The sequence below is a fragment of the Giraffa tippelskirchi genome, chromosome 8 (genome assembly GCF_054371585.1).
Source record: "Giraffa tippelskirchi isolate mGirTip1 chromosome 8, T2T-mGirTip1v1.2.pri, whole genome shotgun sequence".
NCBI classification, from domain to species: Eukaryota; Metazoa; Chordata; class Mammalia; order Artiodactyla; family Giraffidae; genus Giraffa; species Giraffa tippelskirchi.
The window spans coordinates 159,020,160-159,092,248 of NC_137282.1; the positions used below are offsets into that span (position 1 = coordinate 159,020,160).

The window sequence follows — 72,089 nt, forward strand, 5'->3', positions numbered from 1 at the left end:
AAATCTACAGAGTTGAACTCTACTCATTTAATTTGCATCTTATTGCGTAGAAGTGAGTCACATGATTATCACAAGAGGCAATCAAAGTATTTCTAACAGAATAAAGTCAAAGTTCTGTAGCTAATGGAGGAAAGAAGAGTGGACATGGAAAGGCAAACTTCAGCATTCATTTCCAGGGTGAGCACATGTTTTAAGTACTGAACTTTACAAAAGTGAATGCTCTTCTAAACCCAGCACATGCCTGTCCAGTCTTATAGTCATTTGAATTTAAAGTCTAAGCTCAAGGCAGAGGCTTAAAGATAATGAGACTAACATGGAAGGAGAGTCTGAATGTCTTAAAAAATTGTTCGGGCCTTAAAAATATATCTGTACACAATGAAATGTAGGAAAATTTACCTGTATGTAGTTTGGGGTGACATTGTGGGGGTAGGTTTTTGAAATTTTAAATCTCCACCTTTTAAGCAATAATATAAATAAGAATAATATAAAATATTAATCTTAGTGTATTTCAATATTTATTTTTATACCTAATGTCTTTTTTCTAAGTCACAGTGTGTTTTCAGTAATATCTCTTACTAATTTATTTTCCTTATACTGGTATACTGGTTCAAAAAATATCTGAAATCTGCATTTTTTTTTATATTTCAATGATTATTTTTTTAAATGCCTTTAGATGAGCAGTAAGAAATCTTAGTATTATTTATTAAAGCACAGAGTAAAACTTGTAACATATTAACAAATACTGATTCCTGATATAAAATTCAGCATCTTTTTGTCTTCTGAAAATTTACTCTGATTGTAGGAATTATGTATCAATAAAATTATCACCTTACATTTTCCCCAACCTCTATAGTGACTGGTTTTAAAAAGCATCACATAGCTTAAAATATATTCATTTATGTGAAGGATGTTGATATGAGGCATATTTATACATTTTCGTATTTTAAACTTGATACCATCTTAAATAGTGAATTTAAATATCTTGAATATACATTTTATTTCAATCATCTCGATTGCTGAATTCAAGTGATGATAACATAAACATATTATAATCTTAGAAAAGCTATATTTAGGAAATGATCTTCTGTTTTGTTCCTCAAAAATTAGTTTATTCTGACTTTCAACAAGCTGTAGAAACTTAGCATCAAGCCAAAGACTCATCATCATTGACCTAGAAAATGCATCTAGTGAGTTCAGTTGGTTGTTATATAATCATTGATTAGATCACTATAGAATGTTTTGCCTTCTCCCTACTACCAAATGATTTCCAAGCACTAATATGCATGCTGACAGGATAATATTTAACACAAAGAAGTAACTTAAAGACCACTTTTTCCCTAGCCCTCTCATTCTTCAGATGAAAATCTGAAAGGTTAAATTTCAAAAGATTCTTTATCAAACAAGGTTTTACTTGGTTTGGGAAAAGCCAAAACTTCTACTCTCCAAGCTTTTCTCTATATTCTTTGTTGTTGTTGTTCAGTCACTAAGTCATGTCCGACTTTGCGACCCCATGGACTGCAGCACGCCAGGCTTCCCCGTCCTTCACTATTTCCTGGAGCTTGCGCAAACTCATGTCCAATTCTACCTCCTTATTAGCCACAAGAGTGTCTCAGAACCGGGGAGTTAAGAGAATCATTGGAGCCATCTGTTTCAGAGGTTCTCAACAAAAATTAGGTAAACTGGAGGCCTCAAAATCAAGTATGGACAATAGTAGACATTCTGGGGGGTTGGCAGGACTGACCCTGGCTGTGCCCTGCATAGTCCAGGGCCTGGCTCACCTGCCGCTCATCTCAGAGCCCTGGGGGCACTGGGCCGCCCTGTCCTGCCCATTAGATCTCCCTAGCCACTTGTGCACATGGCGGTGTCAGAGACTCAAGAGAGACCAAGCCCAGCTGTGCAAACACGTTTCACCCCTTTGCGTGTGCTGTGTTCACTAAGAGTCTTAGGGCTAGAGCATCTCATGGCTGACGCCAGACTTGGAAATAGATGTGCATGTCAAATTGATATTTGAAAAAATAGGTTTAAGAAGGGGTAAAATATGGAGGCCAATTTTTTAGCTTACTGAAAATTATATATTTAAAGTACATTGTAAATAAAAATTTCACAGAAAAAAATAATTCTAATGTACCTTCTATAAGAACACAATGAAATGACAAACCTCATACACCAGGATAATACATTTGCTTATTTTTAAAAACACCATGGGCTTCCCTGGTGGCTCGGCAGTAAAGAATCCGCAGTTTGATCCCTGGGTTGGGAAGATCACTGAAGGAGGAAATGGTCGCCCACTCCAGTATTCTTGCCTGGAGAATCCCATGGACAGAGAAGATTGGCGGACTACAGCCCATGGGGTCGCAAAAGAGCTGGACATGACTGAGCAACTAAACAACAACAAAAACACTACTGTTTTGCCATGAGAATCATATTTAATATATCCTGTGACTTAGTTGTCAGGAAATGCAAAGTTTTAAAATAAATGTTTAACAGCTTTTTTTACAAAAGTTTATTTTTTTGTATACTTCTTTCCTTTAATGTGATTTTGAATTTGCATTTTTAATCATATAATTTTATCTCTTTTATTTTACAAGTGTTGGTTCAAACCATGTAACAAAGTAGGCAGATTATATTCTGTAAATAAAGAATGCACTGCAATATGATATTATGACTCGTAAGGCCACGTCCTGAGTTTCTTACTGTCATTAGATTCCTAGTGGAATAACTAGAAGTGAGGGCTTCTATAGGAATTCAATTCAATTGATATAACAGCACTATAATCAAACATCATTGTACTTACATAATTCACATCCCCTTTGATCCAAACGTCGACCGCTAAGACATGTTTTTCTGGAATCAAGAATTGACATTTGCATTTTAGATTTTCATCTGGTTGATGGGGAGTCAAAGTCAAACTTCTCATAAAGCATCTGCAAAACTCTTCTGTAATATTGAGCTATGTTACAGGAGAAAACGTAGACACGCTAAGGCCAAGTGATTTACTCTCCATTCAACTAATCAATAGCGGGGTGAGGAGGAGACCAGAGTCAAGCACTCACTTGGCAAGTGAGCCTCATTAAACAGTGTGGACTTACGTGTATCTGACACTCAGCCCGGAGTATCGAAATTGGACCACCGTCTCTCACAGGTGGAAATGTGTGTACAAGGTCTGTTAAACATGATATATTCCTAACGTACTGCAATTACTGAAACACCTGTGGCATAGAACATACTCTGTTCTTGAGGGGAAATGTGTAGCTCATTCAAACAGTGGGCCTCACATTTCAGTGCCTTTACCTGCGGTTATATGATCTAGTGATTCCACGCTGGGGTAAGTCCCAAGAACTATTTCTTAATTATAATGACTCTGGGTGTGACTGTGTTGATTTGTGGGCTGTATTTTTCTTAGAATTTTTGCTCATGTCGGTAGCCTCTTATGAAAAAAATGTGTTTCCACCGCGTGTTTGACAGCTCTGGGAAAGCCATCCGCCTAAGTTATCAATGGGTGGAAAATACTCCCACACTGAAACAGGGCTCAGCATCCACTTAGGATCTGGAAATTCTCCCACTTAAGTCCTTGACTTTCAGAACACGCCGCAGGCACATGCTGCCCAACAGGTGGGAATCGGCTTGACCGAGGAGTTGCAGTTCTCTTTCCATGACACACTCAGCCTCGGGGACGCCGGTGCACATGTTTATACAGTTAGATAAGTTCAATCCTCGGTTGTTTGTGAGGGATAAAAGAGGGAGTGGGAAAAATATAAATAAAGAGTACGATGACATAACAAAGGTGAGAAGAAATAATTCTTACAAGCCACCTTTCTGGTCAAAGAAGAGGGGGAAAAAAAGCGTCGTAACTATATTTTTTCATAGGTTTAATGGTAGTTTTCAGATTTTTCAGAATTCTGTTGTCTGGCTTAAATTTCCTATATAAATGACATCTTTATAAGAAGCCTAACTACATGCAGTAGTAAGAGATGAGAGCATATGGTTTGTGAACAAAGTTGGAGCTCTTTTTTTTAAGCAGGTGATAGAATCTCACTGATGTTGGGTTTTTACTACATCTATCACAGTACTGGGCAAAGAGATAGGAGAACAGTTAGTGCATAAAAAATACTTAGAAGCATAAATTATTAGACTGGAAGAATGTTTCAAGATAATATACAATAGTAAATGCCCACTCCTAGCTTCCAACCCCCACAACACGTAATAAACCTTTGCACATTAATAAATTTACCTCAGACAAGAAGTGATCTGCACTAAGCCCAAACTATCTAGAACAGGTAAACTTTGAACACAGGTTTCCTGATTTCAAAGTCCATTTCTTTTCCACCATTTCTTCTCATTCCATTGATCTTTTAAGAAATTCATGGTTTAAACAAACGTACTGTGTTTAAATTGAGTATTATATGCGTTTTCTCCCTCTCTTCTTCCTCTTTTAAAAATATTTTGAGGATCTTAAAATATTTTAGATCCACTCTTATGATTATAGAATAATATAAAATCTGTGTCCCTAGCAATCCATGTATGAAATTCAACACTAAACATATAAAGAGATGAAATTTCTTTTGCCATCCTTCTAGTTTGACCTGCAGTGGCTATCTCGTGTGTGTGTGTGTGTGTGTGTGTGAATGTTGACCATTTTCATATTTCACCTTACACTTTTACTACTTCGTAAACTTCTTTAAAATCCCTAAATCTCTATAGCATTCTTTGTAAATTAAACGTCTTATAATTATATCATACCACAGGTGACCTGTTGACACTTTCTTTTTAGCTTTGACTTATCCATGCTTATATGTTTAGTTTTAGTTGATTATTTTTAATGCCATATGTTACCCTATCGTATAAGCATAGTCCCCTTTAGTATTCATTGTCCTATCCAGGGAAGCTGTGTTGTATAGGTAATGACTTAATTAGATCTTTTGGGTTTCTAAGCTTTGTTTTTGATTTTGTAGTTTTGTGTGTGTACGTATGTATACATATATATGTATATATATTTTGTATATATATGCAAATGCTGCTTAGCTAGTTCATCAACAACTGAAGCTATATATATATATTTTGTGACTACGTTCACATTCAGTTTATAGCTGTGTAACAACAGCGCTCGGCTTCAACATCAAAAGCAAACACCAAACAAGCAGCAGCGCTGTCCATGACCCAAGTGAAAGGTCATGGCTGGGGGAAGAAAGGCAGCAGTTAATGAGAGGAAGGTGCGGACCAACCTGCCTGAGTTCGAGTCCTGACTCCTCCACTTCTTACCTGCCTGACACTAGGCAATTTACCTCATCTGTGTGCCTCAGCTTACCTTATCTGAAAAACGGTGATAATAATAGTGGCTACCTCCTAAACTTTTTAGGAGTGAATGAGTCAATGCCTATAAAGAACTTATAACATTGCCTGTCTTACAACAAGCATTCAGTCAATGACAGGTATAATTTTTCACTGTTATAGAGAATAACATCAGAGCCAAACATGTAGCCAAGGGTTTTCTGGTGACGCCAGGATCCTAGCAGACAAATAAGCAAGATGGGAGAGTGAGGAAATGGTTCAGGCATGGTTTTTACAACATAGTGGAATCTATCATCTTTTACTGTCTTTAAAGTTTTAAGAAGTAGCTATCCTTCTTTACTTTAATCCCTGGTTCTTAAAGTAGAGACTGGCACACCACTGGTAATAAGTGTGTGTGTGTGAGAGAGAGAAGGAAAACAGACTCAGACATAAGTAGCACAGCGGGTGAGGAATAATCACTGCTGAGCCCTGTAGATTACAGCGAGAACACATTCGGCTGTCTTTGCCAGCAAACTTACTGGCTGGAATCCGTTCTTTATGACCTCATTCTGTTTGGTGGCCTGCTTATTTCCTGTTTGATCAAAAAATGGCTTCTATTAATGGCCTATGTGCTGTTGATTGTCTTTTGCCATAAAAGTTATTGAAAGAGAATTAGCTCCTGTTCCACACTAATTTACAGAGAATATCTTGTAAATATTTACATTTAATGCAAGCAATTGCTTTAAAAGAATTCAAAAACATTATAAAATTAAGGCTTTTTATACGTAGTGCTGATCATTACTTCAACACTCAGACTTTAAATATTTTTGTGATGCTTTTTAAGTCCAAGAAATGAAAATCTGAGTATTTTAACTAACCACATTTCAAGGTAGAGTATATGTATTAGATTCAAAATTAACAATCTACATAAAAATAGTAGCCTTTCACAATTATACACTGTAGTTGTGCTGAATATAAAAAAAAAAAATTGCTTTAGGAGTAAGAGTTGGATATTTTATGGGCAGTGCATGAATTTTAAAAGTTCTTCTCTACATTGAATGTTACTCTCCAAAGTATAGAAATTAATACAATTAATAACTAGGGAAATTTGAATAATAGGGAAATTATATCCACACATTTTCTTGTAAAATATTTTATGTAAAATAACACTTTCTTTAATTTTAGTAAAACCTTCAACCAATAAACTCAAAGAAGTACTCTGTGCCATGACGGACTACTTTCTGCCCATACAAGAAAGAGTGTTAATTCTTCAGCCAAAGTTAACATGCAACAGAACTCCATTGCTGTGATTTAATCATTTTTCATATATCAAAAGAAAAATACAATAAAACAAACATTTTTAATCACAGGTGGTTTCAGAGTCTTCAATTTTTTGGAATAAATAACATTTACTGGTTTTTAATGTTATGAGGGCACAATAGAATTTAGCATATAAATTATTATAAAGTCAAAAAAATGTACACCGAAAAGCAAATTTAATGTACTCTTTTTTCCTTTGCAGAAAAGCAATTATGACTGTTTATTCTTAATGTGCAAAAAGGCTGCTTCCAGACTTCAAAGTGTTATTTTTTTTTGCTATTTTCCATTTTCACCTGTAACATGTTAGTTTTGAATAAATCTGTGTTCAGCATCTGTATTAGGTGTGTTTCATCTTGAACGTCATGTGCCAAATTCACATGGAAGTGCTAAGGTACAAAAGTAACCTAGCGATTCTGCATCAGTTCAGTTCAGTTCCTTTGCTCAGTCGTATCTGACTCTTTGTGACCCCATGGACTGTAGCACTCCAGGCTTCCCTGTCCATCACCAACTCCCAGAGCTTGATCAAACTCATGTCCATCTAGTTGGTGATGCCATCCAACCATCTCATCCTCTGTCATCGCCTTCTCCTGCCTTCAATCTTTCCAGGTATCAGGGTCTTTTCCAATGAGTCAATTCTTCATATCAGGTGGCCAAAGTATTGGAGCTTCAGCTTCAGCATCAGTCCTTCCAACGAATATTCAGGACTGATTTCCTTGAGGATGGAGTGGTCTGATATCCTTGCAGTCCAAGGGACTCTCAAGAGTCTTCTCCAACACCACAGTTCAAAAGCGTAAGTTCTTTAGTGCTCAGCTTTCTTTATGCAATTCTGCATACTTTGGTTCAAACTATTCCAGGTCTAAATTGAAGCATAAAATCTTTAAAAGTGTGGTACAAAATTCCAAAAAAAGCAATGAATAAATACAAATGCTCTCCTGACTAATTCTAGTTCTGTTCAAAGCAAAAATAATATTAAAAATAAAAGTTTTAAATGTAAAGATAAATTAACATTTGTTACGTAATGTATTAGTTAGGAATGATTTTTAGCTGCTCCAATGAAGATCCCTCAGTGGCTAAAACCGATAGAAAAGTGTCCCTTTTCCATGTGACAGTCTAACTAACCTGAGACCGATATGGTGATCTCACCGGGTTTTGGACCTAGGTTCTTTCTGCTTTCTGCTCTGCCACCCTCAATGCATGGCTTCATCTCCTGGTCTAAGACAGGTGCTCCAGGCTCCATCATTGCATTGCATCACCTGAAGGGGAGAAAGGCAGGGCATGCATGCGGTAATTGCATTTCATAGACTAGAACTGGATCATATGATTATTTCTTGGTGCCACTGCTGCTCTGACAAATGTGGACTTTATGCTAAGCGTCCAAGTGTCCAACAAGCAACAGCTTCATTACCAAGGGGAGAATGTGAAACTGGATATTTGGGGACAATTAGTTAATTCTGCTACAATGCATTAAACACTTATGAAGCCACAATATCTATTTTACCTAGCTTATGAAACAAGAAATCATTTTGTAGTATTTTTATAGAATCAATTTCTACTGAAATTGAATGGCAATTTTAGACTTAATGTCTGTATTCTCAGTATCTAAGCATTAGGCATTTGACCCTCTCAAATATATATTCCATTCTTCAAGAATATGTTTCCAGATAAACTTTTTTTAAAAAATACATTTTTTCCTAGTTTTACTTTCCTTCTGTATGTGCAACATTAAGTATCCAATAATACAACAGCATAGATGGTAGACTAGATGTTAATAATACCCTACCACTCTGGTTACACCCTACAGTTCACTCACTTGGTACATGACACAAGACTAGGCTCATGCAATAAGCAACGTATGCAGAATTTTACTTCAGAGAAAACATAACATAGTATAAAAAGGATGAAAAATCTAGGAAGTGGCCCCTTTAATGAAGCGTAGAAGAATTGGACAGTTTCAGCACTAAAGAGAGAAATAATAACAGTGTCTACATCTATGAAGCATCTTTATTTTTTTAAATGAAAACCAGGTGACATTGGCTCTTGGTCTCAAATAAGACAAGAGTAAAAAAGGAGTAAACTAAATCGAAACACACGTAGACCAATGAATATCAAATTCTTCCTAGAAGATGGGTAATTCAGTTAGGGGAACACAGACTTTAACACCAGAAACACATGCAATGAAATATACAAACCCAAAAGTCTTCACAATCTTTGGGTTGGAAGTAATATGGTTACCCAGAGGAAGGTTTTGTAGCAGATTTACTGGTACCTCGTTCAATCTCTGTGTTTGAAACAATTGTCAGGAAATCTGTAGATGCTTTTGAAGTGGAACCACACTTCAAAATTTAGGATCCTTTAGATTTTGTCTTATTAAAGAAAGGGAAATTGACTGAGAATGGGAACTTTATTTTTTGATGAAAATTCTGATCAGACTTTTTTATAAGATGTCTTTATAACATGGTGATAAATCAAAATGAAAATATTCTCTGGGACTGAAGCTTTGAACGTTCCTTCCTCACTTGGGTATGGCTAGAATATAGCTGATAACTTACTGTAAAGAAGTGACTTCATCCATGCTTTTGTCCTTACTCAACCTCATTTGTTGTTCATTTCTCGGTTTACATGTTTTAATATACTTCTAGCCTAGACTATTAAGCAGAAATCACAAAGGCAACAATTTTGCATTCAGGCTTTGTCAGATCCACTGACTTGTAGTGAAACATCAGGCTTTTTTAACCCTCCCTTGTCTTAGCTTTCTCAGCTGTAAGTCGAGATGAGAGAGCTAACCTACACAGACAGGTGTCAGATGAACCAAATAAATAACTATTTTAAGGACACATTTTAATGCTATGGCTAAATCTATTGGTTCCTATTGGTCAGAGCAACCTGTGAAATACACCCACACTGTCCTTACACACCACTATTTAAAACACTAATTAGTTTACCAACACCTAAGATTTTGCAACACAGAGAGATTGCAGGTAGATTAAAATCAAGCACCCTCTGCAATTCTGCAACTCTTCCATAAATTAATTTTGTGATTTACCATATTCTCATATTTTTGGTAAAGGTCAAGCGTATACTATAAAATCATAAAAGTAGAATGAAAGACAGAATAATTGATTCCTAATGATTTACTTAATAAAGTTCTTTACTTGTAACTTACTGTGCATCCAAAATAAACCAGCATGTATTCACACCCACTCATAAATCAGTGGTTGAAACAGCAGTGGTGGGGATATTTAAGGCTCATGTTTGGATCCTAAGGGCTAACCTGCAGTGAGTATTTGGGGAACCAAACCCCAATAGAAGCATCTGGTCCTATCACTTCATGTCAAATGGATGAGGAAAAAGTAGAAGCAGTGACAGATTTTATTTTCTTGGGCTCCAAAATTATTGTGGACAGTAACTGTGGCCATGAAGTTAAAAGACACTTGCTCCTCGAAAGGAAAACTACGACAAACCTAGACGATATATTAAAAAGCAGAGACCTTACTTTGCTGACAAAGGTCCATAGTCAAAGCTATAGTATTTCCAGTAGTCATGTACCGATGTGAGAGCTGGACCACTGAAAAGACTGAGCACTAAAGAACTGATGCTTTCGAACTGTGGTGCTGGCGAAGGCTCTGGAGAGAGAGTGCCTTGGAAAAGCAAGGAGATCCAACCAGTCCATCCTAAAGGAACTCAACCCTGAATATTCATTGGAAGGACTGATGCTGAAGCTAAAGCTCCAATACTTTGGCCACCTGATGTGAAGAGCCAAGTCATTGGAAAAGACCCTGATGCTGGGAAAGATGACGGGCAGGAGGAGAAGGGGATGACAGAGGATGAGATGGTTGGATGGCATCGCCGACTTAATGGACACGAGTTTGAGCAAACTCCAGGAGATAATGAAGGACAGAGAAGCCTGAGGTGCAGCAGTCAGTGGGGTCACAAAGAGTTGGATGTGATTTAGCAACTAAATAACAATAGTTTAAACCCTTCAATGTGGTGAATTTCTAAAATAAAAAATATTTTTTAGCTTATCCATCCAACTGTGTCCCTAACTTCCAGTCTCCTATCTTTGTCCTCTACCTCATCACAATAAATATTTCTTATCAGTAAGAAATTAAATGGTTCATCATTATATTATGCAAGAGACTTAGCAGTTATTATGTCCAAAGAAACAAAAACATGCTTAGCATGTAATACTTAATAAATTTTCAAGTGTTTTCAAAAGTCACTAATCTCACAAGTTTAAAGATTTCTCAGAGGCAGCAAAGCTTTAAATGTTTGCCTTATATCAGTAATAACGTTGTTAAAGGCAGTTATATCGCTACTTTCAGCCATGGCCAGACATTATTATTTTCTCTTTTTTAATCTTTCATTGATCTTTGATAGCTAATTCGAGTACATATTCAAAGAAAATTTTCCTCAAGAAATCTATATCAAAATGTATTTTAACTGAATACAACCTTGCTTGGAATATGTAGAATTACCATGTCAGCTTCAAGGTTAAAGAACTCTAAGTACCATCTTAAGCTAAACTTTATTCCTCCAGGGTCACTTGAATATTACATATGACAATCTTTCATGTAAATAAACTCTGAATGGAAATCTTGGAACTGACACATCACTTAAAGTCATTTAAGTGACTGCATCACTTAAAACTGCTGAGCTATTTTGTCAAAAAACAATGATCTTCCTCATTTGTGCATTTCTTTGAAAATAATTATAATTTATATTGTGTGCATGCATCCTAAGTAACCTCAGTCATGTCTGACTCTTTGTAGCCCCATGGACTGTAGCTGACCAGGCTCCTCTGTCTGATTCTCCAGGCAAGAATACTGGAGTGAGTTGTCTTGCCCTCCCCCAAGGGATATTCCGAATCCAAGGATTGAACCCACATCTCTTACATTACCTGCATTGGCAGGTGGGTTGTTAACCATTAGTGCCATGCGGGAAGCTCCATAATTTATATCACTAAATACTAAATATTAAAGATATTTTCCGTTTTCAGTAGTAATGTGCAGAAGTATTTCCAAGTATATTCATATCAAATTTCTACTAAAACAAGTGCTTGTTAAAGCAGGAATTGTTGAAAGCAAATATATAGTCAAAACATGTTTTGAGAAAAATGTTCTCAAACAAAAATGAACATATTTAAATAACATGCATGTTTACAAGAAAACAACATTACTAATCGGAAGATACTTCTCAATGGAGAGATACATCTATAAATCATTTCTAACAAGTTTTTTTTCCCATAAAGCATTTTAAGGACATGCTTTCATCTACTACAAAAAAAAATAAGGTCATGCTATCATCTATTGCATTGAAATGTCACTGTTCTAAAGTAGAAATCCCCTTCACCATCTCCATTTTTCCATGGCTTCCTGATTGGAGGGCTCAGTTTGGTTAAAGAACCACTTCCATCATTGTTAGAGTCATAATCTTAGAGCTGTAACCTCCCTTGAGGAATGTCAACTGTAAGTTTATAATTTTATCTTTTTCTAGTTTCATTGAGATATAATTGACATACAACTCTGTATGTAGTTGGGTGTACTGCACAGCAACTTCATATATACATATTGTGAAATAAATGCACAATATGTTTAGTTAACATTCATCTCCTGATACAGTCTTTAAAAAGTTTTTTTTTATGTGATGAGAAGTTTTAGGAACTACTCTCTCAGCATCTTTTAACTATAATATACAGCTGTGTAGATGAAGAGCATGGTTTTAGATGTAAGAAAAGCAGATTTCATGGAGACTAATCCAGAAGTAACTGTCAGGGTACATCTCCCACTACCACCCAGCTCAAGTAAAGGAGGTTGTAAGGAAGCAGGATTTTTAAATCCATCATTAAAATAACACACTTTTTATATAGAATCCTATCATATACTTCATGTTAGCAAGAATTATTAAGCAAAAATATTATATGAACAGAATTCCAAAATTGATGATCAAATCTAGCATTATTTCAATGTGGATCTCTCTATTGAAAGTCATGTTTTTAAAAGGATCTAAATTTCCTGTCACAGATCTGAAAATAATCCCAGTTTTGAATTAATGAAATCCAAGGATGCCGAGAGAGGAACAGAAGTTGACAGCCTATAAATGTGAGCCTCACAGTCTTCTCCCTTTGTATTTAGACGTCTTGTTCAAGGTGTTTCCACTGAGAACAGGGATACGGAGTGGTCTAAAGTTAAAGGAAGACACAGAACCTACGACTCTCAAGGATTCCCTTTCCAGCTTCATCAGTTACTGTCAGGTCTTTTGTTGTTGTTGTTGTTGTTAGTCACTCAGTCACGTCCGGCTCTTTGTGACCCCATGGACTGTATCCCGGCAGGTTCCTCTGTCCGTGAGATTCTCCAGGCAAGAATACTGGAGTGGGTAGCCTATCCCTTCTCCAGAGGATCTTCCTGACCCAGGAATCGAACCTGGGTCTCCTGCATTGCAGGCAGATTCTTTACCAACTGAGCTATCAGGGATGCTCGACTTTCACTTCCCTTTCCCACTAGAAAAAGCAAATATTATCGAACAATTTGTTACTCAAGATTTCCAGCAACAGAACTGTCACAAAAATAGCGTGAAGAGGATATTTTAACAACTGCTTCTTTATCTTTAAATAATGTGTGATGGACCTTGCTGGACATCAGTGGTCGAGGTGGGAGTGGGGCCACCTTCTTGAAGATCATTAGGGGCAGATGAAGCTCATACAGCTGGCTGCCCTGGAGGAGTTGTCGTTCAGGGATCCATGTCACAGCTGAGATGGCCTTAGGTGATCTCCAGAGGCTGACAGTTCACGAAGGCAAATTAACTCCATACTGTGAGTGGGAGGAAACCTCTATAGTCTTTGACAATAGCTGGAGGAAGAGCTCCAGACCGTTGGCTCCTCAGGCTATGGACAGCTCATCAGACCAGAACCCAGCTGGAAGGCAGCTCTTAGGCAGATCAAGGCTAGTGAGAAGAATAGTAATCTAATCTGAACTTGCCACAGCTTGACCCGTCTCAGAGGTCCTGGGAGCACTGATTGACAGGGAGGGGACTAGGGCATCAGGACAAACCTTGAGACTTGAAGTCAGAACGATGTCTGCTTAACCCTTGAGTCAAAGTAATGGTTTATCCTCCTTCAGAGCTTGCTAGACATGGTTTCCTAAAGATTGGCATAGATGATTAGGCCTGGCATATGCAAGAGAAACGGTGATGTTCTAGTGTGCCAATCATGTTTCAGAATGTGCTATCCTGTTGTGTTTATGGAAAGACCATTGTGAAGGCTTCAATCGGGAGGGGTGACAGAGATACTCAGGAGCATAAAGAAGCAAACCAATCAATGCTCCCCAGGAGCTGCTTCAGGGCAGAGTTTCTAAACTTCCATTTGTCACATTCTTGAATCATTAGACTCAGCCTGTAAACTCTACAAAGGCAGGGATTTTGTATCCTTCATTTTGAAGCTCTGCCTATATGGCTGATGTTCAGTTCTTCACCCAGGAGCTGTTATATTGAGTAGGAACTCACATATGTAGTGATTTAAATTTAAACTTAAATTTTGCTTCAATAGTTCTTGTTTTGAGGGATTACACAAAGGCATACAGTGCTGTGCTTAGTCGCTCAGTCGTGTCTGATTCTCTGTGACCCCATGGACTGTAGCCCAGGTTCCTCTGTCCGTGGGGATTCTCCAGGTAAGAATACTGGAGTGGGTTGCCATGCCCTCCTCCAAACAAAGGCATGCTGCTACTACCACTACTACTGATAATAGGCCACCGAATGATCTGCTGGTCCCCACACAGGAATCTGCAGCCCCTGATGAACCTGGAACATGCACTCGAGCTTGCAGCTCAAGGACCACACTGCTCCGTTGTGGTTTGTGCCAATAAAATGGACGCCTCTTGTTCTTTCTCCCTCTTGCTCTCTTCTGATTTCATTTCTTATAAAACCTAAGTCACATTAGAGACATTACTTGAAGTGACTCTGGGAGACAGAATTTTTTAGCCTTTCAGCTTTTTCATAATTAGAAAACACACTAGCTGTCATCAGAGTAGCTGTGGAGCAAACCAGTCTACAGCATCTGACAGTGCCCTTATCACCGCATGGTACTGGATTAATTTCTCTTTGTTTTTAATTATTTGTCTCCCACAGGTAGACCATAAGCTCCAAGAAAGAACATATTGCTTTGGTTTTGTTCACTTTTATATCTCTCTACCTGGAAAATAGTCTGACACTTTAGGGGCACTTCTTAAATATTTCTAAATGTAGAATGAGTGGATAATTGAAGTAATAGATAAGCAGCCATACCTGAGAAGGATAACTATACTTTGTGTTTTGAAACAAAGCCCTGGACAAGAAGGTTAGAGAACATGGAGGAAATAAATGGAGAAAGACAGCAAAAAATTGAACAATATCCCCTGTTTATGTATTTGAAGATACAATATTGTTAAAATGTCCAAAGCATACTACCCAAAGCAATGTATAGACTTACTGAAATCTCTATCATAGTTCCAATGAAATGTTTTACAGAGGTAGAAAAAACAATCCTAAAATGTGTATGGAATCACAGAAGACTCTGAGTAGCCAAAGTAATTTTGAGAAAAGAGAACAAGGCTGGAAGCATCACACTTAACTATATTACCAAACTAGAGTAATTGAAACAGGATTGTATTGACATAAAAGCAGACACGTTCATCAATGGAACAGAATAGAGACCCAGGAACAAACCTGTGAATATATGGTCAATTAATTTACAATAAAGGAGCCAAGAGTACACATTGGGGAAAGGATAGTCTCTTTAATGAATGCAAGGGTATTTTTAAAAAGGGTTAATGGAAAAAATTGCTGTTTGTATTGTCTCAGTTGGACTTGAGGACATTACTGATGTTCATCATCGTAATCTTCTACCACCCTTTCTAGAATTTCTACAATTTCCACTGGTGTTTAGACTCATCTGGGTAACTTGATTGATGTGGAAACCCAGAACTTCATTCCTGAGTAATCTAAGATAATTGCATCTTGCCTTTGTTGGACCATAGTTGTTGCAACTGTTTACTGTTCTCACCGGAAACAGGAACACCAGAAGACAGCCCTGTGAATCCTGCAGGTTACAGTCATCCCTCTCTGTCCTCATGAAAGTGAATTACACACAGTCCATGGGGTCGAAGAATCAGAAACGACTGACTAAGCACAGCACAGCACATCCCAGAGCTCAAGCAATTCTTTTCCTTGTCCTAAGTGACCAGGCAGTCATCATAGCTCCAAGGTCAGTGGAAAACTTACTGGGTCTCCTGGTGAAAGCATTTCCCTGTTTTGGAACCAAGATTTCTGCTCTGGAAGAGGTCAAGAATGTGAAGACAGGATGTTCACATCCCATAAATGAATCACTGGGAATAATGTTGGGAGACCAGAAGTAAATGAGTGGAAAAATTCATAGTAGGTAAATGCTAATAAGGTTGGAGTGACTATGCTAGTATATAAGATAATAGACTTCAAGATAAAGTGTATTATAAGAGATAAGGAAAAACATTTCAAAATGATTAATGTACTCGTCAAGAAATTATGACAAGCATAAAAAACTGCAAAATTTGACAGAATCAAAGAAATAAATGTATAATTTTACATTTACAGTTACAGATTTTAATGCCCCTCTGTTAGCAATTGACAGAACAAATAAGCAAAACATTAAAACTCAGAAGACATAGAAGATATGAACACTATTAATTATCTTCATCTAATTGATAATTACAGAATACTACAGACTATAGCTGCAGAATACACACTATTTTCAAATAGATTCAGTATACCCATCAAGGTTTATGTTGGGTCATAAAATGTCTCAATACACTCAACGTGATTGGAAATCTTACAAAGTATGTTCTCGGACCCCAGTAGAATTGAATTAAAAATGTGTAACAGTAAGATATTTAAGAAGATCTTAAATTTTTGGAAATTAAATAATATATATCCATCAAATCTATGAGTCAAAGAAGAAATCACGAGAAAAATGAGAAAATATTTCAAACTGAATGAAAACAAAACATAATGAAATTTGGGGAATGTTGTTTTGGACTTTGTAATCTGCTCTGGAAATCCTCTGTTGTGCTTATTGATATTTGCTAAGTTATTGATGTGTAGGAGTAAGAATTCTGATACAAATTCTGGAGTTTATACTCTTGCCTGTCTTGAGGGGAAAGTAGTTATTTTATCTAGTGCTGGAAATACTGGTTTTCTATTTCTTTTTTCTCTCTTAAGAATCATTGGCAACTTGAGCACATGAGGAGTTCAAGATATTGGCGGTTATCTATGTAATTGGAAGTTATTTAGAAGAAGCTTCTATGATCTATTTTTACTCACAACATTCTGATACCAAATGTGTAGGATTTTTTTTCACACTCAACCAATTCTCTAAATCTATAGTAAATCACCAGTGTTAGTCACTCAGTCATGTCCAACCCTTTGTGATGCCATGCAGCACACCCTGCTGGGCTCCTCTGTCCTTGGAATTCTCCAGGCAAGAATAGTGGAGTTGGTAGCCAGTCTTCCCTGGTGGCTCAGATGGTAAAAGCGTCTGCCTACAATGTGGGAAACCTGGGTTCGATCCCTGGGTTGGGAAGATCCTCTGGAAAAGGAAATGGCACCCCACTCCAGTATTCTTGCCTGGAAAATCCCATGGATGGAGGAGTCTGGTAGGCTACAGTCCATGGGGTCACAAAGAGTCGGACACGACTGAACAACTTCACTTTCACTTTCTTTCCTTCTCCAGGGGATCTTCTCAACTCAGGACTGAACCCTGGGTCTCCCACATTTCAGGTGGATTGTTTATCAATCTGAGTCACTAGGGAAGTCCTAGTCATTAAATGGGTGTCCAAAATTCAGTTCTGCCACTAACTACCCGGTGTTAGCGCAGACCCCATAGGTTAAGGGCTCAGTGCCACAAGGCTGTCCCCACTCCCATTTCAGATGCCAATTACAGGGCTTCCTGTAATTCTGATTGACGAATTACAAACTGAGGATGCCCAGAATTCCTTGAATGTAGGACAGCACTTTATGTACTAGATCATTGTAAAGGATACAACTCAGGATATTCAAATTAAAGAAATGTGTAGGGTCAGTTATTTTCATGGGTGGGGACATGGGTCTTCCATGCCCTCTCTGGGCACACCACTCTCCCAGCATCTCTGTGCATTCACCAATTTGGATGCTTTCTGAACTTTGTTTTTTAGGAGTTTTATGTAAGTTCCATTACTAAAGGAGGGTTGATTAAATTATTGGCGATTGGTGATTAACTCAATCTCCAATCTCTCAGTCCTAGAATCCTGGGATGGGGCTAAAGTTCCAAACCTCTAAGCACTTGATTGATTCCTTTGGCAACCAGCCCCCAACTGGGCAATCCAGAGGTCCACCAAGAGTCGCCTTATTAGCATAAACCACCTATAGTTGAAAGGGGCTTATTTTGAATAACAAAAGATGCTCCTCTCACCCTTATCACTCAGGCAATTCCAAGGGTTTTAGAAGCTTTTATGCCAAAAACCACAGAGGAAGAATAAATACGTATTTCTTATTACATTGCAATACCACAACTTCCTATTAGGAAGCTGATCGATCCATATTAAACTGTAGGGTCCTTTCTCCTTAAAGAGTGTCTTTTATGAATTAACTCTTGGTCTCATTGGTTGGCTTAAGCCACTTGGAATGCAAATGTATTAAATTATTAGAAAAACTAATTTGTTACTGTATCCTAAAGGACGTAATTTCCTATTTCAATCAATTATCAAATGTATATATGTGTACATAATTGCTTCATGCTGCACACAATTTTATGTAGTCAACCAAGTTTGGTCTTATGTCTCCGAGAAACAAGTCTTCACTTGAAAATTTATGTATTTCTTTTAGAATATAATTGATGAGGAATGTAGATAGAAATTCACAGTGAGAATCTCTCTTTTAACATGCAACATAAACGAGTGGTTTACTTCATATTCTTTTCATGTCTTGTTTGACTTGTCCTGAAAGACTAAGTATAGTCCATGTTTAGGTTTTTCTTCGATGAAATAAAGTTTCCAATGTAGCAACCAATGAAATGCTCAGTGGGATAAGGCTGCATTATGGCTCCATCGTTGTGCAGACAATGTGTGTTACTAGCATAAGCACTGAAACAGTCAAATGCCTAGAAACCTGCTTACCTCCATTCCTCACTTGAAAATTACAGAATTATACTCCCTCTAGGTTCGCTTACACACAATTAAACAAAATGAACATGATTATCCTAGTGCAATAATTTGTGTTTCACTAATTTTTGGAGTACTGAAGTTGACTTGAATAAAATGTTATTGAGACATTTTAGATCTCCACTGTTTGATCTGTCTACATTTAGAGAGAGGAGTCAGGCAAGCCAAAGGGCATGCAATTAAATGACATGTCTTAAATCAAAGACAACATTCACATATGTGTAAGGCCATAAGGGGTTTCCCAGGTGGTGCTAATGGTAAAGAATCCACCTGCCAACGCAAGAGACACAGGAGATGGGGTTCGATCCCTGGTTAGGGAAAATCCCCTGGTGGAGGGTATGGCAACCCACTCCAGTATTCTTGTCTGGAGAATCCCATAGGCAGAGGAGCCTGGCGGGCTGCAGTTCATAGTGTTGCAAAGAGTCAGATACAACTGAAGTGACAGTACGCACGCACACACGTAGGGCCGTAAGTGAGAGAGAAGGCCGGAAACATTTGGTTTTATACTTCTAGCCATTATGTTCTGAGTAAAGAATTCTTTTACAAAGATGAGGAAAATTCCCCTCACTTTAACAGAAATGACAATGTTTCCCATGCAAATAGAAATCTTCATTTAATGTCAATATTGTACGGTAAATTAACAACCATAGTATCATTCATGTGCACAATCCATTTACCTTTTCAGCAAATGGATCATTTGTTCATCTCAAAGGAATTTCTGAGAGCAGAAAAAGCAGAATGTGTGTGAAGAAGAAAATAACAATTTGTACCAAAGAGAGTATCAGGAGTTCAACTTCTAACTTTACAAAAGCTTATAGATAAATACAACTTCCCCCAACTTGTTATGCTTGCTATTAAAGTACTGGATATTTCCCATTTCAATGGGAATCAATTTCCCAAACTGTCTGCTTTGGGTAGTGTGGGTAGTGTTGTATACAACAGGGATATTCCATAATGTCTTCATACAAAGAGATTGAATTCAAAATAGACTAAAGTAAACATTCCTGGGCCTTTTGTTTGATGTTAGAGCAGAGTTGGGAGGAAAAGGGCATGCATGTTACATAAGAATATGTGGACAAACAATATGATGCACTGGCCAGAATATTTAGTTGTGGTTCATTACTGAAGGACAGTGCCCTTTAAACAAACATATGGTGAGAAATACCCTCTGTATTCAGCCAGGGAGTCTCAGGTTGTGCAGAAAGTGAGAGAATGTTGTGTTGTTCTTGTGTTAGTCGCTCAGTCATGTCTGACTCTTTTCACCCCATCGACTGTAGCCTGCCAGTCTCCTCTGTTCATGAAATTCTCCAGGCAAGCATACTGAAGTGGGTAGCCATTCCCTTCTCCAGGGCATCTTCCCAACCCAGGGATTGAACCTGTATCACCTGCATTGCAGGTGGATTCTTAACCATCTGAGCCACCAGGGAAGCCAGAGGGAATGAGAGGGAGTCAAAGAAAATAGAATCAAAAGGACAGTAGTCTTGGTTCCAATCATCAAGAGATACATAGGTTGCACAAAGATTTCTGAAACATCAGCCTAAGAAATCCTAGAGAAAATCACATTCTACCTAGAGACAAGATGAAGACTAAAGATGTGTTTACACTCTCTCAGAAGTATCCAGTCATAGATACCCTTCTTCCAGGTCCCTCTGAGGGTTTTTATCACCTTCGATGCAAGACAAATTCAGCATAGTTTGATGTGTGTTCTCCTTGGGATCAGCATGCCTGAAAACTGAAAGGGAACTTTCTGTTTTCAATGGACTTTGTGGTCTGTAGGCTTGGTTACAAGCTAGATGATGAAGCTTGGTTACAGCATAATGGGCTTCCCTGGTAGTTCAACTAGCCAAGAATCCACCTGCAATGCAGGAGACCCTGCTTCAATTCCTGGGTCGGGTAGAACCGCTGGAGAAGGGATAGGCTACCCACTCCAATATTCTTGGGCTTCCCTAGTGGCTCAGATGGTAAAAAATCTGCCTGCAATGTGTGAGATCTGGATTCGATCCTTGGGTTGGGAAGATCCCCTGGAGGAAGGCATGGCAACCCTCTCCAGCATTCTTACCTGGAGAATCCTCATGGACAGAGGAGCCTGGAGGGCTACAGTCCATGGAGTCACACAGGGTCGGACACGACTGAGCAACTAAGCACACACATAACCTAACAGGTCACACTGGTAACACCAGGGACTACTTTTGACTAAGAGTGGATCTGACTTGCCGCTATCATTTCTTTACAAATAGGTGGTAGATTAATTGTGACTGAGCTGCCTCATCTCCAAGTACCTGGCCACACTATGCAAGAGAACGGAATACGTCCAGCTGCCCTTAAGGCTATGGTGGTCTCCCCAATACCTCAAGGTCCTCAGAAAATGCACCTTCTGAGATCTGCTGCCAGAATACCCTTCTCACACATGGGGACCCAGTCAGCACCCAAATAATTCACTTTCCTTTTTTTAAGCTAAGGAGGGAGAATATGCAGCCCTTATTTTCTGTCTTTGTCTGGGAGCCTCCTCTTTCTTGCCCTCTGGTCTACAGAGGAAGAGTGCTACCCTCAAAGCTTGTTTGAGTCTTGCTTCTATCAACAAGGCTATCTCTGTATAAAGACTCTCTATTCAGGAAGAAACAAACTATCCACCACACCTTCTTCCATTGCTGACACTTAAATATCATTTCCAAATCAGATTGATTAAAATGGGATGTTAGTGCTGCTGCTAAGTCGCTTCAGTTGTATCTGATTGTGCGACCCCATAGATGGCAGCCCACCAGGCTCCGCCATCCCTGGGATTCTCCAGGCAAGAACACTGGAGTGGGTTGCCATTTCCTTCTCCAATGCATGAAAGTGAAAAATGAAAGTGAAGTCGCTCAGTCACATCCGACTCTTTGCAACCCCGTGGACTGCAGCTTACCAGGCCCCTCCATCCATGGGATTTTCCAGGCAGGAGTACTGGAGTGGGGTGCCATTGCCTTCTCCGGGGATGTTAGTAACCTCTCTTAAAAATATCAGTCATTTATGGGACTTCCTGGCGATCCAGTGGTTAAGACTTCATCTTCCAATGCAGGGCGTGTGGGTTCCACTCCTGGTCAGGGAGTTAAGATCCCACATGCCTTGTGGCCAAAAAAACAAAAACAAAACAAAACATAAAATGGAAGTAACACTATAACAAATGAAGACTTTCAAAAAACATCAGTTACTTGTTTAACAGAAAGCATCCAAGTTGAGTGACAACTCACAGAATCTCTATGACCAATGAGCAACACAGGGGCTGGGGGTGGGGGAAGCATTTTTAGGGCAGCCTTCCTGGCAAGGCCTTCTCCTCCCTTCTCATCTCACTCAAATTTGTTCTGTCAGAAAGAGGTGTTTTATCATAGCTCACTCCTACATTTAATCATATTTGAGAAGATTGTTAAACACAGTGAGAGATTATTTTCATGGCACCGTTTATTCTGACAACATACTCAAACATGTATCTTTCTTAGTGAGATAAAGCTTAATACTGGGAGTCAAAGGATTTTTGTTGTTAGGGAAAATGATGATCAAAGTCAAGTTATCTCTATCTTATTTTCTCAAAAAACGCATTCTTATAAAGACATTCTTTCTGAACTGACTTTTCATTTTTTCCCCAGGTGAGCCATCAGCACAGCATAACTCACTCCTTTTAGGAAGCGGACATCTGAATAAACGTGATAGAGGCCATTTAAGAGAGTCCAACCATAGTACCAGACTGCGCCTCTTGCTTCTGTTTCCAGCAGAGCCCATTTCAGGGTTTGGCACAGCTATTACTAAATCAAAGGCTTACTTTTATTTCTATTTTCAAATTTATGTTTAAGTATTATCCTAGTGATGTGTTTGCAACCTAGGTTTTATAAACCCCAGAAGGCTTCCAGTTGCCTCAAAGGACACCATGATCTCAAATCTCCAGGGGATCTTCCTGACCCAAGGATCAAACCCATATCTCCTGCACTGCAGGTGGATTCTTTACCACTAAGTCACCTGGAACGTGCACACTCCTAGTTGTATATTTTAAAAATGGTCTGTGTGTGTGTGTGTGTGTGTGTGTGTGTGTGTAGTGGCTTAATACCAACGGGTGTTTTCTGACTTCTGAAACAGATTTCTCCTGTGCATAACTATTAGTAACAATACTAACAGAAGTTTGAGAGTGCTTAGCACCAGTCCTGTTCTGGACCTGAAAAACCACAGCCAAGTGGTAAACTGCATGATCTCTCCTCTCACAGAATACAGGCTTGTGTGGTTAGTATATGCAGATATTTAAAAACAGTAGAAACTGAGTAAAGTCCAAGGACGTCTAATTTCCTGTCTTTTGAAATGCAAAGTTAATCTCATCTGGACTTTGTAATTGGTGTATACCGGAACACCCTGCTCCATTCACTGGCAGTATGATATTGCTTTTCTTTTTTTTAAACGCTGTTCCCCCGCTATGCCTAGAAAACAAATACTGCCCAAGTAATAACGAACTAACCCAGTCATCCTAAGTAGTCTTTCCTATTTCAAAAACAATGTAATACTGAAAAGCGTGATGAACTGTGACTTCTTGTCCGAATCAATGGATCATACAATCTCTAGAATCAAGCTTTTCAATGCACAGATCAATGTTCAAGCGTTTCAATGCACAGATCAATGTCTCCTGAAGTTACACAGCTTGGTTACTAGATGTAATCAAAACCAAGCCTCCTGTCTTGGACTAGAATTTTCCAGCCAGAGCAAGTACTGTTATTGCCTGTCTTTGTTTTTCCTGCTTTTCATCCAATTCACAGGGTAGGGAAGCAAATGTAAGCAAGGGAGGAAAAAGTAGGCTAAACGGGACCTTGCCATAGATCCGGCCTCGTTTCTGTCCTGTCTTCTTCACATCACAAACGCACCCCCGGGAGCAGGCATCAACAGTATGCAAATCTAATTGCAAAAGTAATAAACAGAACCTACATGGATGTTTCTCTCAAAGTTAACTCTGTTAATGTCAGACTGGCAGCCGTCTAAATATCTAATTTCTCATTGAATCAATAGTAAACTGGTTTTAGCTGTAAGAAAGGGTTACTGAACACAGGGAAGGAGTTGTAGAAGAATGCCATGTTCAGATTTTTATGGCATTCTCAGAAGACTTCACTGATATGTGCTGGCAGGCTGAATGAAACAGCCAAAAGAATAGGATTTTTTGGTCCATTTTAGGCTCCGGTTTGACACACTTCACTGTTTTCATCAAAATCAAATGGCTACTGGCTTGCTCATTTGCATTCAAAACACAAAGCAGGGACAATTGAAACACACACACCCACATTTGCAAGATTAGGGTAAAATTAGGGTAGTGATTCTCATGCTGAGGTCCAGACCAGAAGCAGCATCTAAGAACTGGTTAGAAATACCAATGCTCCTAGGGCTTCTCTGGTGACTCATCGGTAAAGAATCTGCCTACAATGTGAGAGCCGCAGGAGACATGGGTTCATTTCCTGGGTCAGGAAGATCCCCTGCAGGAGAGCACGGCAACCCACTTCATTGAACTTCCCTGGAGGGTTCCATGGACAAAGGAGGCTGGTGGCTACAGCCCAAAGAGTCGCAGAGTCAGACACGACTGAAGCCACTTAGCATGTAGGCACACACCCACACAATGACCTCTACTTTTTACAGTGCTATCAAAAATGTATATTGCTAATACTTTTTCAGAGCCATGCTAGCACATACATTATTTCCTTAACCTTCCCAGCCCCACAAGAAAGATGCTATTTCCATTTTCAAAATAGAGACACTGAGACCCAGACCCGCTGTATAATTTCCCATGCGTGTGTGTGCTCAGTCACTCAGCCTTGTCTGACTCTCTGCAACTCCAAGGACTGTAGCCCATCAGGCTCCTCTGTCCATGGGATTCTCCAGGCAAGAGTACTGGAGTGGGTTGCCATTTCCTTTTCCAGGGGAATAGCTCCCACTGCCTCACAATAGTGTCAAGGCGTCCTGAGTAGGGCCAGGGGCCCTCCCACTGTAGCTTATCTGTCCTCAGTTGTACCCAAGCTGATAACTGGGAAGATGTGGAATGATTGCCATGAAATGCTAAGAGACAAACAAAAGTCAGCACCCGCTATTCTGAAATAACACGAGGTTTCACGTTTGATAGATTTAATCAAGATGAAGACAATATAACATACGGAGATAAGGCAGGGTGCTAGTTTTCACGCTACAATGGTTTATGGAACTCTTGATTTAAGCATTATGCTCGTCCACCAGGATATGGAAATTTCTAGATCTTGTCTGCTCTCAAGTTTAGCAGTCTGCCCAGCACATGTCTCTTGGAAATACACCCTGGTTGGCTTCCCATTAAGCATCCACGAGAACAACACAGGCAGTAGCCTGCTGGACAAGCCCTCTCTCTTTTGCCCTTGTAGGGAAGCAGATGGAGAATGAAATTGCAGTAAGTGAAGACAGCCATAAAAACATTTGCATGAAGCTCATTTGCATGGCTTACCCCCTTTTGAAGGAAAAGCAGAAGGAATACAATTTCTTAGGTTTCCTGATAGACCTTTATTTGTCCCTATTCTCACTGCCTCCAGAGGCAGAACTTACCATGGGTATCATATATCTATTTATCACATAAGCAGTGGCCCAAAGATCTGGCTGGGTTTGTTAAAGCGATCCTCCGTTTCCAATCTTAGCTTCATTCAGTGTAACTCGTGAGACCCTAGAACAAGTTCTTACCTAACTATTTCTCTGAAATATTACTATGGGGACTAGTTTATCCCAATTCGTGAAATTATAATTAATCCTTTATTCAAATTTTTCCTATCAAAGTTGACCCTAGGAATACGAGGGGAGAAAAGTAGAATCGCATCAGTATCCATCTACGCTTAACGTTAGGATCACCCACAAGTTGCTGATGTAAAATGTAACTGTCAAATTGGTGTTATTAGAGGATTAAAAAAATTGAGGTGAAATCACTTACCCAATTTATTACAGAAAATTAAGTGAATCACAGCCAATATGCCATTGACCTATATGTCAGAAATCACATTCTTTTGCTCTCTCATCAAAGCCATGGCTTATTTAGCATTTCTCAGACTTTGTCTGACAATCACTTACTCAAAATTCGACCAAGCTTGAGCTTTAAGGGTCCTGTTTCTGCTTTTATTCCTTTCACAAGAAGGATCCTGAAAACAACAAACAAAAAGCATCCAGGTGAGTTTCATTGGTTTTATTTTTCCAAAATTGGGGGAAAAAAAAAAAAGCTTTGTCAGTCAATCTGTACGCAAATTGCAGGAGTGTTGTGAAGCTCGGCTGCTAGCAGAGTGCTGGAACATGCTTTCAATGCCATTAGTATTCTTCATGGCTGTTTGTTGTCTGCTGGGGCGATTATCTTGCTTTAATTTAGGTCACTAATGATGTTATGAGATAGTTGGATGGTGGTGTAATTTCTTTTGATGTTGTTTTTGTTGCTACTGCTTATATCAGCTCATCCTGATTCCATAAAAGCCTGAATTCTATACCCACTGAGGGAGGGTGGCGAGGAGAGGCTGGAGGGGGACCCAGGAGAGGGATCGGGGTGGAGAGTGAAGCGCATGGCAGGGCTGGGCACCGGGATCTGGCCGGGTGCCTCCATGAGGCGGCATTTCCACTGCTCTGCTCTGCTTCCCTCCCAGCGTGAGGGCTGAAGGCTAGGAGATCACACCACGCTGCTCCGTGTCTTGTCAGGTTTGAAATTATTTCCGACAGGCTACCAAAACAATTGGTCCCTCACTTCTGCAGCTTTTACACTAGTTGAAGTCTAATTTATAAGATAGATCATTCGCTTCAGTGATTCCATCTCTGATCCTCCTAAGCCCATCCTATGCGGAGACCTCATTTGGGGGATTCTGACTTTCCCAAACCTGTCTCTTCCTGTCTCCTATCTCCCTCCCCTACCTGGCTCCCTTGAATGGGCAGCTTGGAGGCTCTAATGATCATTGTTCAACGTAAATTCTTTCCCTGGCACTCAGCTTTATTTATTTAAATTGTAATTGTATGTAAAGCCGTGGTGTTTATTTTCATTTGCGTAGGTACTGGTTTTAAATGTGATTTAACAGAAACTAGCCCTAAAATGTTCTATTCTGATTCATTCCATCCTGAAAACTGAAGGAGGGGGTGCCTTTGTGTTCACCTACAGAGATACCGTCCAGTCTGTCAAACCTGGGTTTCCTGACTTTTTGCCTACCTGGAGAGCTACAGTGGATACAGAAATGTGATTTAGAATTCCTAGCAAATTTTCTAGGAGGGGAGAAGCCTGCATTCAAAAATATCTACAGGATAAATGAAGCGGGAGATGGTGAGGGGCAGGGAGCCCTGACATACTGCAGTCCATGGGGTCGCAGAGAGTCGGACATGACTGGGCAACTGAACAACAATTCAGATTATATTATGTCGAAAATGCTATTCCTTGGAGATGTTATTACATAGCACTAACACTCAGAAATATTAGCAAATCAATCTGATAGCATGAAAAGAAAAAGCTGAGGAGTGATGTCTGCAAAATGGCAGCCTAGGAACTCCCACTGCTTGCCCCTGGAACACGTGTATGTGATCAGCATGAGCAACCCTTTGCGACCCCGAGGACTGCAGCCCCCAGGCTCCTCTGTCCATGGGATTCTCCAGGCAAGAAATACTGGAGTGGGTATTGCCATTTCCTTCTCCAGGGGATCTTCCCAGCCCAGGACTAGAACCCGCCTCTCTTGGGTTTCCTATATTGGCAGGGAGATTCTTTACCAATTGTGCCACCAAAAACACCATCGATTTGAACATATATACACCAAAGTACTTTCACAAGAGTCAAGAGTTCCAGGTGAGGGATTACAGCCCAGCAAAAAGAAACGCTGCACTGAGGAAGGCAGAAAAGATAGGTTCACACCCTCCCCCCCTCCATCCCCCTCCAATCCCAGACGGCCCAGCCCGGAGAGAGACGTCCTCCCCGTGGGAGAAGGAAACTAGAGTGAACACTGGATCCCAGGGACCACAAAGCCTGCCCCACCCGGCACCAGGCTAACCCCCAGAGCCTCCTGTGGCTCCTTGTAGGCTCCCCAGAACCCAGGATGCCCGCCGCTTTCACCTTGGCACCAGTGGCCCTAAATGGATATCCATGGAAATAAGTTCCCAGTCGGCTTCCATGAATCCAGACCCGGCGCATCTCATGCCTGCCTCCTCCAGTGACCCTGGCACCTGCCACAGCCCCAGGCAGCTTCCAGAGCAGGTTCTGCGATGTCAGGCCCCTTTGTTTCCCATGAGTGAAGAAACTGTTCACCCTGGAGACTACCTACTCTCGCTGCTCGTGGCAACACCTCATCCCGCCCGCTTACTCCAGCAGCCCAGGCAGTGTCCATGGACCAGGTACCCAGAGGGTGCCTGTGAGTCAAGAAACTAGCTGACCCCTGCCGGTTCCAACAAGCGTACGTGGCGATGAAGACATCAGGCTCTAGAAGCTTAAAAGCCATACCCCGTGCAGTTCAGGGAGCATGTGTGCTGTGAATGCCCACGTTACAGCTTTTCTCTAACCAGAGGAGTATACGGTCTGCTACCCAGGACTGTTTTAAGCTTCTATTCTAGTGCTGGCCAGGAAAGCTGTAATTTCTCCACATTTGATTCAGAAACCATCAACCCCAGTGGCCACTGTTCTCAGGACTGCAACTGGCCCCGAGAGTCTGCTTTTTCACTTCCCAAGATTTATGTGTCCATCTACTGGGCCAGGTACACATTTAGGTATCTGAAGACGTGGGAGGGTAGTTATCTGCATGACTGGTTTGTGGTTCATCTCTTAGGCTGTAAAAGAGACCTGTCCTTCTGAGGATTCTGCCAGAGTTCTAGCTATTCGGTATTTATTGAATCACTAGCTCTTAAAAGGTGATGGGCATATAGGTCTCAAGGCTCCTTATTGGTGGAGTAAATCTATTTTAAACTAGAAGTATTGCCTTTTTATTTCATATTTCTTCCTAGCATACTCTTTTGAAGGAAGTTTTACTTTTATTCCCAAATACTTTTTTAAACTTTAATTTAACAAGAATAAAGGGAATCGGGTTATTGTCCAGAATATGAATACCTGAATACCACACATGGTAAACGCAATGTTTTGAAACCAGCAAGCAAACGTGAAGCTGAGAGCATGGATGTGAGGAGAGAAGCAGCAACTTCTGTGTCAGATGCTCTATGAGGCACTGAAGTGAAATCCTCTTGTGAAATCTATATTCTCTGTGTGTGGCCAGGTCAGGAAAATTAAAGTTTTTTGAGGAAAATGTGGAATAAATTATAAGGACCACACCATACTTTTGAAAACTGCCTGTCATACTTAGCTGAGTCATTGACTAGACCAGTGTAACATGTGGCATATTGACAACATGATAAACTTAATGGGCTGGGGTAACCATAAGTTATTTGATTTATAGAACTAGTGCAGCAAACTCACTTAGGGCAATCTGCCTGTGATTCAATGGAGAAAGAATTCTAACAATTTATTTTCACCTGGAAAACCCTGGCTTATTTATTTTATTTTTTTCCACCTTCCACAGCAGTGTAGGGACAGAGAAGTACACACAATATACCTGCAGAATTTTATAATGCTTTTATTTACAAGTCAATTTTAAGCCTCATGGAGTTTTGATACTATTTTAGATAGTATCCAAATGTGGATCAAAGAGAAACCACAAATTCTGTTTCCTTGGGAACTTATGAAGAATAGGAGTTTGGGACTAATATGCACACACTGCTATATTTAAAATGAGCAACCAACAAGGACCTACTTCATAGCACAGGAAACTCTGCTTAACGTGCTGTAACAACCTAATTGGGAAAAGAATTTGAAAAAGAATAGATACATATACATGTATGACTGAGTCACTTTGTTCTATGTCTGAAACTAACACAACCGTTAATCAACTATATTCCCATGTAAAATTTAAAAAGAGATGATCACATCTTCATCTCATGTGATCTGAGAGGGAGGCAAGATGAGATATTAAAACAGGACTAAACTCGGATTGAGGGGGATATGGTAACCCACTCCAGTTTTCTTGCCTGAACAATCCCATAAGGAGCTTGGCGGGCTAGAGTCCATGGGGTCGCAAAGACATGTCTGAGCAAGGAAAACCCAACCTCAGATTAAGGAAATCTTGATTTTAGGGAGGGCCCTTCATGAAAATCACTGTATGATTTTCATCACTTTGTGATTTTCATCAGGCCATTTCACCTCTCTGAGGACTGTTTTTTCTAGCTTGCAAAATGAATGAGTTTGACTAAATAAAATCTCAGGTCGCTTTCAAGTCTAAACTCTTATGATTCTTTTATACTCAGTTGCAAAATGAGGTTGGCTTGGAAATACTCCTTGCCTGATTGAGTCCGTTTGAGACTGGAAACCCAATAACTCCTATTCTCAGTGTCAATTCTCTATAAACTTTCATATCTTTTAGAAACTTTTCCTGTTTGCTTAATAAAATACTCCAAAGCTACTAACATCTTCACATCAATAGGCAAAGCAAGCTAGAAACAAAGAGACAGGAAGTAGACATAGAAGTACTCTAAACTAGCTTGGTTTTATGGAGTCTCATTTAAGGAGATCTTCCAAATTCCAGCTGTGTACTGTTTAAATGTCTCAAATGAAACTGACAGAGGGTGAATAGGATCCAGTTAGTTAGAGTTCCCTTTCCTTGCATCTGATAAGTTAACATCTGTGCCTTCTGATAAGACACGCTAATTTTTTTAGTAGCATTTGCACTATTCATTTGCTCCCTTTTTGCACAAATTTCTGCCTCCAAAAATGCCCCAGGGCTACAATGAATTGAGAGGAATCACCTGAGAACAAGATTTTCCAGGTATACATTTGGCTTTCCACAATAACAACGTTGAAACCTGGAAGTAAACTCTGTTAGTCACACTGGGTAGTTTAATACTCCCAAATAACAATTCACTTAATATAATAATAATATGATGATATTGATAATGATGACATGGTTAGTTACTAATATGTAGTTATATGCTGATTCATTTTAAGGTACACTTAGTATTGAAGATAACGTTGTAGTTCTTCTTTTGTTTTTTCCTTGTGATTATGTGTCCCTGTTTTGGACAGGAGAAAATTTTTTTCTTACCCTCGTTCCCAAATGTCAGGCCCTCAGGTTATATTTTTGTTTGCAGAATTCTCACCCCTCGTCTGATTTTTCTGCCAACTTCCCTTGCTCTATCATGTCTGACAATGTCCTCTGGAGCCTCCATCTGTCAGCAACCACCTCTATCCTTCTGTTTCTTTACATAAACTTCCTTCTCCTCTGTCTTAAAGGAATTCAGGAAACACTAGTTCCCTTACAGTCTGTCCTTTTACTGAGAGGCCTTTGCTTCTCAGGAGCACACCCCCTTAATTACCATGAGGTCAAAAGGTGATATGTCCTGTGCAAGCCCCTCTTCCCCTCTGAGCTTTGCTCCCCATTTATTTCACAATACTCAGTCAATCTTTTCTCTCCAGCTAGTCACGACATCTTTTAAAAGCACGAGCCTATTTAATGGGACAACTAAGAAGATTTCGTCCAGAATTTTGTGTTCGAGGTGTTCCCCCTCCATACGTATCTTAGAGGGTCTGAAATAATAGTCCCAATCATTTGCTATTTGCCCACAAGAAGATCCATTACTTTCAGTCTCTGAAATATTTTTATATCAGGAGCACTACAGGAGTTTGAGTAATGGGATCGAGGCATGATAAGGGCATTCAGCAGTCAGTGACCAATGCATTGTAATACAGCTCCCTTTATGGTCATTGCTGGGCAAACAGTGATGGTCTAGTATTTTCTCTCCAGAGAGCATCAACAGTACTAAAGGACTGAGTAGCTGCTTTTAAATCAATGGTGACTTGACTTAGGGTCCAGAACACTGTGACTCTATGCTGATGCACACAGGATCTATATTCTTTGCAGCTCCAGAAGGCTATCACTCAAATTATCACTGAGTTATGGATCAGGTAAAACATGTGAAATGTTTGTCCTAACATTTGAGAGAAAGCAGAGAGAGCAGAGGGCATACAGCCAGATGCGGGATGGGCTTCACACTGAATGCTGTAACTAGCAAGTGTGAGAAGCTGGGCTACTAGGGAAGAATTATAGAAGTAATGTCCCATATACAGAAGGTTCCGGGTCAGTATTTCTTTAAATGTGGAAAAGACTACAGATTTCTAGTATGAGGAGATGCCAGGGATTACCCTCCTCCTGAAACCACTATCAAAGTGGACAAAATTGTCAAAAACAATCACTTCATAGTTCTAGAAAATGAACAAAAGAAATTAACCAAAGTGAAAACCAGAAAGGAAACTTGTTTGAAGAAAAATGAACAGAGAATCAAAGACTTTAGGACAACAGCAAGCCTACTAACATACAGGTACAGGAGTCCCAGAAAGACAGGGTAGGGAGAAGGGAGTAGGAAAATAGATAAGGAATCAGTTCAGCTCAGTTCAGTCGCTCGGTCGTGTCCAACTCTTCATGACCCCATGGACTGTAGCACGCCGGGCCTCCCTGTCCATCACCAACTCCCAGAATTTACACAAACTCACATCCATTGAGTCGGCGATGCCATCCAACCATCTCATCCTCTGTCGTCCCCTTCTCCTCCCACCTTCAATCTTTCCCAGCATCAGGGTCCTTTCAAATGAGTCAGCTCTTCACATCATGTGGCCAAAGTATTTAAGGAATAGATGCTTATAATTTCCAAAATTGGATGAAAGAAATTACTATACAGATTCAAGAAGCTCAATAAATCAAAAGGATGAAGACAGAGACCCATGCCTACCATATCATGGTTAAAACTGTTGAAAGATCAAGAGATGATCTTAAAAACATCAAAAGAAAACTGACTTGTGTGCACAAGAACGATAAAATTAAAAGTTGACTTTTTATTAAAAAAAAAAAATGGGGGCCTGGAAGTAATGAAATGGCAAAATTAAACTCCTGGGAAAAAAACCACACAAAATAAAATAGGCGGTGTCAAGCAAGAAGTTCTATGTTCAACATTTTGTTCTTCATAAATGAATGAAAAATAAAGGCATTCCTAGATAAATCATGAGTGAGGGAATTGACTGCTAGCAGAACAATTTTAGATGAAATGCTAAAGAAAGTCCTATTGACTGAAAGAATTATGCCAAATGATAGCTCAAATAAGAAGAAATAAAGAGCACTGGAAATGGAAGATATGGTAAAATATAGCAGAGTATATTGATACAACTATTTTTTGATTTAAAATTTCTTTCAAAGTTATAAGGAATATGTATAGCCCCATATCCATGGCTTATAATATATACACATGTAACGTATCTGACAATCAGAGCTCTAGGGAATGGACAGGAAAAGGAGCTGTGTTTGAGCAGAGCTGCTGGATTTTACTGGAAATAAGTCAGCATTAACCTAATGTAGATTTTGAGAAGATACATATTGTAATCCCTAGAGCAACCATTATAAAATAGCTTTAAAAATCAATAGGAAACTAAAATTTTACATGAAAATTCATTTTAATATATAAGCATTAAAAGAGGAACAAAAATGAAACATATAGAAAAGAAATGGGAAACCAGAAGACAACTCCACCCTCATCAATAATCACATTAAATGTAACTGAATGAAGCACTCAAATCAAAAAAGTACGGATTGTAAGACTGGATTAAAAAATCAAGATCCAGTTGTGTACAAGCGAAAGACGTTAGAATCAGAAGTACAAACGGATCAAACGTAAAGGACAGAAAAATATGTGCTCTGCAAACAGTGACTGTAGGAGAGCTGGAGTGTCTATGTTAGTACCTGAGCAGATAGGCTGTAAGTCAAAAAATATTACTAGAGTTAGGGACATTTGATAGTGATACAAGGTCAACATGTCAGGAAGATAGAGTACTTATGAAAGTACACTCACCCAAGAGGGCTTCCCCGGTGGCTCAGCAGTAAAGAATTCACCTGCAAGGTAGGAGATGCAGGAGACAGGGTTTTTATCCCTGGGTCGGGAAGATCTCCTGGAGGAGGGCAGCATAACTCACTCCAGTATTCTTGCCTGCAGAATCCCATGGACGGAGCACCTCAGCAGGCTACGGTCCGTGGGGTCGCAAAAAGTCAGGCACGACTGAAGCAACTGCGCGTGCACACAACCAAGAGAAGAGCATTCAAAAGAGAGGAAGAAAAAACTGATAGAAATGAAAGGTGAATTACACAATTCAACCACTAGAATCAGAGTTCAATATCCTATTCTCAATATTTGATGGAAATACAGAAAATAATACACTTGAACAACACTCACCACCATGACCTATTTGATATTTATAGAACAGTCTACCCAGGAACATCAGAATGCAATTAAAACACACACACATACACACACACACACACACATACAGAATAGTCTCTAAGCTAGAACAAATGCTAGGTTATACAACTCTCAGTAAACTTAAAATGGACTGAAATTATTCAGAGTATCTTCTCCAACCACAATGAAGTAAAATTAGAAATGGGCAGAAGAAAAAATTTGGGAAATGCCTGAATATTTGGAAATTAGACAATACACTTCTAAATAATTCAAACCTTAAAAGAAGAAATGACAGAGGAAAGAAAAAAGCATTCTGAACTGAATGAAAATTTAAACTTAATATATCACAATTTTTATTGCACAATAAAACATGGATGAACCTCAAAAGCATTTCCCCAAGTTAATGCAAAGACACATATTGTGTTGTTCCATTTATATGATATGTCCAGAAAACTCAATTTATGATGACAGAAAGCATATCAGAGGTGCCTGGGGCTAGGAGTGGGGTGCAAGACTGGCTGTGAAAGGGTGTGAGGAAAATTTTGAGGTGATAAAAATGTTCTAAAACTCCATGTGGTAATGGTTACACAAGTCTCTAAATTTGCTAGAAATCATTCAATTGTATACTTACAATGGTTCCATTTTTTGGCTTGTGAATTCTACCTTAAGAAAGCTTTTGAATAATCAAACACACACATTTATCAAAAAAATTTAAATTTTGGTCAAAATCTAGAAAATCTTTTATACTGTATGTGTGCTAAGTCGCTTCAGTGCAGCCCACCAGGCTCCTCTGTCCATGGGCTTCTCCAGGCAAGGGTACTGGAGTGGGTCGCCATGCCCTCTTCTAGTGGATCTTCCCAACCCAGGGATCGAACCTGCCATCTCCTGCATTGGCAGATGAGTTCTTTACCATTAGCACCACCTGAGAAAGCCATTGCCACCCAACAACCAAAAACACCACAATGGAATCAATATGAACGGGAAATATTTGTAGCCTACAACTTCCTCCCTCAGTCTGGTTCTGCCATCCGGAACCAGGTTCCTGACGGTTTTCCTCAGTCCCAGCGGGAACTTCTAGCCACGCTCCCACACAGTTTCTTCTCTCCTCACTTTTTGAACTATTTGTGTCCCCACAGCCCCATCATTCAGAATGTAAACTTGTTTTCTTTTTCACAAAAATAAAAATCTTCGTCCCTCCTCTTTGAAATACACGTACCGAGGAAATATAAAATGTGCCCGATTTTATAGTGGCTCAGAATGAATCAAATGTTCTTTGACAAGTATTTAAACACAAAAGGAAAATAAAGTTTCTCAAGAGCTAGTGGGTCATGTTGGCTTTGACTTTCTACTTTTGAATAAATTACTTGTAGGAAATATAAGTCACTGACTAAAATCGGTTATAAGTGATATTTTGTTAGAATGCTTCACTCAGGCTATTAAATACAATTACATAACAAGATCTTTTTTCTCCAGTAACTGTTTTCTTGCTGGATCAGATTAAGACTTGTAATCTTGTAGAGCTGTAGTTCTCAGTCTTTTTGAATTTGTGGTTTAATTCAAGTACCAGTATATTAGTTACGAGCTGAAGCAAAGTTCCAAAACAACACGAGAAGCAAAAATTGGAGCACAATCAGACTCTGATATGAGTGTCTTAGAAAGGTCTGTAATTAATTATTCACTCTTTCAGAACCTCAATGGTTTTGCGTAGAAGAATTTCTATGCAAATTCTTCTGCTTTGAACTTGCTTTGTTATTCTCACAAGGGACATGTCAATAATTTTCAGCAAACACCAGATTCTTACTTTGCTGCCCACCTTCCTTTAGACTAAAACTGTGTCTTCATTCTTTCTTACTAAACAACAGATTGGATTCTGCTATTCTTCACTTCACAGGATCCATTCCTTCGGTGCTCTCTTTGAAAAGAATTATCCTAACACAGTAAATACTTAAGTATCCCCCCCAAATCATTTCACATTTTGAATATATTTGTCAAGGACTCAGAACCCACATATAGACTATAATAGTCTGGCTGAGAACGACTTTTGTAGAGAAGTTAGAATGGATAATCCAGAGATGATTGGGTTTAGAGGCAATTCTATAGGATCCTACTGAAGATTAAAAACAATTATTTTTTTAACATTTACATGCATGCTAAGTCACTTCAGTCATGTCTGACTCTTTGTGACCCTATGGGCTGTATCCTGCCAGGCTCCCCTGTCCATGTGATTCTCTGGGCAAGAATACTGAAGTGGGTTGCCATGTCCTCCTCCAGGGATCTTCTCAACACAGGCCTCAAACCTGCATCTTCTGCGGCTCCTGCATTGTAGGCAGATTCTTTGCCACTGAGCCACCGGGGAAGCCCCTTTTAACATTTAATTGGAGGATAATTGCTTTACAATGTTGTATAGGTTTCTGTCCCTACAACAGTGTGAATCAGCCATAAGTATATGTATGAATCCCCTCCCTTTTAAGCCTCCCTCCCACCCCCCTTCCCACCTCTCTAGGTTGTCACAGAGAACCAGGCTGGGCTCCCTGTGTTATACATCAGCTTCCCACTAGCTATCTGTTTTACATATGGTAGTATATATAGCGACTTCACTTTCACTTTTCCCTTTCATGCATTGGAGTAGGAAATGGCAACCCACTCCAGTGTTCTTGCCTGGAGAATCCCAGGGACAGGGGGGCCTGGTGGGCTGCCGTCTATGGGGTCGCACAGAGTCGGACACAACTGAAGCCACTTAGCAGCAGCAGCAACAGCAGTGTATATATACACATCAGTACAACTCTCTCAATTCGTCCCACCCTCTCCTTCCCCCACTGTGTCCACAAGCCAGTGCCTATGTCTGTGTCTCTATTCTGACCATGGAAATGATGGTTCTATTCAAAGTAATCTATAGATTCAATGCAATCCCTATCAAATTACCAATGAAGATTTTTAGAATACAATTTAATTTATAATATGTAAGGCATCAAAGAGAAGGATGGGAAGAATCAAGTCCAGGAGAAGATTCTATTTACTTCTCACACTGAAATATGCATTGATTTAAAAAACAGGTAAGATGAACAGCAAGATGCCCATAGAGATCAGAGTTCCATAAGATAGTTTCCTTTAGTGAATAAGTAGTATAGAATATTTCAGTGTCCATCTGTGTCAAAAGGATTACAACAGGAATAGAATACAAGGGGTACAGAAGCACATATAAAAGTAGCACCTTTATATCTGGCAGAGTAGAGCCATGAAATGTTAAAAAGTCACATTTCTATCCTTTCTGCAACACATGAATTCCTCAAGACAGGAATAATGATCATCTCAGAAACCTATACAACAGCAAGACTGCAGCATTAATTTACCAATCAATGAGCCATTTCCGTTGATCCTCCAAGCAATTGAGAAGAGCTAGACATCATTATTACACAAAAAGCACCATTCTAAATGCCAAGCATGCATCATAATTTTAAATAATAATATTTTACATTTGTGTAGCACTTCAGAGTTTACAAAGCACTTTTAGGAACATTATCTCATTTATCAATCTCTAAAAGAGGAAGAAAAATTTAAGGTGAAGGAAGGGATTAACATCAGTGTTGCACTGGATAAATGAGGGTGCGTTCCTAGAATAATAGAAGTCCTCAACAAATCTTTATCAGAAACTGATGAATTGCTGATCTCAACTTCATTATCCTTATCATGAGCACTTATGAGAGAAATGAAAAATTGATGAGCACCGTCTTAATCAAAAGAATAAATGTTTCTCTCTTAAAGCAAATGCATAATCTGCCCAGGAATAAAATAACAATACTCATTCATTATTAAATTCTGATAATACTGACACAAAATCTCATTTCAGCCACAGAAGGGAATTAGTAATATAGAAGAATACTGTTTGGATTTGGTGTTAAACTGTATATACATATACAAGATTATTGTCTCACCTAAGATCACATGTCTTGTCTCTCCTGATTGAGGAATATTTTTGGAATCTACTTATGATAAAGTGAGGGGTCATCATTCATAGACAGACTGACAACCTTCTAAAAACAGATTGAACAAATATTAAGAGTTCTGCATGCCTTACTTACAGAAGTACATCTTAACAACAAATGGGGTATTCCTGAGTGATCAGTATGCATTAAAAAGATAGCCTTGCTTTCTTTTTTATCCCATATACCCTCTTAGCTCAGCTTTACACAAATATATTGTAGGAAGGATAATTTTTTGCATTATGTAATTGCCTATTTCCTCTAGCTGATCCTATCAATCATTTCCATTAAACTGATAGAAATTAAAATAAAAAAGTGGGATATTATGCCATTAGCTACTTTAAAATGTGCATTGAAAGTGAAAGTGTTAGTCGTTCAGTCGAGTCCGACTCTTTTGCAACCCCATACACTATACCCCACCAGGCTCTTCTGACCATGGGATTTCCCAGGCAAGAATACTGAAGTGGGTTGCCATTTCCTTCTCCAGGGGATCTTCGTAACCCACGGATCAAATTTGCATCCTCTGCATTGGTAGGTGGATTCTTTACCAGCATACCAGCTGGGAAGCCCCATAGATATTACTAAGGCAACTCAGATTTCAAACTCTTTACTAGTCCCATTTCCCCTTTGAAATAGTCCTCCTCCCATGATAGCCTTTGGGGTTAACACCAAGTATCCTCCTGGTGCTGCTGGAAGGAACCCTTAGCTCTTTCTTTCACTAGGCTGGCAGGTTGAGGTATCTGCTTGCCTGTGAACAGCATGCTGGAATTATTCATTACTGAACATCTTGAAGTTCACTGACTTAAGGATATTTACTGCTTCATTTAGAGGTCAAGCATCACCTGAAACAAAACATGAATGCTCAGCTTTGAGCTTAGAACCAAATATACGAAAATCTTCAAAACGATTTTAAAGCCAAAAATTCTTCAAAGAGAAAAGGATGTCCTAATTTCCCTAGATCGTCTTCTTTTTTAAATCAAGAGAAAAGATTAATGTTACGAGTTTACAGTTTTAATACTTTGGCCACCTGATGCGAAGAGCTAACAGGGTCATTGGAAAAGACCCTGATGCTGGGAAAGACTGAAGGTGGAAGGAGAAGGAGACGACAGAAGATGAGATGGTTGGATGGCATCACCGACTCAATGGACATGAGTTTGAGTAAACTCCGGGAGTTGGTGAAGGACAGGGAAGCCTGGTGTGCTGCAGTCTGTGGGGCCGCAAAGAGTCGGACACGACTGAGCAACTGAACTGAACTGAACAGTATTTAGAGGAAAAGGGACATGAAGTAAGGAAAGTCATTTCCACTTGAGAAGGGCAAAATTACTCCTGGTTCTAGGAGAACCTTGGAGAATCATTTGCAGGGAAAGTCCAGGGGAAGAACCCTCATCAAATGGAGCCCTAATCTCGGACAGAGCTTCCCCTCAAGAGTAGAGAGGCAAGATGCTGGGTATAGAGACATACACCCCAGTTCTAGTTCCCTAAGGTTATCCTGGGATGTGCGCAATCCTCTCAGAGAAGTCCGAAATACAGCATCAAATAAAAACTACAAAGCATCCGAGAGAAGAGAGAATAACAGCAAGCTAGACCTCAAATCACCATTTGTGTGTTGGGCGGGGGAGGGAGGGCGGAGAAGCAGTAGTGAATTGGATTTAAGAGTTCAGGGTGATTTGGTCATGAGATGTATGTATACTGAGACATGCAGGGTATCTGAAGACACCTGAGTTTGAGAGGAGAAGATTCAGTGAATGAGACATCGTGGGAGGAACCATGACCTTCGTACTGGGAGCCAGTATGAAACACCAGGGTCTTTCCTGGTGGTGCTCGTGGTAAAGAATCTGTTTGCTAATTCAGGAGACATAAGAGAGGCAGGTTCCACCCCTGAGTTGGGAAGATTCCCGTGGAGAAGGGAATGGCTACCCACCCCCGTATTCTTGCCTGGAGAATCCCATGGACAGGGGAGCCGTGGACTATACAGTCCATGGGGTTGAAAGGAGTCAGACACGACTGAGCATGAAATACCAGAATTCCAAGTGAGCCAGTCACATCTCATGAACACAGAATGGGGCAGCCATGATCCAGCGGGACAAGGGATTCAATCACAGAAAACAGGTCAAAGACTAGAGTATCTCCCTGAAATGCTGTGAATATGCCTGAATTCTTGAGATGACCTAGAGAAAGAGCCAGAGTGAGAGCTGCTGATAGAAAGTTGGTCCTTGAAATTGACCAAATTCTCAAAACTGGAAGAAACAAACTTTCATTCATTTGGCAAGTCACTTAGGGAGAAGCAGAAATGAGCCTTTAGAGGGCACAGGGATCAATTTCTTGCAGGAATTTAGCTTTTCAAGGGATTTTGGACTATAAAATTCTACAGTTTCTGAAATTGCCCCCTTGTCCTTTGAAGTGGATATTTTGCAGTGTTTATGATTTCTACTTTAATTTGCAAAAGCTAACTTCCCTAACAAGTAAGATTCACTTCCAAAGACTGTACTTTTCACAGAAAAAAATGCAACCGATCCTGTTATTTCTAACAAGCCATAGTCTATGATGTTAATTCAGAAAGATAAACTTTGAGGTCATTTCGTAACTGGAAGTAGACATTTTTCTTACTTCAGAATGTTTTCCTTTTCTAATCAGTCTTACCAACATCAAATATCAAAAAGTTTCATATCTTTGATTTGAAAAAGGAATAGGAGAAAAGAAAATATTTGAAATAAATACCAATTTTAGACGTTAGCTTATCAAAAGGAAGAACTTTCATTCATCATTATTGTCTTTTCTCTATTTTTTGAGTTATATCAAAGCAAAGCATAGAAATGAACTTACCTCCCCCACTGAGGAAATTACACAGTAAATAGTGTATACAACATTATAGCACAGGGACCCACACAATATAATATCACTGGTCGTTTAAATATTCTTGATATTGCTAAGTAAATATGAATTTTAATATAGCATGTACTTATGATCCCTTTTTGAAAACATACATGGATTTCATCTGTTTAGAAAAATGATTATAAAACTTATTTCAGAATACCAACATTTGTCTGTTTTCTCTGCTTATTAAACTTCTTACAGTTTCCTTAACATAGGTTCTATATAGTAGCAGAACTTTTGACTTTATAAATGCACAAAAAGATAGCTTACAGTTTGCATTGTTTAAAAAGTTGATGAATCTCTGTCCTGAAATAAAGGACACTCCATCACATAGAGGCAACCATAGACTTGATAATAGAGGGAATAAGAAATTGGAAGTTGGCGATTCTCTGCCTGCAGTGATCCTTGGACACTTTTATCTCAAGCAAGTCCACATATCTTTCCTTTTCTCTAGCTATCTTTTCTTAAACCTGGTAGTCACAAATTGGCAACAGATACTTGATTCTATGCCACTTCTGTTTTCATGCAGGCAGCTGCTGGACACGGCTAAAATTCTGAGTGCCACGCTATGTGCTAAGTCACATCAGTCGTGGCAGACTTTGCAACTCTATGAACCGTAGCCCTCCAGGCTCCCCTGTGCATGGGATTCTCCAGGCAAGAATACTGAAGTGGGTTACCGTGCCCTTCTCCAGGGGATCTTCCCGACTCAGGGATCAAACCCGCGTCTCTTAAGTCTCCTGCCTTGGCAGGCGGGTTCTTTACCACTAGCGCCACCTGGGAAAATTTTGAGAGGTCAGCTTAAAAAGATGATAAGATGGACAGGAACACAGCAGGGGTAGACCTTGCCCCAAGTCATCAGGTGCAATGAAAATCAGTATAAAAAAATCTAAAATGAATGAACTGATCTAGAAAGAAGGCTCTCTTGAAATTCAGAGGAACGTTTTCAGCTCAGCAGAGCTGCCCTGTAACATTCCTCCTCCAGCTCCTCCTCAAAGGAGAAAGGACAGGACCCACCTTAAATGCACACAGCACCACAAATCCAAGAGGGCAAGACATTTTCAGAAGGAAAAACTTGGCAGCTTCGGTGCTCAAAATTTTTTTTTTTCCTTTCTCTTTTTCAAAAATTTCCCCTAAAGATTAGGAGTGTCAGACATTGACATCAGTCTTGGAGAACTGACCCCTAAAGTAATTAGAAGAGGAATTCCCCCCGTGTCCCACCCTCTTGTCTCTGAGCTGGGTCAGATGAAAGGCACCTCTGTTTACTTCCTGATCTGTCTAATTTCTGTAACAAGGACCATCCCAAACGCATCTCCCAGCAGCTGCTATAACTGAAACTCAAGAGATCGCCCCAGGCACCACAGCACCTCCTTAGAGCTGCTCGGCCCTAATGGATTAGCTCTCTTTAGCACAGGTGGCGATTTAACAGGAGACCAAACTTTGACACTAGAGAGAGAGACTCCTGAAAATTACTTCAAAGACCACAGGTCTAAAGCAGAGATAAGAAAACTGAAGACTTTCTAAAATGTGTATCAACTGCCCATCCTCACACTTTCCAATGGAAGATGATTATGGGGGTAGGAGGAAATGACAGGGAGCAAAGATTGACATCATTTAAAAAATGATGAAAAAGTAGCATAGTTTCATTTAATCGCAAAACACAAATTTAAAGGCCCACATTTGCATAAGGACTGAGTTATGCTTCAAACAAAATATGACTCAATTGTTGCCTGATAAACTTCTTACAAGCCTACAAAAAGCAATATCAATAGTTAATATATTCTTTTTAACTAAATAACATTTTCTATCCATTTAAAGATACTAAACACCTTTAAAAAAAAGTGACAACCCATGTCATCCTTTTCACAATATCCCAGTCTTTTAATTAAGCTGATTGCACAAAATGTTGGTAAACTGAGTAGAATACATATACTGTGATAATTTAACTTTCAGTGAATTTATAAAGCAGATGAGTTAGACAAAAATCAGATTAGTCAAAAGGCAAATTGGAGGCTGAGAAAAATGACTTGGAAATGTTGCCTAAGCTATGGATAATGCACATAAAAGCACATTGACACATGTAAGAAAAAATGTCACCATTATTAGAAGGTTAATCAATAAAAGTGAAACTACACTCTATACACTGGTATTCACATGTATATATGCATACACGTGATAAACTATCAAAATTTTTCCTTAGTTTTTTACAAAACATCAGGTTTTGTAAATTCTAATACAGAAAGTAAAGTGATTCAGGGATTGATTTCTTATTTTAAAATAAAATTCCCCCCCAAAAATAAAATAAAATAAAAAAATAAAAATAAAATCCCAATTGTTGAAATCAATGGAAAGGAAGTAAAGCTTATTATGTGACTACTTGGAATGTTGGGGAAAATGTCAGACTTGCCTTGCCTTTTTAGGTTTTAATCTCTTATTATCTGACATATGTGCACTACTAGAAAGGATCTTTTTCAAAATGAAACAGATGTGGGGGGGAAATGGAAATGAAAGCATGTTACATACGGATAAAGTCTCAAAATGCTTCAGAACTGTATTGACTCAGATTTTATCTTCTTTAGGGTGGAAAATTGAAATAAAAATGTATGGTATCTATTAGGACATTGTGGTACCATAATTGTACTTTTTAAAATAAAAATACAATTTCTACTCTTCTTTCACAGATAAAACTGTATTTTTTGTATCTGCCAGAACTTTCTCTAATATTATTTTTTAAAGTACGTTAAACTTGTGATTTCCTTCCTGTGTAAGCAGAAGCATCCTAAAGGAGTTAATAATAATCTTAGCAGATTATTGAAGTGAAGTGTTAGTCACGTCTGACTCTTTTCGACCCCATGAACTGTAGCTAACCAGGCTCTTCTAACCATGGAGTTTTCTAGGCAAGAATACTGAAGTGGGTAGCCATTCCCTTCTCCAGGGGATCTTCCCAACCCAGGGATCAAACCCAGGTCTTCTGCATTGCAGACATATTCTTTACCCTTTGAGCTACAAAGGAAGCCTAGTAGATTATTAGAGCCAAAAATCAACCTTTTAGTACAAGTTCCCTTTTTCTTTTATTACACTTCACTTGCCCTTCAGGAAATAGTACTCAGTTCCAGTTATAGACAAAGCATTTTTCCAGGCATGTATGGAGCTAGAATCCTGCCTACAATTTTAATCACCCAGAGTTCATTTTATAAGCTTCTGTGGAGATGTTTATGAATTAAGTAGCAGGAGAGAAGGCTGGGAAAAATACTGATTCAAATATCAGAAGACCTGGGTGATGCGACATGAACCAATTTTGTGAACCAGGGCTGGTAATTTCACTTCTGTGGACCTGATTTCTCATTGTTAAAGTGAGAAGATGGGGTGAATTCGATTGCTAAAGTCAATTTTGAGATTAATACTGCAACATAAGATAAATGATATTTGAATTTCTAGTACCCCTGTGATATTTTATAAGGTTGTTATAATTTTGCATCACTTTCTCTTAAAATTATCTTCACAAGTGTGATGAGTAGTCATGCAATAGAATATTTCAGTCACTTTTATTTGTTTTTCTATTTTTAAAGGCAACAGAATAGACTGTTTGTGACTCACTGAAAACTACATGATAACTTAGTGACAGACTAGAGAAAGGAAACCAGGACCCCTAATTTCCTAATCAGTGTTCTGAATTTTAGCTGTGTTTGTTTAAAAGACGTATTCTGTCAGGAAGTGCCAATCGAGAATAGGATTTGAACTTTGCTACTGCTGCTGGCACATAAGGGCAAAATTGGAAAAAAAAAAAATGAAGAAGTTGGACTATGGTCAATTGTATGCCTAAATACTTCTGAAAGTAAATGGGGTCCCAGAATATGAGTAAATAAAGTTGACTCAGTGGTAAAGGATCTACCTGCCAACGTAGGAGATGCGTGTTTGATCCCTGGGGTGGGAAGATCCCTTGGAGAAGGAAATGGCAACCCACTCCAGTATTCTTGCTTAGAGAAGTCCATGGACAGAGGAGCCTGGCGGGCTGCAGTCCACGGGGTCACAAATGTGTTGGGCACGATTGAGCGACTAAACAGCAACTCTCTCTCTCTCTGTCTCTCACTCTCTCAGAAATAGCATCCATTCTCCGCTACCCCAAACGACCCTTATATTATCCAAGAATAATTAGTAACATCCTTATTGTTTTATTTTGTTACTTACAATTCTTATTCATTATAAGCGTGTATCACTGTATCTGACGAGCATGGCTGAGAGACTTTCCGTAAACACATGCGTGACTCTCCCAGTCACATAGGTGCTTGCGCTGCAGTTTCTATGCTAAAAAAAGACCCTATTTTTAAATCCCTACTTTGACACTTAGCCTTGTGACCTTCAACGGATCTACTCAAATTCTCTGAGCCTGAAGTTCATTGTTCCTAAGGCACAGGGTTACCATAAAGATGAAAGGAGAATATGTGTCAAAAGCTTAGCACAGCGCTGTTCATTCTTATTATTAATTTTATTAATATTTTTGTCTTTATTTATGTCTGTCTATTTCTTCTTTTCTCCCCAAAGACAAACATAACTTAATCATCTTTAAATGCCATCCCAGAAGGAATTCAATTAGTTTTGAATTCATTAATGCATAATCATTCTCTACTTATGCCAATAACTTTGTTAGATGCTTTTGTTTTTTTTTAGGTCAGTTCTTGCATCTTGGTCACATATCCTAGTTTAACGTGAGACCAGTGAATAGCCCCACTGGGCACACATCAGGGAGATGAGAGAAACTGCAGAGAAAAATCTGGGAAGGAGCCGGAAGATTTGAGAAGTAAGAAAAGAGAGGAGCCCTAAGAAATGCCAATAGTTAAAAACTGAATCACTGGGAAGAGGGTGATGTCATCTGCAAAAATAGAAATCACAGAAAAAGGGATGAGATTAGGGGGGATATTAAAGAGCTCGTGTGAGATCTGTTAGCAATAAAATAGCATCACAGACTGAGATGGCAACACACACGCTAAAGTGCAGGATTGTAACCTGGGAGACAAGTCAGCCCGGGGTTGTCATTTGTTTTAAGATTTTAGTTGAAGCCAGAAGTTTTAATTTGTAACGAATGAAGAGAGAATAACTGGAGAAGAAATGGTTGAAGATAGATTCTTGGGAAAATATTCATATTTGTGGGTTGGGAGAAGAAGGAAATATTAATTTTTCAACACAGTTACTAAGCACTGTGTCCAAGGTTTTTATAGGCACAACTTTATAGTAGGAAAAAAATTGGGGGGAGTGTGATAAAAATATTACCCCTTAAATGCATTAGTTATGCACCCTTTAAAGGGGCTTCCCTGGTGGCTCAGACAGTAAAGAATCTGCCTGCAGTGAAGGAGACCTGAGTTTGATCCCTGGGCTGGGAAGATACCCTGGACTAAAAATGATCCACAGTAAACAAAACAAAACACAGAAAATTATATATTCTCAGTAGCATATGGCATTGAGGAGAGAGAAATTTTAATTTCAAATGCCATTAGAATTAGCATGTATTAATCAAGAAGAAATATCAAAGCATAGAGTGATTTTGGTTATTTTCCTTCTTTTGAAAGGTGGAGCAAAAGTATATTCATTCTTTATATTTATGTAGTTTTACAAACGTTTTTTAGCTTAATACTATATCATGAGTGCTTTATTCCTCTTTCTTTTCATTTTTTTGGAAAATGTTTTAAATGACTAACTAAATGTCTGACATATAGATGGACCATTATTTTTTTTTAAACTCTAGTTGTGTTAGATAACTTTGTTTTCGAATTTTTGCATAACAAACAGTATTATAATAAATATTTTTGTATGGTGTCCTTTGATGGTCTATGATACCCACTGACAAAATATTTTCCTGAAAAGTTGTACAAACAAAAACTTTCACTAGTATTTCATTAGTATACATCTTATTCCACTCCTTCTAATAGACTATTATTGCTTTAAATGTTTGCTAATGTAACTTCACTTCTTTAATCCACATATCATCAGTTATTAGCATTGTTAATCATGAATAAAATATTTAGAACTTCCTGCTTTGCAACAAACTTAGAAATTAGACAAACAATAGTGACAGTCCTCTATTTAATCACTTCTGTGAATTTTAGAAAGTAGAATAAAAATTTACCAATTAAAAATGCAAATGAAAGTCTTATTTTTCCTGTGAAAGAGAATAATAATGGCCATGTTAAAAGACAAAAGAAAAAGAAGTAATATTTTTGAACATGCTTAATATATTCTTAAAGTTATTTTAGAATTTCATTGTTATTTAAGCTGATGAAGTTGCATCTCAGAAAGCAAGAGTTTCAAGAATTTTCATTTACAAAGTGGCATCAGTGTGATTCAACATCAGTTTTTACTTCAAATTCTATACTCTTTGGATTATATAATTGAAAGTAAATAATGGTATTCTTATTTCCATGCTAAAAAAAATGATGTGGGATTTAGTGAGGGCATTGTTTTCTCAAAGGGCAACCTTCTTAGGTAGGTTGGCTGTTTCATGTTCATAAGCCACAATAAAATTGATTCTGAACTGCTCCTGCCCTGAAGATCTGTAAACCAGCCAGATTTGACATTCTGGCTTAGGCAATCACTAAAGTGTGAGTCTGGTATTAGACAAGATTCTTAATATTTTTCAAAACCAAATTAACTTACAAAATATGTGTTTTAAGACTCAGAGACATACCTCATACTTTGCGGTAAGCAAAAAAGTCCAAATGAGATCAAAGGGAAAATTTTCATTTTTCTCTTTGGCCAAAATATCGCTATTAACATTCCCAAATTATTACATTTTACTAGGTTTCTTGGCTGGTTTAGCCCTCGAGCTCACGAAAGTATTAAAACAGAGACTAAGGGATCCAAAAGAAGCACTAAAATTCAAGCGTTTGTACATTAGGAAAAAGAATGCTATCTATTTAATTAACATGTCACCTCCTGGAAGGCCAGGTGTTCCTTAGAAGTTACCTATGTAAGTATTGATCCATCTAAACTTCATACAACTTGACAAGATAATGTGGTAACAGAAGCTTTGTCTGAGGGAAAAAAATATGTCTAAAGACTTGTTTACCGCTTCATCTTCTGTTAAGAAAGGCTCTCACAGTGCCGTCTTTGTTCCTAAGTAGGATGGTGCCTTTAGTACAAGTTAATGCTTGCAGACAATTTTACTGTGACAGTTTGTTGTTCATTATTTAGATGTGTAGTTCAGAAATGCTATCACAGCTTTCCAGGCTATATTCACTACCCATATGTGGGTAACATATTGGCTATGATATGGTAGGATTAATTTCAGCAAACAAGAACCTCTACTTGTTCCTTAATATTTATTCATTTAATTACGTACATTAATATATGCACATATACACACATGTGTATTTATGAACTATACATAAATATATAGCTATGCATTTATTTGTATACTGGAATATTTTTATGCAGATTCATAAACTTATTAGAATTGTTACTATAATTGGGATGAATTTTTCTTCATATTATTGAGCAGCTACTTGAGAAAAAGAAAATACAAATATGACTGACTCATTACCTTAAAAATGTTAGAAGTAATAACAACTGTGTAATCCTTAAAATAAATATAAGAAGAGTACAATACAAATATAAATGGGACCTGGAACCAAGCTTTTGTTGTTTAGTCAAATATAAAGATGAGATCAGGAGGTGCCATTTCAGAAATGAGGCTAATGAAGCCTTAACTACAACAGACCGTTCACCACTTAGAAGGTACTCACTGTTAGATAACCACTTTGCATTGAAACTATATCGCTCACTTTCAAGAGTCAGGCTGAAACGCTTTAAAGTATTAAAAAATAAGTAATTTTGAGTCTTAGAAAATAAATGTGAAAATGTACCATCATAATTTGCCATGACTCACTGAACTGACTGGCAAGTAAAATGCAAAGAGAAATTAAGATATCTAGCCAGGCCTGTTTTAAACAGAGACAGAAATACAGATAAATTTTAGTGATTAGGAGGATTGAATATAGGGTAAAGTAAGAGCAATTGTCTGGGCTTCCCAGGTGGTGCTAAAGAACCCACTTGCCAGTGCAGGAGATGCAAGAAACACAAGTTCGATCCCTGGGTCTGGAAGATCCCCTGGAGGAGGGCATGGCAAGCCACTCCAGTATTCTTGCCTGGAGAATCCCATGGACAGAGGGTCCTGACGGGCTACAGTCCATGGGGTTGCAAAGAGTCAGACAAGACTGAAGCTACTTAGCATGCGCTATGAACGATTTTGCAGATTTTGACCATTGAAGCATCTCTCATTATCCTCTGGTTACCTGGGCTTAGCTCAGTGGGTTTTTTGTTGTTGTGTCACCTGGCTGGACTCCTGCACCTGGTTGACAGTGAGTGCTGGCTGGCTGTTGTGAACTCATGTGAAACTTCTGAGAATGCCCCATGCTTCATCCACTTGACTCTTCCTATGGTTTGTGCTTCTCAGGGAGCAACTAGGTTCCAAGAAGGAGCGTTCAGGTGACACATTCCAATACATGAAGCTTAGCAAACCTCTGTTTGCAATATGCTTACTAACATCCCATCAAGACTGATGCTGAAGCTGAAACTCAAATACTTTGGCCACCTGATGTGAAGAACTGACTCATTGGAAAGACCCTGATGATGGGAAAGATTGAAGGCAGGAGGAGAAGGGGAAGACAGAGGATGAGATGGTTGAATGGCATCACTGATGCAATGGACATGAGTTTGAGTAAGCTCTGGGAGATAGTGATGGACAGGGAGGCCTGGAATGCTGCAGTCCACGGGGTCGCAAAGAGTCGGACACGACTGAGTGAGTGAACTGAGCTGAACATCCCATCAGCCAAAGCTTAACACCAGGCCCAGCTCAATGTAAATGCAGGAGAAGGCTACATAGGCTTGAATAAGCAGGCATAAGCTCACTGGGGGCCTCAAAGACAAGTGTCTTCCATAGTTTACCTTGTGTTTGTATGCTTTACTAAGAGAGAAGTGGACTCAGGGTAGCAGGATTGGGACGGTGAAGGCCAGTATTTTCAGACGGATCCCATGGAAAGCTCTGAAGCTAAGTTTCAGGAGTGGGGGCCACAGGACTCTTACAACCAAATCAATCAACTTTCAGCAGAGACTGGCTCTACCCCTCAAGAAGAGAATACAGTGGTACAGTTCAGGGCAATTCTCTGGGAAATGGGGTACCTGTTAGTTATTATCTGCTAACCCTGACAGTGGCCAGAGCTACAAGGACACTGTGGATGTTCACCTGCAAAACTTGGCTTCCTTTTTCTTCAGATGCTGATTCCAGCACTCTTGATTCCATAAATACCTCTGCTTGTAAAACAGCCCTCCTTTCTACATTTTGACGTTCAAGACTTAAGAGCTATATCCCTAACCACAGTTAAAGCATTCTCATGAAGTTGAGTCTTATTATCAGAAAGAGCTAGTATTTTCTCTCCCTACTCATATATGTGAATATTTTTATACCAGAGTAATTATTATATTTTCTCTCTACTCTTTATAAAATTTATATAAAGGAAGACAAAAATAACTATGACATTCTTATTTTTCTTTATGTTTGGAAAGAGGATCCTAATGAAGAACTCACTTAGTTAATACATTCTCTGCTATGTATTTAGTACATACCATGTTACAGTCAGTGTATTCCACATATATTTCACATATTCCACATGTATGAAATTGTTAGGTTTTCGCATCTTTGTGGGTTTTAAGGATGAAGCTGTGAGAGGCTCATGAGAGGCTATGTAAGGTGATTCTGCTGCTAAGGGGCAGATCTAGTATGTGAATTGTGGAGGAAAAATAGGAGCTACATTCATTATGGTATGTTGCCTCTCTAGGGAATTGGGGCTAGATATCTTTTTTAGAACAGGTATTAGTGAGGGTCCAATCAGGAGAGATAGTTCACGTACTTAAAAAAAGAGATATCTGAGTAATTTAAAAATAGGAATTTAATATTAAGAATTATTGAACTATCTTAGAAGAGTTAGTACAAAGATGTAAAGAGAACCCTGACAGGTTTTCTAGGGATGAGAAAGGACTCAAAACAGGACAAAGTTGGAAGTGAAGCCCTCTCCCAAGGCAGAGGTTCTGACCTCATTGGAGAAGGTGTGATTTCTTTCCACTGTATGGCAGAGGAATGTACTGGTTTTCCCTGGCGGGTATAAGCAAGAAGAAAACCTTCAGGGTGTAAGCAAGCCAAAGCTCATGGGCAGGCCTGGAAGGGGAGCTGGGGCACTGTCATGATGTGAGAGCAGGAGTACGTGATATCCGCTCTGGGAGGGACCATAAATCTCTGGGTTGCAGGCAAGGGAGCCTGGCTGGTACAGCTCAAGGTGGGCTGGAGGACAGCTTCTCAGTGGGAATTTGGAGCATGTGCTGGCCGCATTGGGAAGACCCACGGCAAGGTCATCCCAAGCTCCGGCCCAGGTTGTGAAGTCACTCTGGATGCAGAACGGGCAGGGCACCTGCTGAGGGCTCCACTCCCCTGCCCTACTGACTCAAAATGTAGCAGGGGCAGGAAAGAGCAAACTAAAACCCACTAGAACCAGGAAGGAGAAAATCCTCTCCCTCCGACCACGTCTCTCCCGTGCTACCATGAATGCTTTAAACCAGGGATATATTTCATGGAAGATACACAAATTCCTCAAGAAGAAAATTAAAGGAAAAGTCAGAAACGTTTAGGATTTTCTATTATAGTTGCCCTTTAGAACTGAAGGTGACCTTGGTCCGTATCACTCAAGTTCTATTCCTGTTTCAGGTTTACAAGATCTCAAGCAGAATCCAGAAAACGTTAAATGGTTGCACGTGATTAACTTCTATTATTAGCAACAAATCAGAAACTCATTTAGGTGCTCAGAGAGTAAAGAAGCTGCCTGGAACCCGGGTTCCATCCCTGGGTTGGGAAGATCCCCTGGAGAAGGAAATGGCAACCCACTCCAGTATGCTTGCCTGGAGAATTCCATGGTCAGAGGAGCCTGGCAGGCTACAGTCCATGTGATCCCAAAGAGTCAGACATGACTTAGCAACTAATATTTCCATTTTTCTTTTTTTCACTGAATGTGAAGAGAAAAATAATTAAATAGCACATATTTAAAATATTCATGGAAGAAGTTAAATAGGATGCTGGGTTAGGAAGGGATTGGTCAAGGTTTTTTCAAAGTTATTCTACAAAACACTGCATCTCTAAGATATATATTTTTAAAATAGTTCTGTGCCCAATTAAATTTGAAAAGTTTTGCATGGATTATCTGTCTCCTTATAGTCACCCCGGGCACAGTTACCAAAAAAGGAAAACTGAATAAACTCATGGAGAAAACTTGAAATAAACCTGCTTATTGTTGTTGAGATTCAAGTGTTTATCAAACTCTCTCTTTGTTGTCATTTCTTAGTTAATCATGGAACTCTTTTTCCTGGTAACAATATTGTGTTAAGCATGGCTCACTCTGCAAAGAAGTGGATTATTCTAGTAAAAGGACTCTGTAGAGTTTTGAGTTTGTGGGAAAGGATGATTATGCAGAAAGGACATAAAAGGGAAAAAAAATTACCCTTTTTGGTAAGTTTCCTTCACCTGACTTACACAAACGTGTCTGTTTTCATGTCTATTTGCCTAGATAGAGCAAGTAGAATAGCTCAATAGCATGGGTAATGCAGTATAGTTTTAAAACTTCTTAAAATCACCCAGAAGCTGGGGACCCACCTTGCCTTTCCCAACAAATCACAAGTTAACAAGAAAAAAATAGAGATTTCTGAAGATGGTACAAATTCAATTTGTGAATTTTTAACCATCAGTGCAAGCCTGAGGTTAACTGGAATCTGGCTTCTGAGTACTTTGAAAAATCACATTAAGTATTATATTTTTTAAAAAATAGTATTTAAACATCAATTACAGAGGTAAACCCTTATAAAAATGCTCCATACCAGAGGTAATTTGAGGAGCTAGACATTTGAATACATATATTGGTGAGTCATAACCACTGGGAATGTAGGAATATGTAACCTATCGACTACATACTTAGAATAGTAGAAAAAGTTAAGAATCCTAGATATTTAAAAGAGAGCAGAGCTTAAAGTATTGAGAAACAGTCTTATCATACCAGAAATTTTATGGGAATTGCACAAATGTCTCTGGTATTGATGAGATAAATATCCATCAGGCACCTTACATATTCCTGTTGCTTTTCCATTTCTGGGTCCCCATGGGTCCCTTGCACTTGTAGCACTAGGCTCAACAGAATTATTCCCCACAGTGAGCTGCGATCACAGCAGCATCCCATCAGACACAGAAACTTCAGGGACAATAGAGGTCACTGACATGTAGCTCCTAAGCAAAGAGCCTTTGTTCCGTTGGTTGGGTGTTCAACATCCTCTGGCTGTTTCGTTACTTGAAGGCCTTATACATTAGATGACAGGTCATTTTGGTCAAACATTGAAATAAACCATCTCTCCTACACTCACAGAACACCTAGACTCAGAGTTTAAGAATCAGCTGGAGGTAAACAGGACACTCAGCACCTGTGAGATCCTACCTTGTTTTCTAGAATTCAGTTTCACCACCTGTATTGTGAGAGAACTGGAATAGTTGGACTCTGGGTTCCCTTCCTAGCTCTAAAATGAGCAAGCAAGTCAATGAACAAGCAAAAACAAACTATAATTTTATTGAAATCAGGCATCTAGTTGGGAGAAGAAATATATTCCTCCACCGAGCAAGTGGACCCCGCAGGCAGTACCCTGCCCCTTCTCACCAGAAGAGTTCTAGCTTTGTTGTAACAGCGGGTTCTTTACTGTGTGAGCCATCAGGGAAGCCCAACAGTCTCAATACTGGACACAAATTCCACTCAAATTAGCTTTTTAAATGTTCTCATTTATTATGGACACTTAAGGAACACTGAAGATTCTCTTTTCTTCACTTGAATACTACAAATAATAACATCAAGAGCAACTCTTTTGTAAGGAGCTGAATTTATTGAAGGAAGAGGAATAAAAGGATGACAATGAGAAGTCTTTCATTTCTCTCGAATACTCTGCGTAGCGTCTATAAATAGATGTCATGTAGCTACTAGAAGGATTTTTTCTAAAGGGTGGGAAACTGTCCGACCTTCTAAAAGATAGGTAAAATTCCTTGTAGAAAGCCAATCTTCATTACACAGAAGAAAAATACTTGATCAAAGTTTGCATCCTGAGATACAGTGCAGTCAAACTATATAGGTCATAACTTAATTTCATGCCGAATGTCCCAGATAAAGGCTGTGAGAGGCAAGGTTAGCTCATATGTTTTCCTTTCAGATTCTCTCGGTCAAATCTATATCCCGTCCCCCCCCACCCCGTTTTCTTTCTGATATGACATCTCAGCATGCACTCTGCCAATGACGTCACAGAAACAGACAGAAGACCAAAGTACTACAGCATGAGATAAAACAACAGCGCTCTGTCAGACTTTCAAAGGTGACGGACTACAACACATCGGAAAAACCAAGTAAACTTGAAAGACAACTGGAAAGTTAAGTGGATCATCAGTTGTGTGGGGCAAGCACAAAATAGTCTGAGAGATGACTTCTTTGAATTAGGATAAATACGAAAGCTTAAGGCTGATTAACGGCTACTATATTCACAGACTTCTGAGATATATTTCTTGGAGCTGTGGACCAGAATAGAACTGCAAACAGATTAATTAACAGTAATGTTTTTGTTTCCATTGCACCCAACCAAAGAGAATAAGCAAGTTCTACATGAACAAATATTATTTCCCAAGGAAACTGTGTTGCAAGATCTTAGTCATAGATCTTGCTTCTACTGGCCCATGCCCAGATGTCTGCCCTCACGAAGTTAGAAGAAGAAAACCACTATGTAGAACCTAACAAGGAAATCGACCTAAAATGGAAGTCAGAGAGCTTTTCTTCCCTACACGCTGCTCTAGTCTTAAAAAGTTCCCGTCTTCTTTTGCAGTGGTGCGGTTCTGACAGATAACTAACCCAAGGTACTGTTCTTAGAAACTTTATTTTCTCCACGTCTTTTCTCATCTTTAATCCTACCGAAGGATGTGGTGCCTGAAGAAATACAGATTATCCAGCTTTCAGATGACGTTATTAGACATGAGATTCACTTGGCAACCTGCCAGAATTTCGGAGGTTTTTTTTTCCCCATCACTCCTTTCCTTTCAGACCATGCTATGGTCATAGTGGATGATTTCCCATAAGCAGGACCAGAGGGAATGATATAAAGGACAGTCAGTATTGCTCTTTCTCTTTCAAGCATGGTCACCATTAATGTAAATATAGTAAGAAAGAATGGGAGAAAAAAAAAAAACACAACTGTTATAATTCAAAACAATGCACTCCCTCCAAGCCCATGTCTGAGTGTTTTGAGTATGGATACACCCAGACTGTCTTTTCACTCATTTGTTCCTTCTTTCTGCTATTCATTCATTGCTTCATGTTTGGTAACTCAATGATCATTTATTACTTGCTTTTTATTTTAAAGGTAAACACAATGCTATGGGCTAAGGAGAAATACAGATTTTCTCTTGTGCTGCTTTTCCTGAATGATGCTTCCAAAGGGCAGGTAATGGGTTATCTTTAAGATGAATGTGTTGAAAGCTAATGGAACGATACTCTGCATGCTGGAAGATCAGCACTCTCAAACAATTTTCCATGCATTTCATGAGTAATTTTTAGTCTATGGTCAAGTACTACTTGACCTATGCTAATGCCTTGATTTCCCCCAACAGCAAAATAAAATCAATAATGCACAGCATTTACTTACTTTGTGGGAATATTTTGGAGTTTATGAGAAAAATGGTTTTTGCTACTTTAAAGGATTGTAAGATATCCTGACAAATCATTTTATCACATTGGTCAGATGAGAAAATATAAAAATGACAAAATTTCAAATAAAGCATAAAGCTTTAGACATTTTAATTGGAGCAGTAAAGTGCATGTGTCAGAATAACTATATATTTATTATTTAAAGTTGCTTTTATATTAAGGAACTATATTCCATAATACAGAACCAGTTATTAAATATTACAGCCTGCAATGGCAAAAAGAAACTAAATCAAAATAACTGTCATATTTGAAATTATTAAATAATAAACAATCAAACTATAAAACAATAGTAGTTTAAGGAAAGATATTCATCTCATTTTTGTGTGGAATTCTGCTTCTTCTTAGGTGAATAACCTAGAAAAAATAACAGCAATCTAGAAAGTTTATCTCATGTCACCTTTAAATTGATATTTGAAAATGTCTTAGCCTTTTCTAGTGTAAGGGAAATCAACACAATTATTTAACTTCCCAAATATCATAATATGGGGTTGTATGTGATTTAAAAAGATTCCAAATAAATCTCTTGAAACCCACTTACATTAAGCGGTCAGAGTAGCAATGTGATGAGACTTCAGGCATTCACATTACTACGGGAGTCCTGCACTAATCCTCTTATGATCGTTTAAATGCACAGTGACGACATACACAGTCAAACTCTCCTCTGTAGATATATTACTATTTTGAGATAAGAAACCCTATGCTAAGGCAAAAATTTGAATGAGGAATAAAAAAAGAAATTGCTTATTAGAGTAGTCATTAGTTTCTTCTTACATAAATAGAATATCTAAATCATAACATTTTAAGCTAAAACAGCAGTTCTGAAAGTTCAAATTCTCTTGATCTATAAAAGTAATTTATGACTGCACAGTAGGCAGAACAAAGGTTACCAATCCATGGCCCAAATTATTAAGTAGAAAAGACCAAGGTGGGCATAATTATTTTTACATTTCTGACAGATGCAATTTTTCACATGCTAATGCTTAGCTATGGTGGGAAGGTTTAGAAGAAGAGGATGGTCACCCAAACGTAGATGTGCTTATGGAAATGCTTGCTGGGATGCAGGAACAAGTTTCAGTCTTTTACTACAGCTCTCCGTATAGAATATCCAATGTGTGGTGCAGATCTGAGGAAAAAGTAACCCTTTCTGCTTGTTTTTACTTAAAATGACTTCTAACCATACAGCTAAAGCTTGAAAACCTATTTAAACAACACCAACAAAATCATTCCAACAAAAAGTAGTTCTCAGCTCTGAGCAGTGTATAGTTTGCAGGTCACTTCTACCCTATAGCTTTTTGTTCCAGAATCCATAAAGGGAAGAAGCTGGATTATATATCTTGAAGAAGGGAATGACTACCCACTCCAGTATTCTTGGGACTTCTCTGGTGGCTCAGACAGTAAAGAAGTTGCCTGCAATGCAGAAGACCTGGGTTGATCGCTGGGTCAGGAAGATCCCCTGGAGAAGGGAATGGCAACTCATTTCAGGATTCTTACCTGGAGAATGCCACGGACAAAGGAGCCTGGAGTGATACAGCCCATGGGGATGCAAAGAGTCAGTAGCGTGACTGACACTACTACTATACTATACACAGTGGAAGCTTGAAAACCTGTTTGCCAAAAAAGCAACAAAATCATTCCAAAAATGTAGTTTTCAGCTGTGAGCAGCATACAGTTTGCAGGTCACTTATACCCTGTGGCCTTTTGTTCCAGAATCCATAAAGGGAAAAAGCTGGATTCTATCACATTTAAGGTATTTTCAGATCTAAAATTTTATTAGAATGAAGTCTTGATGGATTGATAAAAGACACATATGTGATAAAGCAAGTATAATAAAATATTCAGTAGGTGGGTATATGGAATTTGGTATATTAAAACTTTTTTCATGATAAAGTGTTGAAAGTATAATTTTGACTAATATCCTGCAATTGTATATTGATATATAGTAATCAATGCATGCTTTCTCATACTTTAATATTTACAATGATATATGGAGTATAATTGAGCTTTTTTCAGTTCCATTTTATAGATGCAACTGAGAAAGGAAAGGACTTATCTAAGGTCACATAACTAGCTATTGGGAGAGTTTAACAAGCCCCTATCAGTGGAATTAAAGTTCAAATTAAGCATTAATATGTATCACCTTCATTAAGCAGGCATTGCTACATTGAGCACTTATTAAATGTGAACAGCAGCACAATAAGGACAGCATAGAGTTTCATGAGACTTTACAAAGTGGAGTCACATACACCGCATCATTCAGTTGATAAAACAAAACTGTGAGATAGGTCGGCAGGAAATATTACCCGTGACAGCAGTGAGGCCTCTCGAGCCACAGCGATACCATGACTTGCTCAGGCCAACAGACTCAGTAAAGAGGAAAACAGATAGGGGCTCAGAACTCTGACTGCCTATGTCCCGCTAGAAACTCGGAGACTATGAAAGAAAAGACACAGACTTTACTTAGAAACAACTGACAATCAAATTGGTGAGAAACATTTTATGAAGCAACCAGAGAATAAATAAAAGCCATTAGCAAATGTTATCTTGTTTGTGTAAAAACAAACCCATAGGAACTTACTTCCTGAAGATTTTCAGATGAAGAGAAAGGAACTGCCTTTACTCTCAAGGGACTGAACCTAGAATTTCGGTCACCGGTGTCAATTATGAAAAGTTTGAAAATAGTTTTAGGCTTTAACTGGCATTTTGCCAGCTCTCCAGCAAATTGATAGCATAGTAATGATCATTTTAGTCTTCTAGAAAGTGAATCTTGAGATAGTTCACTCATATACTTAACTAATCTTCTTATTTATACTTACGACAATAAAAAATTAATACTGGTACGTGAAAAGATTTGTTGTATTAACACATCATAGTGACCTCAACCTGGTCAACCTGTTCTTGAAAGGAATGTCCCCATGACTACATCTGTAGCAGTATATTTTGACTATTTAGGAATCTGGAGCTGCTTTAAACAATGCAAAGTTTATAACAACAGAATACAGAAAAAAAGATTTGTTTTTTTTTCAAGCACAACTGCAAAATGCTGTTTTTGGAAATGTTAGATTAGGGAAATTAAATTAAGTTGCTTGATTATATTTTCTTGTGTTGTTATAACCTCAGATTGCCAAAACAAAATGCAAATAAACTATATATATTCCATGGCACCCCACTCCCGTACTCTTGCCTGGAAAATCCCATGGACGGAGGAGCCTGGTAGGCTGCAGTCCGTGGGGTCGCGAAGAGTCAGACACAACTGAGCGGCTTCACTTTCACTTTTCAGTTTTGTGCATTGGAGAAGGAAATGGCAACCCACTCCAGTATTCTTGCCTGGAGACTCCCAGGGACGGCGGAGCCCGGTGGGCTGCCGTCTGTGGGGTCGCACAGAGTCGGACACGACTAAAGTGACTTAGCAGCAGCAGCAGCAGCATTCCATTGTGCATTTTCATGGAGAAGAGGGAAAAATAAAAATAATAAAATTGAGTTTGACAAACTAAATCATAAGGTTGATTTTAATTGATTTCTTAACTAAGATGCTATCATATTGTCATTGAATAACTTTCTAAAAAATAAAAATAAGTGGCGTTTTCTTTGGTGCCTACATGCAGATTTGATTCTGCAAGTCAGCTGTCTACCTATTCGTCACTGGCCAAAATAGCAGACTGTGTGATTATATCTCCTCAAACATGGTGTAAAATCTGCATAATAAGACATTTGTAAAATAGGAATTCTAACGTAATTATAGATCATTAACACAATCTTTAATATGAACAGAGAATTTAGAAGATGATACAATAAAAATTCTTTTAAAATTGAAGGGCACCTTCGGGTTCTAAAATTAACGACCTTCTACATTTAGAGGACAGCGATCCCGCATAAAATCACTAGAATTTTCCTTTCCTCCTAATCTCTTCTCTAATCCATGGCAGAAGGTAGAATGTTGACACCTTAAAAATCTTTAGGTAAAGGCATTAGTTTCTTCATTCCCAATCATTTTAATTGAATGTGTAGTGTGTATACAGAATTGTAATTCTGTTCAGAGGTTGCTTGTCAAGCCATGTTTTTATTGTAATTACCTGATTTGTTCAGCTTTAATCGTATTTACTTTTGAAGGTCAGCTGTCCTGCTCAGACATGGTTAGTTCAAGTAGGGAAAAATCTCTAACACCCAAAGGCAGAAAGCTTAAAAGAAAGAAAAAGGGGAGGGAGTGCAGTCTCCCCATGCAGACAAAAAAAAAAAAAACAAGATAAAATTGTCACCTACAAATTACTGTGAACCAACAGATCACATTGCTTTCTTTTACTTCATTAAATACTCACTTTCACCATTTGATACTAACTTGTAACTTTGGGAGAAGAAGGTTTATAGCTCTACCTGGAAAATTTAATTACCTTTATTCCCATTAAATGCCAACAGTGATAAATTTTTCACAACACTTAGGAGAAAGAGCTGAACAAATGGACAGCATCTCTCCTTTTCCCCTTAGAAAACTACTTCTATGCGTTGTGAAAACCTTCCCAAATTCATACCTCTGGCTCTTTAAACTTTGGTAGGAAAGAGAAATTTTAACTTTATGGCTTCAATTCATGCCACAGATACTCAGGATTATTAGTCATTTGACAGTAATGACAAATGCTTATAAAGTGATGGATGTTAAACCCAAACTTATTGTCAAGATCATTTTATAACGTATATTTCAAGTCATTATATTATACACCTTAAACTTATATAGTACTATGTGGCAATTATATCTCAATGTAACTGAAAAATAAAACAGAACAAAAAACTTAAATACTTTAGTTTCTGATGTGTTGACATGAATTAATACAGAGCAAACTACTTGATCACATCTTGAAATTTTTACCAGCAGGGAACCACCTAGCTAGAGGTTTCATTTTGGTATCAACCTCAAAATAATATTAATAGCATGAAGGAGAATATAAAGAATAGTAAGTTGAAGGGAATTTGTACTATAAAGCAAAATTTAACAAGTATACAACAACTTGTATCAGGATTTGATGGGAATCATCTAAGGCAACTGGACATTTTTGTGCAAGGAAGCTCTAGCATTTATATTAAAATGTGAATAGTTCTCAATTTATTAACATGTTGCCAATTTCTAGTTTCACTGTCCCTCCCCAGCCCCTGGAGTTCCATGCTTATTCTTAATTGTTACTAAGAACATCCTGAAGCAATTCTTCCACTGGTAAAAATCCCTTTGTCTCACTATATCTGAAATATCTTTATGTTACACTCGGACTTGCAGAAGACTTTGTCTCTATATTTCTAGACAGATATTTATTTTTCCCTTAACAATCTAAGATATTATTTCATTACTATGTGGCATCCGCTTTTGCTCAAGTGTTTTCCAAAAGACCATTATCTTTGAATATACTCTTTCTTTCCTCTTCAATAAGTTTAACTATTTTTCCTCAATGTTACATTAACACCAAATGTCTGGAAATAGATCTTTTTTGGGGATTACACTGCACAGCATGCAAGGTCCTAGTTCCCTGATCAGTGTAAGTATGGAGTCGTAACTGCTGTTCATCTTTCCTGTTTTTTAAATCAATGCATATTTAGTGTGAGAAGTCATAACCACTGGACCACCGGGAAAGTCTCAAGATGGATTTATTTTTATTCAAACTATTTTGATATTCAAAATGCTCTTACCATTTGAGGATTCTGGGGGGAAAAAATCCACTTATTTTCTCCATAAATATCAATATTCTGATGTTTTCCCATACTCTCTTCTTCTGATATCGTATTTGATAACATAAAGGCTAAGATCACAGGCTCTGGATCCTGATAACTATGTTCAGTTCTACCATTTTTTGCTTGCATATCTTTTGCAAGAATAATGTTTCTAGATAATAGGCATGTTCCATCAAAAACTCTGTTCAATAGACATGTCTTACGGGATAGGACCCAGTTTCTGATTTAGCATTCAAGACCCTGTACAGAATATGTCCAAAATAAAACTCTTAAACCTAACTATCCACTAATGCAATATTCAGGATTTCAGCTCAAATCAAGTTGATCTACTCACCATCTTCTGAATTGCCACAGGATTCTCCATGGCCACACAGTTTTGAGAGTTATTGAAGGATACAGCTACCCACTCTAGTATTCTGGCCTGGAGAATTCCATCGACTGTATAGTCCATGGGGTTGCAAAGAACTGGACACGACTGAGCACCTTTCACTTTTCACTTTTTCAGTCTCTCCGTCACAGAAATACTCTACTTGATTTATAGGAATCTTACAATTCTCTAATGCCTTTTCCAAGAAGAAAATCCAAGTAGAAGTAATTTTTGCCTTCTCTGAATTATTTTAAGACTGGCATGTTGTTAAAGAATGAGTATAATGTGCAGTGTTGGAGTTCACAACACTAGGTCCAGATTGCTTAAATTTGAACCTCAGCTCTTTCACTTATGAGACACATTGTTTTTAAAGTTATCTAACTTTTGTGAGCCTTCCTTTCCAAATTTGTACAGTGGGATTAAGAACAGCTTCTAGTTCATAGGGTTACTGTGAGAATTAACAAGTTAATGTAAGTAAAAGTCTCTTAGAATAATTGTTAACATGTGAAAGTGAAAATCGCTCAGTCGTGTCCGACTCTTTGCAACCCCACGGGCTATACAGTCCATGATATTCTCTAGGCTAGAACACTGGAGTGGGCAGCCTTTCCCTTCTCCAGGGGATCTTCCCAACCCTGGTATATTTTCTGATATTCTTCACTGCACTGAAAATTCTTTCTGCCACCTGCAGGGCTGGATATTTCTCCTCCACTTCTGGGGATTATTTCTAAGAAGAGGGAACTCAACTGGTTGTAAATCTCGCCTCTTTGCTCTTTTTACTCACAGTGTGAAAGGGAACGTGGACTGACTCCCGCTTTTCCTCTTTGGACTAGGGTTGCCGCAGAGAACAAAATTTTTGCTTTGCTTGCTTAAGAAGTTCCTGCCTCTCTGGAGTGGTGCGGAATAGATACGGAGTCCACCTGGTCAGTTACCATAACTGGATAGATAAATCCATCAGATACTCAAATTTCACACATCTGTTACATTTGGCTTTCACACTTAACTATGTCTACCAGTTTAACCTTCATCAGTAATAACATTATTTTTGGAGCACATGGACCATGGTTGGTTTTACTTCTCAGTGCAATCAAAACTCAGGAAGTGATAGGATTCTCCCCTTCAGAGACTCTACCACCTCAGAACCTTAGTGAGAGTCTAGATGCTAAATAAATATTTGCTAGACCCAATGACAACTGCCATGGATCTATACTAGATGAGAAGTATTGAATATACTTCCATAAATTTAATATAAAATTTTTCCTGAAGAGATAAATAACACCTTACTGAGCCTATTGTCAGAAAATCAAACTAAGCGGAGGAATCTCCACGAGTTATTGGGTAGCAATTCAGGACTTCAGAGACAGCTGGATAGCAGCGTTATCTGGGTTTTAAACAACCTCTCCATTAATAAAATATGATTATTTCATTTATGCTTTTCACACCATCTAAGTCACATCTCTCCAGCCCTGACATTTTTCTCTGAGAGAGAAAACAATGGGATATTAGACGAGATGCCAACTTGGACCAACACTTACCAAACAGACTGCAACAGGTGTTGAAGCAAAGGCACAGTGAGCTAGCACAGAGGAAACCGAAACAGGCGCCGGAGTTCGGCAAACTACCTTTAACTGCGAGCGTTCGTCCAGCCAAGCCTGGGACTCACCGCCTTCAGTCTCCTCATGCTGTGCTCAGCTGTTTCATCCTGCCCGACTCTGCGCAACCCATGGACCGTGGCCCGCCAGGCTCCTCTGTCCCTGGGATTCTCCAGGCAAGAATACTGGGGTGAGTTGCCGTTCCCTTCTCCAGCGGATCTTCCCGACCCAGGGATCGAACCCACGTCTCCCGTGTCTTCTGCCTGGCAGGCGAATTCTTTACCACTGAGGCACCCGGGAAGCCCCATTCACTCTCCTATGGCAGCGCAAAAAGAGAGTATCAACATATTTCAGAAGTTTGCTTTTTTAAAAAAATTATTTTTAATTGGGGGAAAACTGCTTTACAACATTGTGTTGGTTTCTGCTGTACAACAATGCAAATCAGCCATAATTATACAGGTATCACCTCCGTCTGAAGCCTCCCTCCCCTCCCCCCAACCCACCCCTCTAGGTAATCACAGAGCTCGAGGCTGGGCTCCCTGTGTTATATAGCAACTTCCCACCAGCCGTCTATGTTGCATACGGTAGTGTATACATGTTGACACTACTTTTTCCATTTGTCCCACTCTCTCCTTCCCCTACTGTGTCCACAAGTCCATTCTCTATATCTGAGAGATCATTAGAGTTAATATGTCTATTCTTAACCTATTAAATGATACATTCAAGAGAGCAAGGTTTTGATTTTGTTTCAGTGTCCGAAGCACCTATTACTGTGCCTGGCCTCTAAGTTTGTGCATAATTAGCTAATGAATGAGTAAACAATTAGATGGATGGTGGGTGGGGTCCCAGTGTCTGTGTGTGTTTGTGTGAGTGTCTGTTAGTCGGCTCAGTTGTATCCAACTCTTTGTGACCCCATGCATTGTAGCCTGCCAGGCTCCTCTATCCATGGCATTCTCCAGGCGAGAATACTGGAGCCGGTCGCCATTCCCTTCTTCAAGGGATCTTCCTGACCCAGAGACTGAATCCAGGTCTCCTGCATTGCAAGCAGCTTCCTCACTGTCTGAGCCACCAGGGAAGCCCTAGGATCCCAGTAGATCCTAGTGAATAATGAATGGTGACCTGCCTTGGCAGTTAAATGTTTCCATCACTGTTCCAACTCCTTACTCCCGGCACCAATATCAATTTTAAATAAAATAATTAAATAATTGCAAAGAGGACAGAAATCCTTTCATCCTCCACAGCCTTGAACTTGACTAAAAAAAAAAGAACTATTTTAGGAGCTAATGAAGGTTTAAGGAATATATAATCTAGCTGAATATTTTGATTGATCTTAAACCAATGTATTTTTTTGCATGGACCAGTGTGTATTAAAATAATCTGTATTTGGGTTAACATATTTAGCTACACAATTGAGTATGCATTCTTTTTTCTATTCAATAAGCCGATCACAAGTTGGTAGAAAGTTTTATGTGTATGTACTTTACTCTGACATAAAATTGAACCCATAAACTGCATTGTTTATTTTCAGTGAGTTAGCCAAGCTATTTTATACTAAGATAGTGTAGTTAATCCAGTATTTTGAAATTCTTCTTTTATTACTTACCCAATGCAATAATGTCGGATTACACAAATGAAACCCTAATGTTTGCCAACAAGTGAGATACTCTTTTTAAGACAACAGTCTAATTGGTTGGGTAAGAGGTCCTATAAGAATTGTTGAGCTTTATGACTGTTTGCTTGAAAGATGGAAGAACGAGGTACAGCAAAAACCTGATTATTACTTTTGTGCAACAAAATCCTCATGGACAGAAACCGTATAATATTTTTATTTTTGTCAATACATGTTTGAATTCATCATTTTGCTCACACTCTTTAAATTCAGTGAATAATTCAATGACACTTTCTTGTACCACCCTAGAAGGAAAATGTCAGTGGAAATTTTTCATTGTTGAGAATTTGCTAGTAAGCTGGGTATTACTTTGGAAAGAAAGTCCAAAACAATATGTTTAATACTTTATGTCGCTACAAAACATTCTAAATTTTTAGGGTAATGAAATCGTTAAATAATTAATTAAAATCAAATAAATATGAATGAAAGTTTTGACAGTTTACAAAACCTTCAACTTCTATATCATATTCTACTATTCAGGGTAAATTTCAACTGACACATAGCTTCTGCTTTAACATGATGATATTTCCCAGTGGTATTTTTATTTCTAAATTCACATTTTTTCTGTTAAATTCTCAAGCCAATGCTATTTGCATCAACTATTGCACTGCCTCTGGAGATTTGTTTGCAGGGCTTTCTACTTTATCAACTCTGTGTTCCAAATTGATCTTATGAATTTCACCCTTAAGTCAAAAGATTTGGCAAAGGAAGACATTTCAGGATAAAATTTAAATAGTAATGACAAATATTTTGAAATATTGAACAGTTAAAACTTTTTAGTCTTTTTTTTCCCCGAAACATATAAAACAAGCAAACATACTTAAAACAACAACAGTAAAAAAGCATTGTACTAAATAGAGACAGTCAACAGCTGGTAGAAAATTGAATTGAACTTTGTCCAGAGACAATAGAAAAAGGAAATTAAAGGCTTCAAATTGCTTATAGCAGGCCAGAGTAAATCCAACTGCTTTCTGGGGTCATTAAAACATCTTGAACAATTTTCCAAGGATTTTTGGTTCAAGAAGCCCAACAAGATTTTGCCAAGCACTACTTTCCTCTTATTGTATTTCACAAGAAATTTAATCCATATGTTTCTGATTCATTTATACTTCAGTCATCAAACAGTTCTTGTGCAAGAGCTATTTGATTTCTAAGAAATCATTTGAACCTTTTATATAAGTCTGCTTGTTTTCTTTGAAGTAAGTTTTGCAAAACTGCAAATACCTGATGTTCTGAATTGAGTTTTTAAGTTTTTGTACAATTAAAGAATCTTAGATGTGAAATGCAATGTATCCCAACATTCATCCCAAAGTAGAATATCTGTTACCAATCTTTGGCTGAAAAAAATCTGGATGCTTCTGTACCATTTTCAGTGAAGGGAACTCATTATTTCAGAAGAAATCTTATTCCATGAAGCCTTATCCTGTCTTCCCTCCTGTTACAATAGTCTGGCATTTATAACATAAGGTAACCGTGTGGTCATATGTATGTATTATGACTTAGTCCTCTTTCTCAAATGCCTCCTTGTACCTTAAACTTCTCTTCATTTTGATAATTTGAAGAATTATCTGATGTAGAGAAACTATCTTGAAACACTAGTTTGTCTCAGAAAAGCTTATTTTTTTTGTTTACTGTGTAATAGATGTACAGATTTTACATGTTTTCATTTAATCCATGTTACAGTCTGATAAGAAACTGCCCCGATTTTTGAATGGGGAACATAAATGTCAGAGAATTGATTGATTTAATTAAATCACACGACTGTTTAGTAGCTCTTGTATTCAAATCCAAACCTTGTTGATTCCAAAGCCATGTATCTTTCCTTTGCATGGAACTGAATTTCCATAAAATTTTCTCAAAAGGTCTTTGTTTTCAAGAATAAGGTATAACAAAACAAATTGAGTTTTATTTACCTACTGTTTAACTTCTTTAGAACTATTTAGGTGTTAGGTACTATTTTTATCAGTCAAAACTGTTTATTGTCTACAATTTTTAACCACTTTAATACACAGGGCTTCCCTTGTGGCTCAGCTGGTAAAGAATCCACCTGCAATGCGAGAGACCTGGGTTCGATCCCTGGGTTGGGAAGATCCCATGGAGAAGGGAGAGTCTACCCAACTCCAGTATTCTGGCCTGGAGAATTCCATGGACTGTGTGGTCACAAAGAGTCGGACACAACTGAGCGACTTTCACTTTCACTTTAATATACAGATATTCTTGACTCCATGTTTGCCTTAAGCTTTGTAGTACAAAATTTCAGGTAAGGCATACATAAACTCAGTAGGCTGATGAAACTGCTTGTATTAAAAAGTGTTTTCTTTAAAAAAAAAAAAAGTTAAAGAAATAACATACCTCTGCCTAACTGTAAATATTTAATTAAAAATTTAACATCCCAGGGAAGTGACTCCAGGAACCACCTTACAGCCCCCTCTCCACAGACTCGAAAATCTGAAGATGCTCAGATCCCTTATGTATTAATAAATAATCCTTTCTCCTCTGAATTCACTTTACTTGTGGACCAACTATGTGCAAAACCCTGTGCCCAGTCCTTGAGATATTTATACAAAGATAAATAAATCACTGGACATCTTTGAAAAAATTTTCAGTTTTTGACAGAGACTATTTTCTTTCACGTTATAGTTCAAGCATCCACACCCTGACTTCCTGGCTCTATTTTTTCCCTTTCTTTTTTTAAAAAGGTAAGAGGTTTGAAAACTTTCTTTTAATTCTCTTAATTCTTGGGTGACCCAATGGCTTTCCAATGGAAAATGTGACTTCTCTCAGCTCCTTTAAAAAGCTTCTTTATAGTATTCTTGTTTTCTGTTTTCATGAGAGCAGTAAAATCTTTCTGGCAGAAAGCCTTCAGTAAGCTCTAAATGCCAGTTTCAGAGTTAAATATATATTACTGCTCAAATTATCTGATTAATCAGCAGAACTTTATGCTGTTTTTACACAAATAATATCATTCTTCATCCTTGTAATGAAATTTCCAACAAAATATGTAAATATTAGAGTATTTTAAAATAAGCCCTCTATTATACTAGTAGCTGAAATTGTTAAAATATTGATGTTGAAAATAATTTAATCATAATATTCAACATTGAATGCTTACTTTATTAGGAACAGAAGAAAGTCACAATATAAATTTTGAGTTAATCAAGAACTATTTTTAGGGAGAAGAACTGGATAATATGAAAGAAAATCAGCCACAACAGAATGTATGCATAACATATATAGTTGTAGGAGTAGGTTTGATTTTTAAAATGATCATTATGATGAACAACAGGAATGGTTACAGTTGAAGGGAATAGGCTATAGCTTGGCAAAATGCAGAAATGGGCATTTTGGTACAGTGGGGCTTCCTGGGTGGCACAGTGGTAAAGAATTTGCCTGCCAGTGCAAGAGACACAAAGGACATGGGCCTGATCCCTCGGCTGGGAAGATCTTCTAGAGGAGGAAATGGCAACCCACTCCAGTATTCTTTCCTGGAAAATTCCATGGACTGAGGAGTCTGGCAGGCTAAGTCCATGGGGTCGCGAAGAGTAAGACACGACTAACACACACACACACACCCACACATAAAAATTATGGTGTGGATGTAGATATATTTTCTAGGCAGGGGATATGTATTGAAGTATTGCAAGAGGCTGAAATCAAACATGTTAATAGGAGTTATAGAATCAAAAACTGTGGTGTAGAAGGTGCTTTAGAGATGACCTCATCCAGACATTACGAACTTACAGTTAACTCTCTGCTGGGACTGGATTCCATGAACTGGAAGTCCAAGTTCAATTTTTTTTTTTTTCTGTGATTTATGTTGAGTTGTTCACTGTGTATTGGACAGAATAGAAGCTGAGGGCAAAATGGAGGCTTTGGCAGTTTATGCTGCTGCTGCTGCTGCTGCTAAGTCGCTTCAGTCATGTCCAACTCTGTGCGACCCCATAGATGGCAGCCCACCAGGCTCCCCGGTCCCTAGGATTCTCCAGGCAAGAACTGCAAGTATATTCATTAGTGAAATCCAAGTCATGGTACTATCTCTATTATACGTTAAATAGATATATGAAATCCTTAAGTAGAAATCTGCTCACGAATGTAAAAGTAATATATTATCCATTCATTAAGATGTTTCTATTTAAAAGGAAAATCCTAAATGAAATTTCACAATCCAACTCATAGTGTAATAAATTATGAGTTTAACTGGGAATCTAAATGTTTGTGGGTCAAACAAGCTTAGTGTTCAGGCTAGAAAAAACCTGAAGCTGGGTAGAGTAAGTGCAAAGTTTGGCAATGGTTATGTTATTGATCTTGAGTATTAAATTTAAATTGTGTTTATGAGTGTATATAATATAATCTTAAACCAAATCAAGGGCAGTCTAATTTGTGAGACTGTAATTACTGTTCCTCTAATTTACGATATATTTTATGGTATCAGGATGCCAAAGCTCATTAAAATAAAAAAATAGAAGGATCTTCATTTGAAAACTTTGGAAAAGATGCCATAAGAACCATCACTACTTGTTTTAGACTTGCTACAGGAGTTAAAAGTTGGGCAAGTTCTCACAGGATCTTAGAGCTGGTATATATATTTTTTTAATCCTTCAATGGGTAAAGAAAGATAAAGTTAAGAAACATGACCTAAACAGAAAAGTCAGGTAGAGAATTAGTTTTATGTATGCCTGGGTGGGAAAAATCCCCTGGAGTAGGAAATGCCAACCCACTCCAGTATTCATGCCTCAAAAATTCCATGGACAGAGGGGCCTGGCAGGCTATAGTTCTTGGGGTCATAAAGAGTCAAACACGACTGAGCAACTGACCATGCATAAATTGTTAAAATCACATAAAGTATCTTTTCCTTTATATCTTCCTTTTCTTAAAATGTATACATTCTCATCTTAAAATATTTACTTTTTAATAATGTTAAGTATGTTGCAAGTTTCTTCATAGTCATAGCATAAGACTTTTTTGAGACAACTTATAAATCATGGAAGAAATTAAAGCATTGAGGTTATGGAGATTTATATTTCTTTTTATTGAGTTATAATTAACATATAGTATTGTATTAGTTTCCTCTGTATTTCTTTATAGTTATTTATAAAGCCTCAAATACAAACTCTCTCAAGAATTTAGAATCCAATGAAAAGGGGGAGTAAAAGAGAAATAGTAGGAAAAAGAAAAGAAAAAATAAATTGCTTTCCTTTAAGTGATTATATTTCATTGTTAGCAATTATATCATTAGGAACCTAAAGACAAAATAGGAGAAAAATCCAACTTATGGAAATTAATTGAAAATCCTTTCACTTCTTATATGGGTAATTGAAGCCAAAACACTTGTGATAAGCCATTAGGCAGATCTAGGCTAAAACCCAGTTTCCAAAACACAGATTTTAGGGCTCTTTTCACAAGTCTTTTTACTAATACATTAATAGTGACTTTTAATGACAACAATTATAATTTGATTTGCTTTTACAAATACAATGCAGATAGTTGCAACTAGAGTATAATTAATGCTTTCAGGCGACTGTGAAGACCAGAGGGTCATTTTAAGCTTGCATATTTGTATGCATCTGATTATTATAAGTAGTAGAGATTTTGCCAAGATTTTCTTTTTTACAGAGTCTTTACATATATTCTTTCAGGAGCCCTGTAAAACAGTAAAATAATGGTGAACATCAGGAAGACAAAGCTTTTCTCCTAAGGTTACAGAATTAGAACTTGAACTCAAGCCTCCTGGAACCCAATTCTTTTAGTGTTCCAGCCATAAAATTTCAGGGGAAGTGACCCAAAAAGTACGGCATGACTCTTAAGATTGTTTATTATCCACGTCTATATGATCCTATCACTATAATGCTGAGAATAAAGAAAAACCATCTTCCCAGTTTGAATAGGCGAACATAAGTCTGGAGTCACGTATTTTTAATTGAAATGTACAATTATTAGAGTATAAATGTATTGACACCAAAGTCACTCAATTCTACATATAACTGCCTGATTCAATGGATCTACTTACTTGTACAGTAGGAATATTAAAGTGATCAGACTGACTTTTGTGTGAGCAGGAGGCTCAGACCTGGGAGTTATGTGTCTAGGTGAGCAAGCTAATGTTCTTAGACTGAGCCTGAGTTTCCTAATCCCAGGTTGACAGTGATTCTGCTGCAAACATGTCCCACCAGGTAATATTACCTGTTTTTTTCTTTGAAGACTTTATTTTGTTTAATTATGTATTTACATGGAACTGATATATTTATGTAGTTCTTCCCATTATTATATTACAATCTTCTTTTAAAATATTGTTCCAGGCTCAGGACACCCAGGAGTCACATGAGAAATACCGTATGCAAAAATAGCAGTACTCGAATTCTGACTAAATAGTATTTACCCAATTAAATATGGATGATAACCGGTGCCACACTAAGTTTCTTTTTAAGTTACAAAATTTTTTTTTTTTCTTGAACACAGAAATCCTATATCATGCAGCTATATCTTTTGGTTCTGGTGCGATATAATTGGCATATACTACTATATAAGTTTAAGGTGTGCAGCATAATGATTTAACTTACATATATTGTGAAATGATTAAACTGTAAATTCAGCTAACTTCCATCACCTCAAAGATATAAAATAAAAGAAAAATGTATTTTTTTGAGATGAGATTTCTCAGCATCTACTCTCCTAACAACTTTCATATACCTCATACAACAGAGTTAACTGTAGTCATCATATAGCAAGTATCATAACATATATATTTACTTCTTGATTCTTAAAGTACAAGTCTCCTTTTAATTATGTTTTCAGCCATTAATTTGTCTGATGTGGTGTTTTCTTGTATGTCTTCATCCAGAGAAGGACTATATCTCAGGAGATCGTCTTACCATCCTGTTCATGAATCATTCTGACAGATGCTACCACCTTGATTCTCTACAGTTGACAGACTATGCAATGCCATTTAAAATTTTTTCCTTTACTCCTCTTTAAATAGTCCCTTCATTCTTTCTGTTTTCTGTTTTTAATATTTGTATTTTCTCTTTCATTCCTCTAGTCA

At 38.3% G+C, this 72,089-nt stretch overlaps 1 long non-coding RNA gene and 1 other non-coding gene across 2 annotated transcripts; both read right to left on the minus strand.

Annotated features, from left to right (window-relative positions):
- Window positions 1–2,250: 2,250 nt before the first annotated feature.
- On the minus strand, window positions 2,251–58,626 carry LOC145516307 (uncharacterized). The gene is made up of 5 exons (XR_014061288.1): window positions 58,292–58,626; window positions 58,017–58,146; window positions 25,860–25,927; window positions 7,708–7,841; window positions 2,251–2,844 (listed from the first exon to the last, which is right to left on the minus strand). It is a non-coding gene; the product is annotated as an uncharacterized LOC145516307 (long non-coding RNA).
- On the minus strand, window positions 12,986–13,058 carry TRNAC-GCA (transfer RNA cysteine (anticodon GCA)). Its single transcript has one exon. It is a non-coding gene; the product is annotated as a tRNA-Cys (tRNA).
- Window positions 58,627–72,089: the final 13,463 nt, after the last annotated feature.